We start from the raw sequence: 72,089 nt of genomic DNA on the forward strand, positions 1-72,089 counted from the left end.
ACGGTGTTACGGTGTAGATCCTATATGATAATTTGCTAGATAACGGTGTCAGGATCTACACCGAAACGTTGCATCTGTTGCAATAAAGAAGTTGTCGATCCATAAAAGTGTTCCTTTTCATCATACCAGCTTCTACATGCCACTGAACTATACTTGCAATCAACAACGTTTATCACAATGTGCAATGTATTGTGTATACCTCTACCAAATAAATGTTTCTGTCTATTGATTTGTGTGTGGTGTATACTTAAAAATACATATATTATCTATAAGTGCTACGATGCACACAACACGTTGTACTCATTGTGCTATAAGATGTATCCTTTTCTGATTGTCTACATAATTATATCTATACTGATGTATAAAAGAAAGTACACACCTGGTGTTTTGAGACCATTAAATGCAACGTAAATATTTTGCTAGCAATGTTCCAATTGGGTACGATATCTATGGTGTTATTGCAACACGTACACAATGTTTGTGACTTGTGAGTCGCAATCAAAACACTTTTCTAAATATTACGCTGTTTTCAGGTAAACATTTTACCAAAGCATCAGGTGTGTACTTTCTTTTGTACGTCAATTTAAATGCTACAAAGTACATAATTTACTTATCACGACAGAATTGAGATATAATACTGTGAAAGACCGAATTTGGTACAGCCTCGATACCACCAGTTATGAATGGGTCCGTGACGGCTTACAAAGACTGCATGCACGCAGTCGTTCAAGCACCGGCATTTCCTCTACAGTGAATGAGTGAGTGAGTTTAGTTTTACGCCGCTTTTAACAATATTCCAGCAACATCATGGCGGGAGACACCCAAAATGGGCTTCACACATTGAACCCATGTGGGGAATCGAACCCGGGTTTTCGGCGTGACGAACGAACGCTTTACCCACTAGGCTACCCCACCGCCCCTCCTCTACAGGGTTGTGTTGAAGTCCTGATTCTCCTCCATTATGTTTGTAGGTTGGTCCACACCAGTACCGTGGCCGTGGGTTCCCCACTGTCGTAAACATCTGAGATTTGTTCCATGCCACACAACGCTGACAAGCCGTGCAGTAACTTGAAAACAGCTGCATTAAATGTGAAGACTATATCTTCAAATGTAGGTCTAAATCAAACTACATTGTACATTCAAATTTTATTTCATTCTTTATTTTGAGATGTAATAACAATGGACCATATGTGAGACACTTCGGATTTACAGCGTCTCATAATGTTACTAAAATTAAATTTAAACAGACACGACATGATGTCATGTCGACATGCAGTGTAGGGTCATAAATATGTCATGTCAGTACAGACTGTGCCATGTCATGTCATGTATATTGTTACTCGTTGGCTTGTAATAGAATTCAACTGAATGCATTAAACACAATTACAACATGTTTTCGCAAAAACTCCCTTTTTCAATAAACAATGCCATATCAGTACATCACTGGCACATGTTACAAATTAGAATGGGTCTGGTTGATGTCGTCGCTGAATGTGATGGAAAATGATCCTTAAACTTCCTCATTGATGGAATAAAAGAAATTTAATTTTTTTTTTTATCTGGTTGCGCTGCTCCACATCATGCTGCGTGTACGCATTCCCACAGTTACCAAACTATTTACAGTTATCAGTTGCTACAGTTACATTGGACAATATCTTACATTGTTCGCCATGTACATATGTAAGTCCACATTTCATTGGCCAATATCATACAGTGTACGCCATGTACATATGTAAGTCCACATTTTGTTGGGTATACCTTTCAGAACAAGTGTGTGTCTGGCGTAGTGTGTACTACTGGAAGGGGTGGGAGATGTGTGTCTGGCGTAGGTTGTACTACTGGAAGGGGTGGGAGGTGTGTGTCTGGCGTAGGTTGTACTACTGGAAGGGGTGGCAGGTGTGTGTCTGGCGTAGGGTGTACTACTGGAAGGGGTGGGAGGTGTGTGTCTGGCGTAGGTTGTACTACTGGAAGGGGTGGGAGGTGTGTGTCTGGCGTAGGGTGTACTACTGGAAGGGGTGGGAGGTGTGTGTCTGGCGTAGGGTGTGTCTGGCTACTGGAAGGGGTGGGAGGTGTGTGTGTCTGGCGTAGGTTGTACTACTGGAAGGGGTGGAGGTGTGTGTCTGGCGTAGGGTGAACTACTGGAAGGGGTGGGAGGTGTGTGTCTGGCGTAGGGTGAACTGTACTGGCGTAGGTTGTACTACTGGAAGGGTGGAGGTGTGTGTCTGGCGTAGGGTGTAACTACTGGAAGGGGGTGGCAGGTGTGTGTCTGGCGTAGGGTGTGTGGAAGGGGGTGGGAGGTGTGTGTCTGGCGTAGGGTGTACTACTGGAAGGGGTGGGAGGTGTGTGTCTGGCGTAGGGTGTACTACTGGAAGGGGTGGGAGGTGTGTGTCTGGCGTAGGGTGTACTGGAAGGGTGGGAGGTGTGTGTCTGGAAGGGGGAGGGAGGTGTGTGTCTGGCGTAGGGTGTAACTACTGGGGTGGGGAAGGGTGGGGGGTGGGAGGTGTGTGTCTGGCGTAGGTTGTACTACTGGAAGGGGTGGGAGGTGTGTGTCTGGCGTAGGTTGTACTACTGGAAGGGGTGGAGGGTGTGTGTCTGGCGTAGGGTGTACTACTGGAAGGGGTGGGAGGTGTGTGTGTCTGGCGTAGTGGTGAAGGGTGGAGGTGTGTGTCTGGCGTAGGGTGTACTACTGGAAGGGGGTGGAGGTGTGTGTCTGGCGTAGGTGTACTACTGGAAGGGGTGGAGGGTGTGTCTGGCGTAGGTTGTGTACTGTTAGGGGTGGAGTGTGTGTGTCTGGCGTAGGGTGTACTACTGGAAGGTGGTGTCTGTGTGTGTGGTGTGTGAACTACTACTGGAAGGGGTGGGAGGTGTGTGTGTCTGTGAACTACTGGAAGGGTGGGAGGTGTGTGTCTGGCTGGTGTACTGACTACTGGAAGGGGTGGGAGGTGTGTGTCTGGCGTAGGGTGAACTACTGGAAGGGGTGGAGGTGTGTGTGTGTGTCTGGCGTGGTGTACTACTGGAAGGGGTGGGAGGTGTGTCTGGCGTAGGGTGTACTACTGGAAGGGGTGGGAGGTGTGGGCGTGGGTGTGTGTGGTGTGTGGCAAGGTGGGGAGGTGTGTGTCTGGCGTAGGGTGTACTGGAAGGGGTGGGAGGTGTGTGTCTGGCGTAGGGTGTACTACTGGAAGGGTGGGAGGTGTGTGTCTGGCGTAGGGTGTACTACTGGAAGGTGTGGTGTGTGTCCTGTGTGTGTGGTGTACTGGAAGGTGTGGGAGGTGTGTGTGGTGTACTGGAAGGGTGGGAGGTGTGTGTGGTGTACTGGAAGGGGGTGGGGAGTGTGTGTGAGGGTGTACTGGAAGGGTGTGTGGTGTGTGTGTCACTGGTGGAAGGAAGGTGTGGGAGGTGTGTGTGTTACTACGTACTGGAAGGGGTGGGAGGTGATGTGTGTGGTGTACTGGAAGGGAAGGGGGAGGTGTGTGTGTGTGTTGTGTACTGGAAGGGGTGTGAAGGGTGTGTGTGTGTAGTGTACTGGAAGGTGTGGGAGGGTGTGTGTGTGTGTGTGTGTACTGGAAGGGTGGGAGGTGTGTGTGGTGTACTACTGGGGTAGGAGGTGTGTGTGTTGTGTACTGGAAGGTGTGGGAGGTGTGTGTTGTGTACCGGAAGGGGTAGGAGGTGTGTGTGTTGTGTACTGGAAGGTGTGGGAGGCGTGTGTGTTGTGTACTGGAAGTGTTGGGAGGTTTGTGTGGTGTACTCAAATGTGTTGGATGTGTTTGTGGTGTACTCGAATGGGTTGGAGGTGTGTGTGTTTGGCGGAGGATGTACTGGAAAGGGTGGAAGGTGTGTGTATGGTCCACTTGAAGGGGTTGGAGGTGTGTGTGGTGTACTGGAAGGTGTGGGAGGTGTGTGGGTTTTTGCTGGAAGGGACGGGATGGGTGTGGAGTGTGTTCTTGAAGGCGTTGGAGATTATAAGTTGTATGCTTCTCTCGAGGTTAATACGGTCTGATGTACGTCTCTTTGTAGCAGTGTCACACGTGCTGGTTGGCGAGGGATGACACTGCTACAAAGAGGAGTACATCAGACCGTATTACCCGAGGGAGAAGCATACAACGTATTTATCTTACCGCCATGTTAAATGTACAAAATATCATTTTATTTTATGTTAAAGATCGCTACCGACTATATAACATGCAAACAACATGGCGTCTGCCTCTCGACTGGATTTTTAACATCAATGAAACATATTCTGACAAACATAAAACTGCTATAAAAATTGTTAATTATGTTTAAGCTGAGTGTGTAAACCACTCAATGTGTGAAATAGATTAAATAAAGCAGTGAAAGTTGGTAAAATAAATCTGTACTAAGTGAACACAAAAACAGCTGATCGAACGGTCATATTATGACGTCATACGATTGTTAGCGCTTCAGCTTGACGGTGGAGAGCTTGGCGGTTACCGTGGCAGCGGGTCATATTTTTTCCAGTTGTCACCCTTCTGGGTGACACGGAAACTTGTTAAACCGTCATTGACCAATGAAATTAAAGTTTTTTACATAAAGGTAAGATAAGCGTGTGTGTTGGCTGGGGAAGGGGTGACCGAGGCCCGATTGGTATGGGGGTGTTGTGGGTGGTGTTACTTGGACGTCGTGATAGAAGTGTGTGTGTTTATACATGTATGTATATATCAACGGTGGTGGGATCTTGTGTGTGTGTTTATACATGTATGTATGTATCAACGGTGGTGGGATCTTGTGTGTGTGTTTATACATGTATGTATATATCAACGGTGGTGGGATCTTGTGTGTGTGTTTATACATGTATGTATGTATCATGCATGTGGTGGGATCTTGTGTGTGTGTTTATACATGTATGTATATATCAACGGTGGTGGGATCTTGTGTGTGTGTTTATACATGTATGTATATATCAACGGTGGTGGGATCTTGTGTGTGTGTTTATACATGTATGTATATATCAACGGTGGTGGGATCTTGTGTGTGTGTTTATACATGTATGTATGTATCAACGGTGGTGGGATCTGGTGTGTTTATATACATGTATGTATGTATCAACGGTGGTGGGATCTCGGTGTGTGTTTATACATGTATGTATGTATCAACGGTGGTGGGATCTTGTGTGTGTGTTTATACATGTATGTATATATCAACGGTTGTGGGATCTTGTGTGTGTGTTTATACATGTATGTATGTATCAACGGTTGTGGGATCTTGTGTGTGTGTTTATACATGTATGTATATATCAACGGTTGTGGGATCTTGTGTGTGTGTTTATACATGTATGTATATATCAACGGTGGTGGGATCTTGTGTGTGTTTTATACATGTATGTATGTATCAACGGTGGTGGGATCTTGTGTGTGTGTTTATACATGTATGTATGTATCAACGGTGGTGGGATCTTGTGTGTGTGTTTATACATGTATGTATATATCAACGGTTGTGGGATCTTGTGTGTGTGTTTATACATGTATGTATATATCAACGGTGGTGGGATCTTGTGTGTGTGTTTATACATGTATGTATGTATCAACGGTGGTGGGATCTTGTGTGTGTGTTTATACATGTATGTATGTATCAACGGTGGTGGGATCTTGTGTGTGTGTTTATACATGTATGTATATATCAACGGTGGTGGGATCTTGTGTGTGTGTTTATACATGTATGTATATATCAACGGTGGTGGGATCTTGTGTGTGTGCGTGCGTTCGTGAGTGATGTGTGTGAGGGAGGGTGTGGTGTGGTGTGGTGGGGTGGGGGTGCAAATGGGTTTGGCCGGATGTGGGCTGATGGGGTGGAGCGACCTTGAAGGGCTGGGGTGGGGTGTGTCCGTGAGCAGGTTTGACTGACGGGTGTGTGGTGTGTGTGTGGTATGGTTGATACATACGTACTGTGTTGGGGATTCGACTGATGGCGGCGTGTAGCTGCAGGTGTGTATTTCTGAAACCAGCGAAACTGGGTGACGTCAGATGGAATCAGGATATATCCATGTTTTTATTAGCCTTGACAACATATTATCATGTATCATGTAAATTGCATATAGATAAGCAGCTATCAACACACACTGCCTGATGATTGTTCTGCCGATTCCTTCAGTCGCCAGTCAGTATGCACTGGTTGAGAAGAACAAGGATATTATACTGAGGCAATTATCTTACAATCTATGATTTGCTCCATAATAATAATATCTTTGCCAGCATTCCCCTGGAAATATCTTGTCCCTGGAATGTCAGAGGTCCCCCCTATAGATAACTGAAGCAGTGGGAAAACGTGGACGTCATGACGGCAAACTGTGAACACTGGCATTTCGTAGTTTTGAACAGATGCAAAAAATTAAAACAGCTTCAAAGCAAACGTTGATGTCAGTGAGAACGCATTTTTTTCACAGAAGGCACATGCCTGGTCCCATGCTCTCCTTGATAACAAGGTGTAGGTTTGGTTCTGAGTAACACATACTGCCTCTCTCAACGGCTCATGTGTCTGGTTTCGCCTCGAAAAGCACGTAGTCAACTGGGACACGAGGTGAGCGGAGTGTATGGGAGTATTGCTGTCGCGGAGAGGAAACTTTCGTTTCATGTGCTCCGATTGCACTTTTTGATAAACGTCGTAAGACTCTGATGGCGTTGTGATATTTTCTTTTTTGTAACTTGTTCGAAACTCTCTCAATCACTTTTAGGTCGGAGTCAATGGACTTAACTGCTGGGGAGACGTGTCGCTGTTTTATGGGTGAAAGTCTGGTTCGTGTGTTCCGATTGCACTTGTCGATAAACCCCGAATGTGGTGATAGACCTCATTATTTAACTGCCATATTGTGCGTAAAGGGTCAGAGAAGGAAGACCTATGTTTAGTTAGAAAGGGTTCGTTTCTTGTGTCCTCACTGACTGTTTTGTAAAACATCGATGAAGGAGCAAGCGTACACTCCGAAACGTCGTGTTATTCACAATAAAGAAGTTGACATCCATAAATCTTGGTTTTTCTTATGCATTCCACTTCTAAATACCCTTCAAAGATTTGAGATCGTTTGTTCTTAATTTTACTGGATATTTCACTCCCTTGTTGTAGTCTCACCGTTGGGATTGGATAATACTACCAGACAGTTTTCAGATACTACATGCATACACCTGTTATGAACGTTCCGGCCGACTCGACATGACGGCAGTGGAATACTGGTACAAGTGCGTTAAACCAAACTCACTCACTCACTCACTCCTGCCAGATACATAAATACAGTGTTCCAACTTGATAATTCCACCGTTATTAGTTTCGTTGTATGGATTGTTGCCAATACATTCCCCAGAAAGTTTGTGTTACAATAAAACCGTCATACATGACCATAAATGTACACTTTGTGGATTGATTCAATTTTCGGAAACACAATTCACATTATAGTGTCATGGGTTTGCCAGCACAGATCGAGCATTGACAGAAATGTGTCCAATTGTGTCAGCTAACATTTCAATTCAGGAAATCACTGCATGACTGCGTGAAAGGTGGGATATTAGAGACAATATTCAGTATATGTGCTGCCTCTCCTTCAGGAAACACAGGAAATGTACAAAGTAAGAACAAGGTTATACTCCGTGTCCTTGAAAGATATTAAACGAATTCAACAAGTTTTACACATGGATGGGTGTAGAAACAGTAGGAACGCACAGGATCAACTAGGGAGTTCTAGATATTGTCACGGTGACAGCAACACATATTAGGAAACTACGAGGGTGCACACATCGGGGTACATATCTTTCATACGATGCCCTAGGGCCTAATATCACTTTGTCATGGTGACGTGACGTCTTGAACAATGCTATGACGTCACGTTTCTTCTATGACGTTGCGTTCTACATGCCGCGACGGCGGGTAGCCAGCCTATGTTTGAAAGTAGATTTGGGTTATTTTCCTCAATATGACGAGTTCGGTAATAAACTGAATATTATATTCGTGCCCATATCATACTATGTTTACGACACTCGTGCCTAATTATCGGTGTATCCCTCGCTCTCGCTCGGGAAATACCAACATTTAGGCACTCGCGTCGTAAACATAGTGTGACATGGGCACTCATAATAGTATCCTCTATTGACGGAGACAACACATGAGATAACTAATTAATTGAAACACAACAACACCTCCCAATACACCTCTGCTTGATCAACGGGTAATTATCTCATTACTCAAGCTGAGCAGCAGCCACGCAAACAACAAGCGACAGCTTAACCGCCCGCTCTACAGAAATACATAAACAGGCAATAATCAAACCAGTAACAAAACAATTATTTGTCGGGGTAATTAGGGCCTAATTGCAAATCACCCACAGGATGTTAAAAAGAGAAATAAACTACCACCACTTGGTCGAGTACAAGGACACATAGTGAATGACTGCTTACAGAATTAAGGCGTGAATAGCATCAGTACAGAATACAGAAACTGTCTTACTCAATCTGCATCCAAGTTTCCACGCCCAGTGGCGATCATCGGGAGACAAACAGGTCGACCACGCATGACCTATCAGCTACTGGAAGTTGACCCCTACTCATTCCATGTTTAGAAGCGTGTGCGGACTTCGGAGAAGACAACCTGTCTTAGCGTTGCCCAATCAAACCTGACCAGCTGATTAACAGAACTGGTGCTAGTTTGTAAAATGACTGCAGCACTGAAAATGTGTCAGTGAAATAATGTTTCATTTTATTGAATGCAGATATAGATATAATATCCTTGTATATATTTCTCCTTATGAATGCATTTTATTTAATGCATCAATTTCAATTTTATACAAAAGTACAAAAATAAAGAGTCCAAACATATATTGAATGCATCAGTTTCTCATTGTATCATATGAGAAGGCAAAGATAAGTACAGAAGTACAAAAATAAAGAGAGTCAAACCATCCAACACCCCTTGCGTGTTTTTCTTGGTATAATCCAATGTTTAGATAACTAATTAAAAGCTAAGATCACAGTGCTCATCCGTCGAATGCATTTTACTACTCTGAAATCAGAAATTCGACTGGTCGGTACGCGACCCCTTATAAGAATATGTATTGTAAAGTATGACATGTTTACAGAGAGAGCCTGAACTGTACAACGTGAATGTACATTTAGATGTAGTGAGAATAATTTGTACAATTAGCAATTAGCAAAACAATGTCGAAGTTGAGGCAAAAACACAAGACTGAACGGTTGCAGAGCTGCACCGAAAACACGTGCACTAACACAGATAGTAAATGGGCATGCGCGAACTCCGTGACAATATTGCTTTGAAGCGTTTGGCCAAAGCAGGAATAGACTCAATTTTTGTGAATTTATAAATAGTGACCAGAGATTTGATTCCTTAAAATACAAGTAACATTCTCAGACACAACTCAAAATATTCCTCAATATTTGTGATATACGCCTGCCACATATACGACCAGTTTGTTATCTGAAGAAAAAAATAGAAAACAGCATCAGTCATATGAACGGTCGACGATATTATCTGAACACATGTCCATTTCTATTTTGTGCGGACTCCAAGCACAATACAGATCAATGCAAACAGATCCTGGCGATTGCTGATGTTTCCGTTTTATCAGGTGAACAATTACTTTGCTGTCCGTGTGTTTGTGACGGGGGACAGCAGTGCGACATAAAACGCTCACCTGGTATCATCACTATTTGGTAGTGACCTTTGGAGGGGTATTTAGAGTGAGTGAGTGAGTGAGTATGGTTTTACGCCGCTTTTAGCAATATTCCCGCAATATCGCGGCGGGGAACACCAGAAATGGGCTTCACACATTGTACCCATATGGGAACCGAGGCATTTAGAGGCATTTAGAAGTTGGAGCAGTAAGGATGGACAACAAGATATGGATAACAACTTCCTTATTACAGTGAGAGCGGTGTTATCACTTGTTTGATAACGGTGTTATAACCTACACCGAAACGTCGCTCTCACTGTCATAAAGAAGTTGTTCATCTATATATTGTAATCCTTCCTTATTTGGTAGTGGTTTACAAACACTCACTCGTGCAATACTCAGGATCGCACAATACTTGGGATCACACAATGGTCGGGATCGCACAATTCATGGGATCACACAATACTTGGGATCACACAATACTCGGGATCACGCAATACTTGGGATCACACAATGGTTGGGATCGCACAATACTTGGGATACTCGGGATCACACAATACTTGGGATCACACAATACTTGGGATCACACAATACTTGGGATCACACAATACTCGGGATCACACAATACTTGGGATCACACAATGGTTGGGATTACACAATAGTTGGGATCACACAATGGTCGGGATCGCACAATACTCGGGATCACACAATACTTGGGATCACACAATAGTTGGGATCACACAATGGTCGGGATCACACAATACTTGGGATACTAGGGATCACACAATACTTTTGGGAAAACACAAATCTCGGGATCACACAGTCGACTCCCATTTGGGCACATATTTGCTATGAACACTGAAAGCTTTTTTTCGCTTTTATTAGTAAGGGAATATACGGCCGCTTTATTGAGGACCATGCTCACATTTGAAAAAGTTGGTTTGGATGTTTTTACGATGTAAACACGTTGTTTGCCAAATATAATTGTTGACTTGTGATATTACTGTGTCACCTTTGACATGAGAAAAAAACGTATGTCGGAAATTGACAATGACAAATATCAACACTGTCAGCCCCCACTGATCTGACATGCCTGCATGTACATTTCATCTGCAGACTGTCACTCCTTCTAGCCACACTCTTTCATCAGCCTTGTGTAAAGTGCCGAGACACAACAAAAACATGTACATATTAAAACAAAAACACACGTGACCCTGGAAATGTTTGTGGAAACACGTGCATCTCGAAATCGACACATCGGCCATGTTTGCTTTGCCGTGTCAACCTAACGTCAAAATCAGAACGCTTTGCGAAAGCAAGCTTTCGACAAACACCTCACAAGCTTAGAACAATGGTTGAGTCTATTATACACAATAGAGACCCAAACCTCAATTTGAAGCGAGGGAAAAACACAACACGATGACATCAGGGCTGTTTAGACAAGTTCATCTTCTCTTGTGTTTTACACAAACATTTGGCTTATTCTACATTCAAGAATCACAGCTCCACACATCCAGTTAAGTGAATGCAATATAATATATCAAAATTTCAAAACTGTACACTTTGTATACTGACACTGTATATTTACGTAGATCTGCCTAATTATTTTTTTAACCGGAGGGGTAGGGTTACTTCAAGTAACAGCCGACGTTGACATCAAAGATGGCCGTCGCACGCGCGGGTTGGCTTCTCGCCAAATCCTTGAGTGCCCAGACGACATACAGAAGAGAAGCGCCAATCAAATAAAGACCCGAAGAGCAAATTTACTAATGATTGGCTTAAACCATCGCCCGAATCTTTAAGTGGAACTCGTTGATGCACGATGGTGACAAGCCTATGGCGACATGCCAAATTTTTGTGTCCTCGTGGCGACAAACGCTGCCTGACCCCTGCGCCTCGGCTGTTTGGGAACCCAATGATTGAAATAATAACTTGATCATTACATGCAAAATGTTTTATATCGTTGAAAGTTCATAGGGGGTATGTTATAAATGTAATGAAATGAGGTAAGCACAAATGTGTCACTGTGTGTCATTTGCTTGAATGCCACCTCTACTACTGTCGACTATACAGCAATATTAATGCACATGGAGACACCTCTACGACAGTGACTATATACCAATATTACACCTGGAGACACCAAGTCTACGACAGTGACTATATTTTAGGTACACCAACACAGGCACTATATATCAATATTACACCTATTTATGACTATATACCAATATTGTTACACCTGGAGACACCTCTACGACAGTGACTATATACCAATATTACACCTGGAGACACCTCTACGACAGTGACTATATACCAATATTACACCTGGTGACTATACACCTCTACGACAGTGACTATATACCAATATTATTACCTGGAGACACCTCTACGACAGTGACTATATACCAATATTACACCTGGAGACACCTCTACGACAGTGACTATATACCAATATTACACCTGGAGACACCTCTACGACAGTGACTATATACCAATATTACACCTGGAGACACCTCTACGACAGTGACTATATACCAATATTACACCTGGAGACACCTCTACGACAGTGACTATATATACCAATATTACACCTGACTACACCCTCTACGACAGTGACTATATACCAATATTACACCTGGAGACACCTCTACGACAGTGACTATATACCAATATTACACCTGGAGACACCTCTACGACAGTGACTATATACCAATATTACACCTGGACAGTGACATATACCTCTACACCTGGACCTCTACGACAGTGACTATATACCATATTACACCTGGAGACACCTCTACGACAGTGACTATATACCAATATTACACCTGAGACACCTCTACGACAGTGACTATATACCAATATTACACCTGGAGACACCTGGAGACACCTCTACGACAGTGACTATATACCAATATTACACCTGGAGACACCCTACGACAGTGACTATATAGACCAGTATTACACCTGGAGACACCTCTACGACAGTGACTATATACCAATATTACACCTGAGACACCCTACGACAGTGACTATACCAGTATTACACCTGGAGACACCTCTACGACAGTGACTATATACCAATATTACACCTGGAGACACCTCTACGACAGTGACTATATACCAGTATTACACCTGAGACACCTCTACGACAGTGACTATATAGTAATATTACACCTGGAGACACCCCTACGACAGTGATTATATACCAGTATTACACCACTACCTCCATACCAACAGTGACTTTGTACAATATGACATGTTCTCGAAGATACGAAAACTGCAAACAAACGAGACCCCATTGCTATCAAAATAAAAATATAAACGTCCCCAAAATATTCCAAGAAAATCATTTATGTTTTATGATATACAACGATAAACATGCAAGAACATTCGACACTGAAAGAACGTATTATGTTGTCGAAGATTTTCCTCTGCCACGTGGAAGCCGTTTTTGCCTGGAAACATCACTGACAAAGTGAGTGAAGCGCCATCTGTATCTGGTCCTTACCGCCAGGTAGCCCCAGCTAACTGCGCAGATAAAACTCTTTATCGATTGAAACACGAAACACTCAGAAACAAAACAATAAGAGTTAGAGTACGTGATAACAAGACTCGTCTACATACGGGATCCAAGATAGAATTTACAATGTCTAAATAACCTAACCAAAAAAAGGTTGAAATACTCATAAAAGAAGATGAACTTTATTGATGGACAAGGACGTCTTATATCACTCTAGACAACCTTCACACTATTCACGTAGCGACCAACGTAGGTATCCAGTCATTGGTCTCCTTATGTATACAGCTAAACAAGTTATCGATTTATTGTCAATCAAATATATGAAAAGACTAGATCACCTCAATAATGCAGATGAAGCACGCGACAGAAATCGATAGTCAATTTTCTCCAGACCAGACCTACTAATATTGTCGCGTAATTGTCAACATTGACTCAAAAGATCAAGCGGACCTTGACGTATTTTCAACGGTTTCATTCATCCCCCCTACCCATCTGTATCCAGCACACAATGCACAGCTGCACGGCCGCACTCGTTACCCCAACTTGGGAAGTATTGACCGCACTACGATAAGGCTGCACTTAACGTGTGGCACTATTAAACGCCATGGGAGTTCGCTTGTAAACATCTAGACACTCGTAACATAGAGCACCGCTCGAGCATTGAAAGCAGAAAAGCTACAAGGCGTGTCCAGTTTGGGTGTCGCTAATGTGTCATCTCTTCAGCCATGTAGGGTTTGACTGACATAAAGTCCTCCCAGTGTCAGGTCAAACCATCAACTGAAAAAACTCTCTGCTCTTGTATAAGTCACCATCAACTATCAGCTGAACGCTTCTCTGATTAACACCTGGCAACTACCAGATGAACACCTCTCTGATTTAAGTCACTGACAATTATCAGATGAACACCTCTCTGATTTAAGTCACTGACAATTATCAGATGAACACCTCTCTGATTTACGTCACTGGCAACTATCAGCTGAACACCTCTCTGATTAAACACCTGGCAACTACCAGATGAACACCTCTCTGATTTAAGTCACTGACAATTATCAGCTGAACACCTCTCTGATTTACGTCACTGACAACTATCAGCTTAACACCTCTCTGATTAAACACCTGGCAACTACCAGATGAACAGCTCACTGATTTAAGTCACTGACAATTATAAGATGAACAGCTCTCTGATTTAAGTCACTGGCAACTATCAGCTGAACACCTCTCTGATTAAACACCTGGCAACTACCAGATGAACACCTCTCTGATTTAAGTTACTGACAATTATCAGCTGAACACCTCTCTGATTTAAGTCACTGGCACCTATCAGCTGAACACCTCTCTGATTTAAGTCACTGGCAACTATCAGCTGAACACTTTTCTGATTTAAGTCACTGGCAACTATCAGCTGAACACCTCTCAGTCAGTTGAACAACTCTATGACTAAAGTAACTGGTGGCTTTCAACAGAACAAATCCATAATTTATGGTTACTGGTAGCTGTCAGTTGCACACCAATCTGTTTTATAGCTACTGGCAACTATGAGCAACACTCTCCTTGCTCTTCATGATTCAATCGCTGACAACAGTCAATTCTAGAACTCCCTGATTCAATCTCTGGCAACAATCAATTCTAGACCTCCCTGATTCAATCGCTGATAACAGTCAATTCTAGACATCCCTGATTCAACCGCTGATAACAATCAATTCCAGACCTCCCTGATTCAATCGTTGACAACAGTCAACTCCATCCCTCCAAGATTCAATCGCTGACAACAGTCAAGTCTAGACCTCCCTGATTCAATCGTTGACAACAGTCAACTCCATCCCTCCAAGATTCAATCTCTGGCAACAGTCAACTTCAGACCTCCCTGATTCAATCCCTGGCAACAGTCAACAATCTCTGGCAGACCAATCCCTGGCAACAGTCAAGACCTCCTGATTCAATCGCTGGCAACAATCAACTCCAGACCTCCCTGATTCAATCTCTGGCAACAGTCAACTCCAGACCTCCCTCTCTGATTTAATCACATTCTACCATTTTGTCTGTGTGTACATGTGCCCTGTGTCTACCTGTGCCCGTGTGTACATGTGCCCTGTGTCTACCTTTGTGTCTGTGTGTACATGTGCAGTGTGTCTACCTTTGTGTCTGTGTGTACATGTGCTCTGTGTCTACTTTTGTTTCTGTGTGTACATGTGCTCTGTGTCTACCTTTGTGTCTGTGTGTACATGTGCTCTGTGTGTCTTTGTGTCTGTGTGTACATGTGTGTGTGTCATGTACATGTGCCCTGTGTCTACCTTTGTGTCTGTGTGTACATGTGCTGTGTGTCTGCCTTTGTGTCTGTGTGTACATGTGCCCTGTGTCTACCTTTGTGTCTGTGTGTACATGTGCCCTGTGTCTACCTTTGTGCCTGTGTGTACATGTGCCCTGTGTCTACCTTTGTGTCTGTGTGTCTACATGTGCCCTGTGTCTACCTTTGTGTCTGTGTGTACCTGTGCCCCTGTGTCTACTTTTGTTTCTGTGTCTACATGCGCCATGTGTCTACCTTTGTGTCTCTTTGTGTACATGTGCCCTGTGTCTACCTTTGTGTCTGTGTGTACATGTGCCCTGTGTCTACCTTTGTGCCTGTGTGTACATGTGCCCTGTGTCTACTTTTGTTTCTGTGTGTACATGTGCCCTGTGTCTACCTTTGTGTCTGTGTGTACATGTGCCCTGTGTCTACCTTTGTGCCTGTGTGTACATGTGCCCTGTGTCTACCTTTGTGTCTGTGTGTACATGTGCCCTGTGTCTACCTTTGTGTCTGTGTCTACATGTGCAGTGTGTCTACCTTTGTGTCTGTGTGTACATGTGCCCTGTGTCTACCTTTGTGCCTGTGTGTACCTGTGCCCTGTGTCTACCTTTGTGTCTGTGTCTACATGTGCAGTGTGTCTACCTTTGTGTCTGTGTGTACCTGTGCCCTGTGTCTAACTGTGCCCGTGTGTACATGTTCCGTGTGTCTGCCTTTGTGCCTGTGTGTACATTTGCCCTGTGTGTACATTTGTGCCCGTGTGTACATGTGCCCTGTGTCTACCATTGTGTCTGTGTGTACATGGGCCGTGTGTGTACCTTTGTGTCTGTGTGTACCTGTGCCCTGTGTCTACCTTTGTGTCTGTGTGTACCTGTGCCCTGTGTCTAACTGTGCCCGTGTGTACATGTTCCGTGTGTCTGCCTTTGTGCCTGTGTGTACATTTGCCCTGTGTGTACATTTGTGCCCGTGTGTACATGTGTCCTGTGTCTACCTTTGTGTCTGTGTGTACATGTGCCCTGTGTCTACCTTTGTGTCTGTGTGTACATGTGCTCTGTGTCTACCTTTGTGCCTGTGTGTACATGTGCCCTGTATCTACCTTTGTGTCTGTGTGTACCTGTGCCCTGTGTCTACTTTTGTTTCTGTGTGTACATGTGACTTTGTGACTTGGAGTGAAACAGAATATTAATTAAGGTCTAGTGCCTCTCTGTGCAATTTAGTTGTCCTCGTGTTGTCCAGGTGTTGTCCTCGTGTTGTCCAGGTGTTGTCAGGTGTTGTCCTCGTGTTGTCCAGGTGTTGTCCTCATGTTGTCCTCGTGTTGTCAGGTGTTGCCCTCGTGTTGTCCTCGTGTTGTCCAGGTGTTGTCCTCATTTTGTCCAGGTGTTTACCCGCATGAAATACGTCATCATGGAATAGCCATATTTGTTGGCATTTTACACCAGCATGAAGCGTTTGTGTGTACTTAATGTGGCACGACGGATTAGTTGTGTAGTGTTATTGTGGTGGTTTACTTGTTCTCCTGACGTCCTTTAGCGGGTTGTATGTTCGCATCATCTTAGGATTGCTTCTTGTCATGTAGGTTTCTGCACATAGTCAGGTGGATGCTGACGATATATGTTAAGATAATTAGGTTATTATAGATTGTATACATAAGCCAAACAATGTTGTACTTCCTCAGCCATTCACTTGTCAGCACATTCGCTTCTCCGTCCACTCGATCACATTTGTTTTCGGAAAAATAGAAAGAAAACTCCCACCACTTTAAGGAAAACGGTCGGTGTTGTGTTAATTACAATGAATAAAAGATATGTCACTTGCTCCCGGCTCGTAGACTCCGATACCTATTCATATTCCATACAGCTATGTAACAACCACCAGCTTGTTGAAATGAAACAGTACAACACAGATCGAAACTGAACCTGAAGGCTTGCTTGGCGACATTGAAAGAAATACTCATTGGTCCATTCATGTTTGAAATGAAATAATATAATCATTAATAATCAGTCGAAGATAGGATCTGTTCATTTTGTACCTGTGTGTTTTAATCACCGACCTTCAAGTGCATAAGCACATACTGAGCCAGGTACAGAAAGATATTACAATAAGGTGAATAAGAACGCAAGACAGGGCGTATCGTGTTACCCAATATCCTTATGAACAATCGATAAAATATGGATTTAATTTGATTATCAGGTTAATGTATGAGACTTACTTGTGTGTTTTAAACCGTATGACAGTCGAAACAAATACCACCATGCACCAACATGTGCTGCCTCCCTCACGGGCTGTTGTTCAGGTACAAGTCTCTCTACATCGGCATGTTGTATTTCCCAGGGGCCATATCAAAATTTTTAAAACCGCGATGGAAATGTTCGTTTTTAACAAACCGAAAAGAGACTGACCCACTGTCATGTAACATCAGTGTATCGTTATGACGTGATGTCTGTCTTAATTCCCCAAAATCACTTTTTTCAGTATTTCAACGATTGTTTTGTTTCAATATGTGTATGACATCAAAGTTTTTCAAATCCCAATTGAATGCGCTTGTGGTCATCCACTTCTTGAACACCTGTTTGAAAACTATGACCATGGGGTTGAACCAGGACTGACCAGGGTGTTCTAGGCATGCACGTGTTCGTGGTTGACCACCGTGATAAACGCGAAGTCCGTCCAGTCATCTCCGTCTTCCTGATACAATCAAATACACTTCAAAGCGGGTCAAACCAAACTCACTCACTCACTCTTTTCAAATTAACTCAACAACAGCTGGTACAACATCAAAGATAAAAAAGAGCCATTAAATACAGGTGCATATTCAGTTTGGTATTATCTCACAGAACTGGTTGATGACAATGTAAAGTGTTTAATCAGAAATTACAGTTCCAAACGGGTCTAATTTATATTGTCATGTTCATTACTACCGGAGTTGCCGTTCAGTACCACAAAGTGATTACCTCTTTAATTACCGACCGGAGACATGGCCCTTGTCCCGGGGTATAAATTATACAGTAGTTTGATCAACAAACTGAAACAAGTGAGCTCAGGGGTGTTTAGTCCTCACTTAACTTGTACCGTTAAGATCCTCGCAAGGTGCTGCCGAATTATTCATCCTAATAGTATCGCCTATGGTGGGCGTGCGTCTCGTCAGGACAGGACGCACAGGCTTGCGTCAAAGGGGGACTAAACCCCCAACAGTTTCTCTTTAAAAGGGATTTTCAGCTTCATCGGCGCTGAACACGTCAACAGTTTTATCTGAAGGGAACATTTGCAACGCGTCAGGTTACGAAGCATGGTTCGCACAATGGACCGACCTCCTCCTGGGCATGTCCAGAAGCTGACCATTTCTCTATAGATCATGTGTATGGTTGAGTGGTCACACAGTGGCTCTCGTAGTCCCCAAACTGTCATGTCCCCCTACCGCGCCGATATCGTCATAGTTTATCAATATTAACATGTATGCATATCATTCCAAATGAACACGAAGGGTTTATGACAAGTTGATTCGTGAAGATTCTGTGTTGTTTATTGTAAAAGTCCTCCATGATTGTGGGAGCATTATACTGATATATATACGTACATACTGATGTTGGTTCAGTGGCTGGGCTGGTGTGTGTTTCAGTGGCAGTGGATCTGCGCGTGACAGATGTTAGCACACAAAATACATGCAGCCACACTTACATGAAATAGAACTGTTTTCGGACATGTTCAGATAAGTATCAGATGCAGGATAATATTCAACGCATAATTTTCACATTCAGTCGATAAACCACAATAGATGTGTACAGCCAGTACTGGTCATGTAAGGCGGTCATGTTCTCAGTACATAGCTGGAGATGGAGTGACACATTTCGCAAAAGTCAAACGACAAAATCTGAGAACAGAATTTATCAACTGATTTCAAATGTGAAAACATCAAAGTAGCTTATAGATAACGATACAATGTTTGAGTGACCGCCCAACAGTCTACAGTAAGTGAATATAAAGAAGTATCACATTCACCTGCAGAATGACAACAGCACTTTGCTAAAAAGTCGTCCGGGCATATAGACACGTTAACCTTTAGCTTATTGAGAAAAGAAGGTATTGCATCCTTGTGTGGAGGTTGACAGAAGACACCGTTGCATATTTGTGCGACCGAGACACTGCACTGGTTTATCCTCAGTAAAGTTTTCAAAAGGTTTCAATTTAACATGTCAGGAACAAAACGTTTGTGCAATGCAATTCACTATCCTGTCTCGTACGAGGGTTGACGTGCCTTTGCAAGTGTTTGATACCATTCGGCTTCCAGTTCAACAGCAATGCCCCAAAACAAAAACCTTTATTGATACATATCATTTCTATTTCGATCTCTTAAAAAGAACTAAAATGCGACTTTAAATAAAACTATGATCACGGGTTCGAATCCCAGACTGATTATGTGTGTTGGTTTGTCGGCACCATTGACATACCCGTGGGTTTCCTGAGACCTGCACCACTAGTGGCGCCCCTGTCAACGTCGCACGCCGTGCTGTAGCTGAAATACTGCTGTTCTCGGAGATGAGTCGACGGTGATGCAAACTCTCCTAACATCAAACCAGCAACAGGACTTGGCAGACTCTGCTGTCCGGCTTGTCGTGAAGAGACCAGGCTACATAGTGTATCCACATTAAAATAAATCCGGTTCCTGTTGGAAACAAATCAGTGCAACTATGCGGATTTAACGACAATGAAATCTCCTCACGGGGGAGCGAAATACCTTTGTGTCTGTGATGACAGCATCCTGCCTCTCCCGTGGAGCAGTTTTTTAATACATTTCTGGGGTCGGTGCCACTCCTCAGGGTCGGTGTTACCTCTGTGACGCAACTTTAGCATGCCTACCGCAGACCTGTCAGGATGTCGGTGAACGTGTGTGCATTACCTTACATAGTCCAGTTATCGGTGGTACATAGTCCAGTTATCGGTGGTACATAGTCCAGTTATTGGTGGTACATAATCAAGTTATTGGTGGTACATAGTCCAGTTATTGGTGGTACATAGTCCAGTTATTGGTGGTACATAGTCCAGTTATTGGTGGTACATAGTCCAGTTATTGGTGGTACATAGTCCAGTTATTGGTGGTACATAGTCCAGTTATTGGTGGTACATAGTCCAGTTATTGGTGGTAGTTATTGGTGGTACACAGTCCAGTTATTGGTGGTACATAGTCCAGTTATTGGTGGTACACAGTCCAGTTATTGGTAGTACACAGTCCAGTTATCGGTGGTACATAGTCCAGTTATTGGTGGTACATAGTCCAGTTATTGGCGGTACACAGTCCAGTTATTGGTGGCACATAGTCCAGTTATTGGTGGTACACAGTCCAGTTATTGGTGGTACACAGTCCAGTTATTGATGGTACAGTCCAGTTATTGGTGGTACATAGTACAGTTATTGGTGGTACATACTCCAGTTATTGGTTAAACCATATGGCCCGGCATCTAGTTGATAAACCACTGACTATGAAAACCCAACTGAGATTCGAACAACCGATGGCGACCTAATGCCTTAATCTCAGTCCACGTTTTTGCACCTGGAAACAGAACACCTTAGTATGACACAGCTGATTGCACAGGAAGGACGTGCTTAAATACTTGGAACAGAATATACTGTAATTGTAATGTGTGAAGCGAGCGAGCTGGAGTGAGAGTGTTTAGTTTTGGCGATTTTAAACTGTATTTCGGTGTTGGCAATCACACACCCGGGACTGTAATCGGAATCTGAAAGTCAGCGGATCCTTGTAGCACTGGCACTGAACTAAGACGTTTACTGCAGATCCGTGAGTTGGTCTTGGTGAGTGTAATAACTAAGACGTTTACTGCAGATCCGTGAGTTGGTCTTGGTGGGTGTAATAACTAAGATGTTTACTGCAGATCCGTGAGTTGGTCTTGGTGGGTGTAATAACTAAGATGTTTACTGCAGATCCGTGAGTTGGTCTTGGTGGGTGTAATAACTAAGATGTTTACTGCAGATCCGTGAGTTGGTCTTGGTGGGTGTAATAACTAAGATGTTTACTGCAGATCCGTGAGTTGGTGTAATAACTAAGATGTTTACTGCAGATCCGTGAGTTGGTCTTGGTGGGTGTAATAACTAAGATGTTTACTGCAGATCCGTGAGTTAACTTGGTGGGTGTTTACTGCAGATCCGTGAGTTGGTCTTGGTGGGTGTAACAACTAAGACGTTTACTGCAGATCCGTGAGTTGGTCTTGGTGGGTGTAATAACTAAGACGTTTACTGCAGATCCGTGAGTTGATCTTGGTGAGTGTAATAACTAAGATGTTTACTGCAGATCCGTGAGTTGGTCTTGGTGGGTGTAATAACTTTTTAATTGAATCCCGCTTCTTTGACAAGTTCTCACATATTTCCATACCGTGGATGTGTCCCTAAGGTGACGGGGTCCGGCATCTCACCGTCTAACGGGTATTGTAATAATGATCATAATAAATGTCAGTTTCACCTGCGAAAAACACCCTGTAAATCAGGCAGTGTCACTTGAAAGGTACTGGGTACAGCTCTCAGTACAAAGAACGTGTCTATTGTCCCGTGTCGAGATAGGCTGCTGTAAACACTGATAAATACACACTTAATAACCTGTCATCTAGAGAAGCTGTGTACATGGTTTAAATCCATATATTGCAGATTACATACGTATGTACACCATCGAATCACAAATCATCAGCGGTTGTAAATTGGCTTCAGAAATTGAGGGGCAAAAGTAAATATAGCGAATTGGGTTTGAATCTAATTCAAAGGGACAGAACTCTTGCTAAAATCGTATTATGTCTTTCATCCATTCCTGTGGCTAGGTTCTTTTGTGTAAAACTATGTAGGTGCAATGAAGGGTGAGACATGGATTTGGAACTACATAGCCCTATCATGTTTAAAATGTTGCGTCGTAAAAACACCATTGATTTTCAAAAGAATTGATGTCTTAGATACCCATTAGCAGCTGTACATCTTGCGATTTACTTTGTCTTTAAAGGTTTTAATCAAATTTAATAAAACAAAATAGAGTCACTTAACTAGTTTGATGTTTTCACAGTTCATTTTTGGAATAGAAACATCGCTAACATAAGATATTTCCTGTTAAATGTTTACACATAAACAGTAATCAAGCTCCACCCACCTTGTTATTGTACTGTTTTGAAACCCAAACTCCGCATGTTTAGACTAATAACTGTAACATATTTTACTCTCATTAAAACCAAAATAAAACTGAAATTGAAATTTGATCACAGTTTACTTGAACTCTGTGGGGAATGCAACAAAACGTGAAAATAATATCGGTTACAGTACCTACGCCACCAATCTGATTGTGACACAGTTCTTAAGTAATGATTATTATGATTGTATGAACCGCCATTGGCTGTTGATTACATTGACTGTTGATTACATTGGCTGTTGATTATATTGACTGTTGATTACATTGACTGTTGATTAAATTGACTGTTGATTACATTGACTGTTGATTACATTGACTGTTGATTACATTGGCTGTTGATTACATTGGCTGTTGATTACATTGACTGTTGATTAAATTGACTGTTGATTACATTGGCTGTTGATTACATTGGCTGTTGATTACATTGACTGTTGATTATATTGACTGTTGATTACATTGGCTGTTGATTACATTGACTGTTGATTATATTGACTGTTGATTACATTGGCTGTTGATTACATTGGCTTTTGATTATATTGACTGTTGATTACATTGGCTGTTGATTACATTGACTGTTGATTACATTGGCTTTTGATTACATTGACTGTTGATTACATTGGTTTTTGATTACATTGACTGTTGATTACATTGGCTGTTGATTACATTGGCTGTTGATTATATTGACTGTTGATTACATTGACTGTTGATTACATTGACTGTTGATTACATTGGCTTTTGATTATATTGACTGTTGATTACATTGACTGTTGATTACATTGACTGTTGATTACATGGACTGTTGATTACATCGGCTGTTGATTACATTGGCTGTTGATTACATTGACTGTTGATTAAATTGACTGTTGATTACATTGGCTGTTGATTACATTGGCTGTTGATTACATTGACAGTTGATTATATTGACTGTTGATTACATTGACTGTTGATTACATTGACTGTTGATTACATTGGCTTTTGATTACATTGACTGTTGATTACATTGGCTGTTGATTACATTGACTGTTGATTACATGAGACCTAAGGCTTGTGAGATATTGTGTGAAGCACGTGCTTTAGATGCGCATTCCAGTATGCTGGGGTTGGATATCTGTTTGGGCCAATCATTAAAAATTGTCCTTAGATTCTGGTGGTACTTACACAATGCTCGAGTGGATAATTTTGCGTCAAGTTATTTCCCGTTTTTATTTAAGATTTTCTCAAGCATAACAATTTGCATAAGAAATTTCTGCGACAATCCATGGTGGTTAGCGCGCTGGATAAGATCACCTGGAAACACTTGGACGTTTCCACATGGGAAGCTGCTTGACTGTATCCCATGGTTATATCGGAAGTATGGTCAGCACCCGTGACTGTGTGCTGCTGTCCGGAGTCATATATACATATCCAGCTGGGTTCAGTTACCACAGTCCCCACACTCGGTCTCACGGACAGGTATTCTCTGTTGGAAGTGTCCAGTCAATGCAAAGAAACAGTCTGCACAGATGGTCAACGTTACATGCGGGGTTGGGTGTCTAAACTGTCATTATAAATTGTTGATGGGTATGTAAACAAAGGGGTGTCCACTATCACTGACCACATAAAGACGAGCTGACCACACGCAGGTGTCAGTGTTAAAGTGCCGATGGTAGTTTCTGGATGATATACAATGTAGTAGCATGGCTGGTCGATATATAAGGCACAAAGCTAGACAGGAGAGGGTGTGGGTATGGGGGGTATGACTTGTGGATGAGTGTTTTAAGTACGGGGGTGGTGAGAGGATGGGGGTATGACTTGTGGATGAGTGTTTTAAGTACGGGGTGGTGTGGGGATGGGGGGTATGACTTGTGGATGAGTGTTTTAAGTACGGGGTGGTGAGGAGATGGGGGTATGACTTGTGGAAGAGTGTTTTGGTACGGGGTGGTGTGGGGGTGGGGGTATGACTTGTGGATGAGTGTTTTAAGTGGTGTGGGGGGTGGTGAGGGGGGTGGGGGGGGGTATGACTTGTGGATGAGTGTTTTTAAGTACGGGGTGGTGAGGGGATGGGGGTATGACTTGTGGATGAGTGTTTTAAGTACGGGGGGTGTGGGGATGGGGGTATGACTTGTGGAGTGGTGAGGGGATGGGGGGTATGACTTGTGGATGAGTGTTTTAAGTACGGGGTTGGATAAAACACAACTCGGAACATCTCTCCCACTGTAGGAATGGCAGTAGGTGTCTCACATTAAAAAATTAGTACCAACGATATCTTCCTTCAAACTTTTCTAAAGGTATGACAACCCTGTATACATAAAAAAGTTCCGTACACGTCACAAGCGGCATATTTGCCGCACCATGTGATGACAGATCAATTGTCCCCTCATGGGGCAAAGTCCGACCGTGACTATCATATCAACACCAATACTAATTCGTGTGAGATAGTATGAAGTATTTATTGGTGGAGGTCGGCTCCGCTGGCTGCCTATTCAGGTTGTTGTTTGACGACGGGTGTTAATCCTGGCAAGATTACTCCATTGTTTCAGCATTATCACAGAACATGGAACCTACTTACTGAGATTATCATTGCATGAAGTAACATGGACGGTGTGGTCCACAGCACGTGCCCCACTCTGACCGTCGGTTTTATCTGTGTCTTGGCGCTTTTTTCCTGACAAGTGAAACATTCATGTCATTTGAAACTGACATGTGCTGATACCGATAACAACACATGCGTTAGATTTTAAACCCTTTTTATTTGCGCATTAATACCCAAAATATATGGACGAAACACCGAGGAGGACCTTAATACGATTATATTGTTTTCATTATTGATTTAATTAATAAACGAGCAAAGCATTTACAACAGATATTGGATGTTATATTATGCTAAGAAGTATCGATTCCAGTGTTTAGTAACAGTGAAAACTACATCTTTCGATTATCTTACTTAATGAGAGACGGATATAGTTCTTGACCAATGATTTTTAATTATTATGATAAACGAACTTTTTGTTGCACATAGTTGGGTGCACGCGCCCCTAGTCGAGGTATTTTTGCATACAGTTGGAATGTTTATCTCCTTTACGTGCTGTCGCCGCCAGATCGAAACCTGCTGGCATGGTGGAACTACTGACATGTATTACAACTTATCAATCGCCCAGTTAACCGATATATTATCACACCTATGTTGGACTGTCTGTAGTATGTACACACTTCATTGGCTCAATTCCATGTTTGTTTATTCAAGACAACAGAACAAACAATTTCCGTTCTCGGGATCCAGTAGATCTCTCCTAACTTGTTGATATTTCTAATGAGCGCTAATGGCCTGATTCCCAGCTGAGTGGTAAACGTGCCATAAACGATTTGTGATAACTACCCCATTTATCACCAGGCCTCGCCGATGTGGCTTATTGAGAAATGTATCGACCATTGATTAGAGACGGTGACACCAGGGATGTTCACAGATGGCATCGACCACACATTATGACTCGGAATCAAAGGGTTATGGGCTGTGTCGGCATGTAGAAACATACAATTATTTTCACAATACGGAATAAACACCAATCCCACGTTGGTCAAGAACGCAAGTCGGTTATTCAGACCAGCTGTGGTGTTCATTAACATTGCTTAGTGCTCCGTGCAGTGCAATGAGGGCAACACATTGCCCGAGTTCACCGTTACTTTGTTATGTAACCTGGTAAATATACAAGTTGCGGTCACCTTAGGTCAATGACTGACTCATTACAGTATGTCGGTGGTCACCCATGGCTAAACGTGGCCGAAATTCCATACTTGTCCATCACATGCATAAACCTGGACGGTCAAAGGGCAAAATGGAAACTTGTAATCGTTAAATGTTATTTAGAAGCATACAACTTTATGGATGACAACTTGTTGTTAATTGCAAAGAGCCACGTTTCGATGTAGATTCTTAAACCGTTATCAAGCTATAGATATTGTTTTGTTAATAATCACACTGCACACGGTGTACTCTGTGATATAACACATGTGATATGACACATGGTGTACTCTGTGACATGACACATGGTATACTCTGTGACATGACACATGGTGTACTCTGTGACATGACACATGGTGTACTCTGTGATATGACACATGGTGTACTCTGTGACATGACACATGGTGTACTCTGTGATATAACACATGGTGTACTCTGTGACATGACACATGGTATACTCTGTGACATGACACATGGTGTACTCTGTGACATGACACATGGTGTACTCTGTGACATGACACATGGTGTACTCTGTGACATGACACATGGTGTACTCTGTGATATGACACATGGTGTACTCTGTGACATGACACATGATGTACTCTGTGACATGACACATGGTGTACTCTGTGATATGACACATGGTGTACTCTGTGATATAACGGACCGCCTCCGTGGTGTAGTTGTTAGAGCGTCCGCCCGGAGAGCGGAAGGTCGCGGGTTCGATCCCCGACCGCGTCATACCAAAAGACGTTAAAATATGGTACTTGTTGGTCCCTGCCTGGCGCTCGGCATTAATGGGTTCACCAACGGCTGGTCGGCTCGGAGTCAGTATAATGTGTCTGAGTGGGGTATTCATGCTTCACTGCGGCATGGTATCTCAGTGGGCTAGCACTATAAAACCAGCTTAAGTCAGGGCTAGTACAAGCAGTCGCACATACAAATACACACGCATGCACGTCGTCATATGAGCGAAATATTCTCAAGCACGACGTTAAACCCCATTTCACCTCACCTGTGATATAACACATGGTGCACTCTGTGAAATAACATGGTGTACTCGGTGATATAACACAAGGTGTACTCTGTAATATAACACATGGTGCACTCTGTAAAATAACACAAGGTGTACTCGGTGATATAACACAAAGTGTACTCTGTGATGGTGTACTCTGTGATATGACACATGGACTGCTCTGATTTCCATCTTTGAAAACGTGATATTTTCTACAACCAGTAAATTGAAATTAAACTATTAACATTTGCGTGCATACACCCAGGTCGTCATAAACACAATGCAGATGCTGCTATGTTCTGATCAGAATGACATGTCAGCTTACGTGTCTCCACAGATTACATAGTAATCCTACACAGATTCCCTCAAATAACAACCCAGTACGGTAGCACCAGTGCCCACCACCTCAACTAATCACAACTTCCCGATACTATATGCCCGTTAAATACCATGAGATGATATATATATATGTATACACATGCGGGAATGAACCCCAGTTTGACCACAGACCACGTGTCGATTTCATCTCTGGGTGACATGGCGTGACTGAATTCTATGGCCGCACTTGTAATACGGTAGGAGACTCAAGACGGTACAGTTACACGCAGTTCACTCCCGTTATTTGTTGTCGAGTTAATTCAATATTACCTACCCGTGTCATCGTGACCTGCCTGGGCCACATCAAAGGCACCGACCGAGACTTATCTAGGGAAACCTACACCACCTTAAACGGTTCAAAGAGACACATTGGCACCCGGTACACACTCATTTGACAGACACCCAATTGACAGACACTGAACTAGAAGGTTAATTAGGGTAACACCTACGAGTATAATGGAATAGTCCACTGTGTAGTGAGTAGAGCAGGGTGAGCCTGAAACAGGTTCGTTACTGAGAAGTTTGATTGTGGGTAAATAGAACTTTGTTGTGATTAAATGATAAATGATTTCTCTTCTCAAAACTGATTTTACTATTAATTACTATCGAATATAAAATTGATTGTGTTTATTGATAGAAAAGCCCCTCCCAATAATAGCATATGTACAACAGAAGTTAACTGAGAAAACGTTTTGTTGGAGAGATATAGATATGTACATATTTGAAAACATTCTGATTTGCAGTAAATGAGACACCTGCATTGCCATGTAAGATACGATTAATACCAATCAGTGTTCTAATTTTAACAATACTTTCTAAAGATTGTAACAGTTTATGTCTTTGAGTAGTATACAATGGACATTCAAGGGAGAAATGAAAAACATTCTCACATCCATGGCCACATTGACATGATGCGTCATATTTTAAATATTTATTCTAAATAAATTGTGATTAAGTGCACTTAATAACTTCTTTATTCCATATGAATAATATTTAGGTTCACATTTGTCTCTATTTGATTTATATGATACAACAGTGTCGCAATTTCTAATAGCTAAGCTAATGTTTTCAATATGATGATGCCGACACCCGTTGGACTAGAAGGTTAAACTGAAATGTTTATGAAAATAAACTGTTTTTTTTATTACAGCAATAAAAATTCAAATTACTGTATTTTCGTCCATCTTTCAATATAAATAATATAGCTTCAGTTTGTTCCTGTGTTTTTATTTGGACTATTCCATTATAATGTGTAGGTAACAGGTAGTAGATAATCTGTTCACTGAACCGTAAATGTTGTTGTTTTAAGGTGTCTGCGAACTGGCTGTCTGCGTAATGGGAGTCGGCTGCGTTTAACAGTACTTCAGCCAGTTAATTGTATCAGTCGGAATTTTACAATGAATGAATGAATGAATGAATGAATGAATGAATGAATGAATGAAGAGCAATTGCATGGACATTGATAGAATGTTAACTGACACTGTCACACACCCCTCAAAAACAGAAAGTTTAAAACTACCACAAAGCGTTGTAAACACCTTTCCAGTTTTGTCAAATACTAAGATCAACAAGAAAGAAAGAAGTTTTAGAACTATAACACTCAAGCATCACAAGCATCAATGGCGGATCAGAATAGATCGGCGATATGTCATATTTTTCACACACATCAAATACACCCTAAATTTTTTTAAAAAATTAAAACACTGTCACTATTATTTGCAAGCACCTTTCACCTGATGGTATATTCCCCTCATTAAAATTAAAGGTGTATGTGAAAAAAGTTTTTAGAGACATTAATTAGAAACACTCAAACAACGCCCAGTAGTATTTCAATGGCGGATCAGATCAGATCGGCGATATGTCATATTTTTTACACACCTCAAATACACCCTAACCATTTTTTTTAAAGTTATAAAACTATCACTATTACTTGCAAACACCTTTCAACTAAAGGTATATTTCCCTCCTAAAAACTTACACGAATATGTGAAAGAAGTTTTTAGCGATAGAGTTTAATTAGTCTTTCTTCGCTTTGTACCGAGAATGGAAGCCAGTGAGCTACAACATGCCGACTTGAAACTTTACTACAAATCTACTGTACTAATACTGACACTAATAACAATTATTTCACTTAAAATGAAGTGAAAGAATATGTAACTTATCTTCTACATGTAGGTTTTCAGTTGTCATAACACTCAGCGAATGTAATCAGCTGTTGAAAATAAACCGGGTTCAATCTTAAAAACTAAGCTGCCGCCATATATTGGCTACACTGGTCACGTGACGAGCCGAGGCATACGCTAAGGATCTTTTCGAGGAGTGACCATTCCCCGTTATATAGTCTCCCTGGTTAGATGAACGTTTAACGGGAACAATGTTCATTCAGTTTGTTGTTGATATAAGTCAAAGGCTTTGATTCTGAACGTTTATTTTTGTAACATGTCGGTGATTGGAATTATTTCATGTTTTATCAATAATTGCTTCGTTATCTGTACTGGATTCGTTAAATAGATGCGTCATGAAAATCATAGCCTTAGGCAGAGAAGGCAAACTTTGACGAGTCGTGTTGACATAAGATCTGGGTGCAAATCTAAAACTTTGTCCAATTTGTCTGTTCTTTTGGTGGTGACTTCAAGTCACTCACTATATAGTTACGTGGTTCCTGTGAGGTGTGAGTGCACCCATTTTGTACCATGTTTAACTTTTATACACGTGTTCAGTCTATACTAACAGGGAGACTATAGAAGACTTATTTCATCACTGTGGCTTCTCACTGTTTTGCGTCCCTCACTCACCCTTACAGCCGTGTACATGACTCGAGTCTTGACTGGGGATTTCGTTTCTCTCGCCGGTGTGCGTTTCCAACTTTGGTATCACACACTGACTGATGTGTACGTGGTCACGCTGGTTTGTCTGCGGGGCGTTGAGCTCCTCCGTTTGTTAGCCTTCGTCAATACCGTTTCCCTCGTAGATATTTTAACTGTGATATGTCTCAAATAGCAAGGTTGAGAAACTCCATGAGCAATGTTAAAACAATAGTTGATTTGTGTATACAGAAGTATGGTATGAAGAGTTTTTAAAACATCTCCACCAGTGTTCTAATTCCTTTTCATGTTCAATTTGTATCAGTTAAAAGATATAATATAATGTAATGTAATGTAATGTTATATAAAATTCCTCGTTACATTTTCACACGGGCGTTGCTTGGATATAATGCACGACCAATAGCGCGAAAGGATCGTTGACGCGTGCGCACATGAGAGCACGTGCTGCCGACAGCAGTTCTCCGGGCGAGAGGAAGCCAGGCACTCTTCTCCGACATGTGTCATATCAACTTCATCCAAACCAGACGTCTGTGGACAGATTTTTGAGAGGGTGTAAGTCTCCCCGCCCACACAACGCCGGCTGTCAATGGCCTCACGCGGCACACAAACAAAATATTTCTGGAATGTCAAACCTTGCCGTACAGGGCATCGGCAAACGCCGCACTTGGTGTGTTTGAATACATAATGTAATTCAGTGTGTGTGGAAGAAACTGACCTATGATTTTATAATAGACTAAGGAACAAACATGACTGTTTTTGTTGCCAAAATGTTGTTACATAGGAAATATTTAGGTTTTTGTATAATAGACTCAAATGGTTTTGATACGTCCCCAAATCTGGAAAGCCCCGTGTTATTTATAGCTTACTTCCTGAAGAAAGAGGTTCACGTTGTCAACTTCAGAGCAAGTTTGGACAGGAATGAAGCATAATTATTTCCAATGATTATGTAACATTACTGGCCATCACGCATAAACAAAGAAAATATCTATAGAAAGAAATATTCTATCAGATAGAAAGACAGTTACAAATGTTACCGAACACTTCATTTCCCCCCAAACCATTTTAGCCTACAAACGCCATGAAGTTGTGAACCTATGTATCAAAGGACAAAATATGTAAAGCGAAGGTGGTTCGCCTTCAACAGGGGCGGTGGGGTAGCCTAGTGGTTAAAGCGTTGGCTCGTCACGCCGAATACCCGGGTTCGATTCCCCACATGGGCACAATGTGTTGCCTAAATGTGTTAAGCCATTCTGGTGTCCCCCGCCGTGATATTGCTGGAATATTGCTAAAAGCGGCGTAAAACTAAACTCAGTCAGTCAGTCAGTCGCCTTCAACACCTAGCCACCGGAGTAAACCATTCATGTCATAGAGTTGTACGACAGCAAGGTGTATTAAGTGGATTTAAATAACTGACGGACACCGACACGTTCAGGTGTGTGGGCTATAGCTACACGTGTGTGTATATATAGGCATATTTCTGAGAATGGTGCCCCTGGAAAACACGGATGGTGAGAGACAACGGGTACATGGGTGTGGTTGGTTCGACATTTGCGTGTAGCTTGTGGGTGTACGGATGACGTGTCGCGTAATTGATATGGGACGGAAAAGGTAAGATCGTTCATCAGCAACACTGTTATGGGACAATCCTCTCTGTCGTCACAGTCAGTGCATCTAGACGGAAGTCTGTAACAACATACAGTAGTGTAACAACATACAGTAGTAGTAGTAGTAGTAGTAGTAGTAGTAGTTGTTTATTTTAGTCTCATGTTGTACATACAAACAATGTATGCATAAATTTATAGAGCTGTGCATGCACAAGCTGCCAGAAGGCTATAGGAGACTTAAAGAGCATTAAAGTCCGTGAGATGGATAAAATAATTAAAATAAATTACATAAAATTATACAGTTGAAATAAAACCTAATGCACAGGCACACACACACGCGCGCGCACACACACACAAACGCACATTCACACATAGTATCAGCGGTAAAGACAGAGGCGCTCACACAGAGATACAGGTGCACAGGTATTATCTATCTGCATTCGTTTTCACATTCACCACTGATACTTACACATACAAATACATACACCCACAACCACAGTCATACCAACACATACAAAAACACACGTGACATACATGACACCGTAGTGGGACCACCCTCCCTGTACCCGGGAACATCCGGTTAGAACTGGTCTTCAGCAACCCATGCTTGTCGTAAAAGGCGACTAACGGGATCGGGTGGTCAGACTCGTTGACTTGGTTGACACATGTCATCGTATCCCAATTGCGTAGATAGATGTTCATGCTGTTGATCACTGGATTGTCTGGTCCAGATTCGATTATGTACAGACCGTCGCCATATAGCTGGAATATTGCTGAGTGCTGCATTAAACAATCAACCAACCAACCACCCTCCCTGTTGTCACAGTCAGTGCAGGTAGACGGACACAACTGGTAACAAGAAGTCACTGTTTAGACGGAGTCTGTACCTTCAGTATATGAAGTCTACGTATACGACTGGAGCCCGTTTATCCGCTCCCAGATTTTCGGAATTCTCCTTCAAATAACGGACGATATTACGTGAAATATGTAACGTAAGATGCTTATGTAGCCAGAAATATGACTTCCGGAACAGTCAAATTCTGGTCACCAATCGTGCCCCACTTGTCGGACAACAACCGGATGCAGTGAATTCTATTCTACCCATAGCCATACAGGTTATAAAAATGTCCATCATATAATTCATTCAATATCGTTACATCTATGTCGGTATAATTCATTCAGTGTTGTTTACATGAATGTCTGTGAATCCTGAGTGCTAGACCGAATCACCTGTACCTACAACAACCACTGGCATATTACCTCTATTGAAGCCCAGAAGCCAACGTTAGTTGATAATGGATAAATATATTATAAACACCTCCCTTCACTCATTAACAGTGATGTTGGTTGATGTTCCAACATGGCGTTCTCCCCGATAGAAACATCTTGGCAGCGGGGAATCCCGGAGGTGACTATACGGAAGACTATCATCCGGTAAAAGTTATCAGTTACCAAAGTGGTAGGCTAGTTTGTATATCTATAGACATTCCTCCAACTAAAATAAAGCGATTTTGTAATATAGCATCCTGGCCTTGAATTAGATTCAGATACAATTTATTCCGACCACTGTGTCAAACTTAATCGTTTTATGTTTTCTGGTTTATTATCTGAAACATCAGTAGATTGGGACAAAACGTCGTCTACTGCCCACTGCTCGATGATTTGTGCCGTCTACTGTATAGTTTGCACGGCTCACTGACCAGCTGCGTCTACTGCGCCCTGCACGGCTCATTGACCATCGATGTCTACTAGGCCTGCACGGCTCACTGACCATCGAGTGAGTGAGTATGGTTGTACGCCGCTTTTAGCAATATTCCAGCGACATCACGGCGGGGGACACCAGCAATGGGCTTCACATATTATACCCATGTGGGGATTCGAACCCGCGTCTTCGGCGTGACAAACGAACCATTTAACCATTAGAACCCGCGTCTTCGGCGTGACAAACGAACCATTTAACCATTAGGCTACCCCACCGCTCCCACTGACCAGCGACGTCTACTAGGCCTGCACGGCTCACTGACCAGCGACATCTACTGGCCCTGCACGGCTGACTGACCAGCGACGTCTACTAGGCCTGCACGGCTCACTGACCAGCGACGTCTACTGGCCCTGCACGGCTCACTGACCAGCGACGTCTACTGGCCCTGCACGGCTCACTGACCAGCGACGTCTACTAGACCTTCACGGCTCACTGACCAGCGACGTCTACTGGCCCTGCACGGCTCACTGACCAGCGACGTCTACTAGACCTGCACGGCTCACTGACCAGCGACGTCTACTTGGCCTGCACGGCTCACTGACCAGCGACGTCTACTAGACCTGCACGGCTCACTGACCAGCGACGTCTGCACGGCTCACTGACCAGCGACGTCTACTAGGCCTGCACGGCTCACTGACCAGCCACGTGAAATGAGAGCCACGAGGATAAGACAGCTACGTCTATGAAACAGACAACCTCATCAATATTGATGTCAATCAATTAACGTTTCACCGTCTATCGGGTTATTGATTCCGTTTACCTGGCACGTGCCGTGGTACAGTTGACAATAGATTGTAAAGTGTAATGTTTTAATTGGTTTCTATTCAGAGTTTTATTGCGCAATTTCTATGAGAGTCGTTATTGTTGGAAGACATATTTTTGCCCAACTACAATAGACTAACGACGATGATGTGTGCACCAGGTATATCAACTACACAGGATACATTCGTTAGATACGTGTTTCTCAAAACAATAAAAACATAAACCAGCTCAGTGTGCTTAAGTATGGATTATGCATTTTGACGTGCCCAGTTTTTGTTGCAATGTGACGACAAGAGTGTAAACACATACTTCCAAGGACAAAACACCTCCCGCTTGACGAGGTTAATCCGTGGGGATGGTGTAAGCATATCGATGTTTGTTCTTGTGAAGCGTGAAAACCGTCACCGTTACAGTGCTGATTTGAACTTTGTCGTGTGTTATGTTAATCGTATAATAGAAAATCAATTATATCGAAAATATGTTGAAATGTAATACTGCTGTTCTGAACAAGTTGGCGCAGTATTTCAACGATTAAATATTGAATTATAACGTGGTCAATATGCCGTAAAAAGTAATGTTTTATAGTGTTTCGGTCACCGTCATTGTCTTAACTTGGGACACATTACCAGGATCCGCTAGTTCTGGGTTCGAATCCTAGATTCCCCCAGATTATAACCTCAGGTTTGTCGTAATCATACACAAATCCGGGACCTGTCTGTTGTATTTTGGTTCCTTCACGCAATTCATTGAAAAACAAAGACCGTTTTCCAGGTTTATGTGAAATTCGCCTAGGAATGGTTAGAGATTTGCTTTAAGTCATCAATACGTTTCACAAAATATTCTACGTCCGTGCACTCCTGTATGGAGTTTCTGGATATCACAGCACTGCTGGGGTGTATCATACCTGTCGGGAATCGCGTCATTATGTTGTTGTTCAACAGGGGCGTAGCTACCGTTATGAAACAAGCCCGGGCTAACACATGATTGTCGGTAAAACGGTTGGGCAAGCCCTCAATATTATCTGAATATAAAGTTTTGCAATCTGTCGGGCTCACACGAAAAAAATGGCTTGCTACGCGCCTGCCGCAAACATCCCAGCTATATACAGGCAGTCTGTAAATCATCGGTTCTGAACCAGACAATCCAGAGATTGACAAACTGACCATCGATCTAGGAAACTGGGAAACATGCATCAACCATGTCAGCCTGCCCTACCACCTGACCACCCGGCCACCCGGCCACCCGATCCCGTTAGTTACCTGTCACAAGATGCAGGTGTTGCTGAAGATCAATTCACGGGGAATGATTAAAACAGCGTCAGATCGCCTAATCAACTTTGGAGGTAAACAGACCTCGCCAGGAATGTTCTGTCCCCCCCGCCTCCACGGGTAACTGGTGCTGTTTATCGGAAGTGAGATACGGTGTTCTATCATCTCGGGAAGATCAGTACCCAAGGTAAAGAATACCGTACACTTGTCCTACAGGCAATCGGAGCAGTCAGTGCTCTCTTTGGGAGACTTGCGTCTTGAGGATGATAAGTGCATGGTCACCCTCAACTGTGCCATCCCTCCACCCTTCAGGAAAAATCCGTGTACCTCCTGAAGGATATATGATTAAATAGCTATGTACATTCAGACATGCATTTTTGTCGTCTCTTGTTTAAAAATGTTTGAAAAAGCACAAGTAAATTATCTGTTTAATTTACATTTCCAAATATTTGTTCTTACTTTCGAAAAGCCTTGTGAGGTCAGAAAAATATTAAAATGTTCTTGATCAGTCCCTGCGTATGACCAAAGTTTGTTTTACTATAGACTGAGGGAGCTTGCCATTACGTACAGGTTGGTCATGAATATATCAACATCATTCTGTTGGTAACGCCATGAGGAGAAACTGAATTCGACCTTGATTCTGGAATATGACCTAAAACAAGATAGAATACAAAGCAAACACACATACTGGACCAACCTAGGAAAGGCTTCATGCTGAAGATTCACCAGTAAATAGCTGCGATGTATATTTATTGATAATTTTAGGATTACCCTTTAGTAATAGTTAGACAAGCTTAGTAAGATATTTCGTGCTTTGTAACTTTTGTGAAAAATATATATTACCGATGAAAAGATTTGCGATAAAATATTCTCCTGAAATAAACCCTATGGATATCCATCCCCAACTAACACTCAGTGCAGGTCGGACAGAGAGTAAGCTGAAGCAGCAGCTATATCGTGTTGAACCAATATGAGAATCGAACTTGGATCGCCCCAAGTCGGAAACATTCAGTAGTGGGAGCATGGGTGCCTCGTTGCTAATTTGAATATCATGTTGACTAATTTCAACACCGAATTACGTTTCAAATAATATGTTTATTGATTCCTTTTTCTCGCAATAGAACTTCTTTTCCGTCTACATTTCTAGTTTTCAAATATGACCGTGATCTAATTGAGATGACATCAAGGAAAAACCAGTTATCGCCGCCTACACAATGCATGTTCACATGACGATGTTACACAACTGTTTCGATAAACTCCGTAAAGCTGCACCCATCACTTCGGGTCGTTAACTGTGACAACCTATGGGCAACTCACGTCTACCACAGACCTTACAGTCGAATGTCAGACTGGCCGTTCAATATTCCTTGCGCCATCATTTTCGGCAAACACTTCACTTACAATGATGAAGACTGAGATAAGATTTAATATGGGGTAAGTGTTAGGTTGTTATTTTATTATTTCAATCGAAATCATACATTACAAGTAAATATGAATGACGAACTCAGTCTGTTCTGGAATTATGTATCAAACCCAATTTTCATGTATCGGAAGTTATCCCCCCATAATTCTTCAAATTGTCCCGTGATGTACATAATTATTCCACACTACCATCCCCTCACATTAACTGCAATCACAAGTAAACAGAGATGACGTTACACTTATATGTGTTTTTGTATGTTTTATCCGTTACAAGTTCCTTTTCGCACACAAATCCATCTCCCCCGATTTACTTGTACATAAACAGCGCAAGGATTTCCGCAAATCAACAGACGAGGCTCTGTCTCAGATACAGCAATATCACCCAGACTTGTCGTCTGCTCTCTGCAAGGCAGACAAGCCAGTTGGGAACGCCCTTGATTCTGATTGGCCGAAGCTCGTGATTGGCTCGTGCTTTGTTTTGTTTATAGCATCGCCGTACGCTCGATCACTCATAAGATCAACGAGAGCAACAGAGAGTGCACGCACCACCGTTCACCCGGGATCATTAGACTGTTGGTTTGCGTTGAGTTGCTGTGGATAAATCTGTTACGAGCCTGGAAGGTTAGTTGAGTGTGTATGGGGGTTACGTGGTGAGACACGCGGTGGATACACTATCGGAGGTCGTTTACTTCTGAAACCCAGTGGAATCTGGCCTTACATTAGTGCACGTGGTCTTAGAATTCGCTTGTCACATTGGGCTTTTTTATCTCCAACTAATGATACTTCGTCGGTATAACGTGAGATTAATAATTGTGTAACCGAATACGTTATTGCATGCATTTGAATGTTTTTTTAATGTATTATTAGCACAAGGTTTCTGATTTTGTACATATATCTAAATAGTTTTGAAGTGGTGATATAAGTACAAGTGTCAACTGTGTTGTATCCCAGTCACGTTGCAGCTTATAGACTTATAGTCAGTCGCAGATTTGTCTATATTTAACGATACCGGAAAAAACTATATCCGCCTTCTAGTGCAGGCAATTCGCCAAATCATTCGAAACAATTTAGCCTGTAAGCCGCTCTATAAGAAACAGACCTAGCTGTGCGCACCTCCTACTGGTCAGTGGAACCTGTACAACTGTAGACATCAAATGGCATCAACGCAAGTGTTACGACGTATTGTGGTTGGACTTCAGCTTCTCATTTTGTGTCAAATATATATATATATATTTATAGTGTGCTTACTAGTAATATGATTATATATTTTCACTAGCTCAAAAGCAGCAGGTTTTGTTACTAAAGAGAAAATTGGGGTCAAAACGGCGATAAAGTGATATTTCATGCAGCATAACTTCAGCTGTGAAACTGATTCGAGTGACCTACTTTTCCCCGACTGTTTTCATGGGACGTGACCCATATGTGTGTTTGTTTACAGCGACAGAATGAGGCACAAGGGAGACAACTCGTGCGAAATCGAAGAACGGCTTGCTCGGGCAGCCGAGACAAGCTTGAAAACTAAATCGATTTCTCCTGTCCTGAGAGAAGAACTGAGGCTGTCTATCTTAAACAGACGTCACGCCAACGGCCAGGAGCAACTCGCTGTCGAGTTCAAGGAGCCAGAAAAACATGAAGTAAGGACTTACTAAACATCTATTTCTGTATCTGTTCAGTGTTCCACATTCACGATGTTGATGAAAAGTGTTAAGGCCATATTTAAAAATAGTTTTGTTGCTCTCTCGACCCAAAAATTCGACCCGACCAAGATTTTTTAATATTTTAAGCAAGAGAAAATGCAACCTTGACTCAAAATGTGCATGAATTTTTCACACTTCAAAGTTTTGATTTTCTGTTGGAGAAAAGGTGTAAATTCCCACAGAAATCAAGGACTTTTGGACATAAAATAAAATAGAATGTAAAAATAAAATCCGCCCGCCCGCCCCATTTGTTTTGAAAAAGTGATGAGAAACAAGACTATTTTTATGTGGCCTAAAAGTGTCCGCAGTGAGCTGATCTGGTCGACTCACTGGTAACAGTCCGGATTCACAGGGTTTCACTGTATACGGTTTCCACAGCTGTGTTATGCATCTACATATCTTATCGGTATCTAACTGATAAGGCTGATGCCAAATGTTTATGTGTTTGTTCATGTAACCTGTATGGTGTGATAAATCCCCTGAGTTTCGTTGATATACAAGTACGTGACAGATGGATCCGTGACGTGGGCGTGGTCAGGTGACTTATCAGTATGACCTACAGAATATTGTTCTACTTCTCGGATACTCCGGATACACGTCCACAGATGTTGGTTTTGTGAATGTTGGCGGCTGATGTAACACTGTGACCGCGGTTTGACTAAAAGTAATGCTACTTTCAGCTGACACCTACGGAGATCGAAAAGAAAGTAAGAAGACGCGAGCAGAATAGGCGCGCAGCTCGACGGTGTCGGGAGAAAAAGAAACGAAACCAGGAAGGGACGTTTGAGGTGAGTTAGGATTGAACAGCTACGCTGAACACAGTGTTTGTTTGCCTGCAGTCCACGTGACTCATACTTCTAATAGCTAGGTAACAGTAAAATTGTAAGTCCGTGACGACAATTTCAAGGTTCGACTCTTGTGTTAAACGCAACTACCAACTGAACAATGGGAACAATAAAATTGAATTATAAAAGATGTTTATGGCTGGTTATATGAATATGAAAAGTTTTTTATCATTCATTTTTTTATATATTTTAGGGTTTGGCCAAAGTGATCGAGGAAAACCAATCTCTTGAGGCCGAAATAAATCTGCTGAAGTCTCAAAAAGATGCCATCAAAACGTTTTTGGACTCACATGGTGTTTGCGGTTCCGTGAAACAGGAGGCAGTTGACATCATGTCCTCTGTAGTCGCGGGTAGCGCTGATGTCACTGGCGACGGCCCCTCGAGGGGGAGCAGCGTAGCCACACCCTCACAACCGTATGACGCTCCACTGTTCGTACAACCAGACCAGATAGTTAGTGAAGTCACAGATTCCCTACCTCAAGCCGTTGTCGACTTTTGTCTCGAACATTCCACAAAGGACGAAAGTCTCTTTTTCGACTGTGGATCAGACATGCGCAGACAGACAGTTTCTGTTTCGAGCGTTTCGTCAGAAGCTGATGTTTTCGGGATGGAAAGTGACACTGACACTATTTTAACGAACGATCAAAGTGGACTGTCGGAATGTTCCGAGGATGAAGATGTGTTCCAGCAGAGTGATGTTTGGGGCCTCACCGGAACTCATGTGTCGCTGATACATGACAATCCGAGTTGTCTCTCCTTGAGCTCCTTTGGGGCCCTCTGTTCCCAAATATCTAGCGATGGGAGTGACGACGCGTCTTATATGACGTATTTTAACTTGTCAGAACCGTAGAAATATCAGAAACACTCGTCTTCATTTGTACATTCTTGCAAACATTTCAGGGTGTGTTGTGCACCACCACTGTCATTTAGTTATTGCCCAAATGTTTTGTCAAAGCTACTGATTTGAACAATTGTCACGCACTCGTAACTGCTCTGACATCATCAATTAGTGTTCAGCATTGCCCTTACACCTACGTTAACGTATTTACTTCCACGATGGACTTCCTCGTCGTAATTCTCAAATACCCATAAAGTGTTCAAATATCCTGTTGGAGGGAAAGGCTCAAAACTTTCTTTTTTGTTTTACGAACTCTTGTCTCAGTTGTTCATCGTCTCAGTTCATCGTGTCCAATTTGATATACCAAGTTCGTAAATTCATACACATTGAGGTATCTCCGGTCATCGTCGGTGCCTGAAACTGTTGGCACTCGCTCAGACTACAGGGACAATACCTCGGACTGACCATGTTTTCGGGCCTTGTAGTTACATAGCTTATTGTACCACAGCGCAGATGTGTACATATAATAGTTTCCAGTGACAATGGAATGGCAACTTCCTGTACATACATGACCTGCTTGCGCACAGATAATCGACTTCGCTTCAAATGCTAATCATATCCCGTACATAACGTTCTTCCTGACAGATCCTTGCAGTCACCCGTGGCTGATACTCGCTGATTGTCTGTTGTTGTTAACTGCTGGGGACAAAGGAGGGAGAATGGAGAACCCTACTACACATCACACCAGGATACCCGGATAAACACACATTCGGGTACCCTGAGTACGACACGACCAACACAACGTTCGAGTATCTGACTTCAAATTTAACATGACTTCAAATAACCCGAATAACACGACCATACTTCCGGGTGCCTTAATAACCAGACTACACACAGCTGCAGGGCACCTGATGACGTGTCACCAGTACAACTACCAGTACCATCAAATCACCCCTCAGATCCCCAGTCCCACACAAGCCAGTGCGCCTACATATGTAGGAGTTTCTGACGCTGCGATGTCATACATTCCGTATTCATTATGTATATGAATAAAAGATGAAATAAAATGTTCAAATTCTTACTTAGCCTGTTATATTTAGGAGCGTTCCTCTCGGTGCAGTGAATGTCATTATTTTACACTTATAATGTTGACTACTCCTCACTGGTCAGCTCTTCCAGTTGATGATGAACAATTGCCTGCGAAAAGTGACCATTACAACGTCACATCATATAACAAGAATAATTGACGATGACGTCATCAGCCGACCTAATCGGAATGGTTGGTCGAATTTGTAAGGACCGGAGCGAGTGAGTTTGTAAAGACAGGAGCAAGTGAGTTTGGACGTTTTGAACAGTGTTCAGATTATATGAGTACAGCCGCAAGTGGTGCAGGTCTTGACACTTTGGTGATGACAAACCTTGAAACATGATCGATACAGACCAGGGTTCGAACCCACGATCTTTCTGGCGTGCCCACTTCACACAGTGGCTGCACCTCAAACGACAGGTCCACCCGTAGTTTCTCTCATACATCCCTGAGCCGAACGTAATGGCTAGCGTAGTGGAACCAGCTGGGTGAACATTATACTATTGTGTCCTAGGTGTCCGTAACAATTTTACATCTTGGTGTCCGTGTTGGCCCTTTATGTTAGGTGTCTATATTCTACCTGGTTGTCCTTACTGTAACTAGGTGTCTGCATCATCAACAATAGGTGTCTGTATTTTACCTGTTGTCCTTACTGTAACTAGGTGTCTGCGTCATCAACAATACGTGTCTGTATTTTACCTGTTGTCCTTACTGTAACTAGGTGTCTGCGTCATCAACAGGTGTCTGTATTGTACCTGGTTGTCCTTACTGTAACTAGGTGTCTGCATCAACAATAGGTGTCTGTATTTTACCTGGTTGTCCTCACTGTAACTAGGTGTCTGTATCAACAATAGGTGTCTGTATTTTACCTGGTTGTCCTCACTGTAACTAGGTGTCTGTATCAACAATAGGTGTCTGTATTTTACCTGGTTGTCCTTACTGTAACTAGGTGTCTGCATCATCAACAATAGGTGTCTGTATTTTACCTGTTGTCCTTACTGTAACTAGGTGTCTGCATCATCAACAATAGGTGTCTGTATTTTACCTGTTGTCCTAACTGTAACTAGGTGTCTGTATCAACAATAGGTGTCTGTATTTTACCTGGTTGTCCTTACTGTAACTAGGTGTCTGTATCGTCAACATGTATCTGTATTGTACCTAGCTGTCCTTACTGTAACTAGGTGTCTGTATCATCAATAGGTGTCTGTATTGACACTTTGGTGATGACAAACCTTGAAACATGATCGATACAGACCAGGGTTCGAACCCACGATCTTTCTGGCGTGCCCACTTCACACAGTGGCTGCACCTCAAACGACAGGTCCACCCGTAGTTTCTCTCATACATCCCTGAGCCGAACGTAATGGCTAGCGTAGTGGAACCAGCTGGGTGAACATTATACTATTGTGTCCTAGGTGTCCGTAACAATTTTACATCTTGGTGTCCGTGTTGGCCCTTTATGTTAGGTGTCTATATTCTACCTGGTTGTCCTTACTGTAACTAGGTGTCTGCATCATCAACAATAGGTGTCTGTATTTTACCTGGTTGTCCTTACTGTAACTAGGTGTCTGCATCATCAACAATAGGTGTCTGTATCTTACCTGTTGTCCTTACTGTAACTAGGTGTCTGTATCATCAACAGGTGTCTGTATTGTACCTGGTTGTCCTTACTGTAACTAGGTGTCTGCATCATCAACAATAGGTGTCTGTATTTTACCTGGTTGTCCTTACTGTAACTAGGTGTCTGCGTCATCAACAATAGGTGTCTGTATTTTACCTGGTTGTCCTTACTGTAACTAGGTGTCTGCATCATCAACAATAGGTGTCTGTATTGTACCTGGTTGTCCTTACTGTAACTAGGTGTGTGCGTCATCAACAATAGGTGTCTGTATTTTACCTGTTGTCCTTACTGTAACTAGGTGTCTGCGTCATCAACAGGTGTTTGTATTGTACCTGGTTGTCCTTACTGTAACTAGGTGTCTGCATTATCTATAGGTTTCTGTATTTTACCTGTTGTTGTAACTTACTGTATCAACTAGGTGTCTGTATCACTGTAACTAGGTGTCTAGGTGTCTGTATTTTACCTGTTGTCCTTACTGTAACTAGGTGTCTGCATCATCATAGGTGTCATTTTACCTGGTTGTCCTTACAAACTAGGTGTCTGTATTTTACCTGTATTGTCCTTGTAACTAGGTGTCTGTAACATAATAGGTGTATTGTATGGTTGTCATCAACTAGGTGTGTCTGTATTTTACCTGGTTGTCCTTACTGTAACTAGGTGTCTGCATCATCAACATGTGTCTGTATTTTACCTGGTTGTCCTTACTGTAACTAGGTGTCTGTATCATCAACAGGTGTCTGTATTTTACCTGGTTGTCCTTACTGTAACTAGGTGTCTGTATCATCAACAGGTGTCTGTATTTTACCTGGTTGTCCTTACTGTAACTAGGTGTCTGCATCATCAACATGTGTCTGTATTTTACCTGGTTGTCCTTACTGTAACTAGGTGCCTGTATCATCAACAGGTGTCTGTATTGTACCTGGTTGTCCTTACTGTAACTAGGTGTCTGCATCATCAACAGGTGTCTGTATTTTACCTGGTTGTCCTTACTGTAACTAGGTGTCTGTATCATCAACAGGTGTCTGTATTTTACCTGTTGTCCTTACTGTAACTAGGTGTCTGCATCATCAACAGGTGTCTGTATTTTACCTGTTGTCCTTACTGTAACTAGGTGCCAGTGTCATCAATAGGTGTCTGTATTTTACCTGGTTGTCCTTACTGTAACTAGGTGCCTGTATCATCAACAGGTGTCTGTATTTTACCTGTTGTCCTTACTGTAACTAGGTGTCTGCATCATTAATAGGTGTCTGTATTTTACCTGTTTTCCTTACTGTAACTAGGTGCCTGTATCGTCAACATGTATCTGTATTTATACCTGTTGTCCTTACTGTAACTAGGCGTCTGCATCATCAACATGTGTCTGTATTTTACCTGTTGTCCTTACTGTAACTAGGTGCCTGTATCACCAACAGGTGTCTGTATTGTACCTGGTTGTCCTTACTGTAACTAGGTGTCTGTATCGTCAACATGTGTCTGTATTTTACCTGTTGTCCTTACTGTAACTAGGTGCCTGTATCACCAACAGGTGTCTGTATTGTACCTGGTTGTCCTTACATGACGGTACTGTACCTAGATAACTGAATTATCCGTTACGTCACAGTACTATAGCAAGATGGCCGTATTGTCTGTGACTTGACGGTACTGTACCTTAGATGACCGTATTGTCCGTGGCTTGACGGTACTGTACTTAGATGACCGTATTGTCCGTGACATGACTGTACTGTACCTAGATGACCGTATTGTCCGTGACATGACTGTACTGTACCTAGATGACCGTATTGTCTGTGACATGACGGTACTGTACCTAGATGATCGTATTGTCTGTGACATGACTGTACTGTACCTAGATGAGCGTATTGTCCGTGACATGACGGTACTGTACCTTGATGACCGTATTGTCCGTGTGATGACGGTACTGTACTTAGATGGCCGTATTGTCCGTGACATGACTGTACTGTACTTAGATGACCGTATTGTCCGTGACATGGCGGTATTGTACCTAGATGAGCATATTGTCCGTGACATGACGGTACTGTACCTAGATGACCGTATTGTCCGTGACATGACGCCACTGTACTTAGATGACCGTATTGTCATTGACATGACGGTACTGTACCTAGATGACCGTATTGTCTGTGACATGACGGTATTGTACGTAGATGACCGTATTATCCGTGACATGACGGTACTGTACCTAGATGAGCATATTGTCCGTGACATGACGGTACTGTACCTAGATGAGCGTATTGTCCGTGACATGACGGTACTGTACCAAGATGAGCGTATTGTCCGTGACATGACGGTACTGTACCTTGATGAGCGTATTGTCCGTGACATGACGGTACTCTACCTAAATGACCGTATTGTCCGTGACATGACGGTACTGTACCTAGATGACCGTATTGTCTGTGACATGACGGTATTGTACGTAGATGACCGTATTCTCCGTGACATGACGGTACTGTACCTAGATGAGCATATTGTCCATGACATGACGGTACTGTACCTAAATGAGCGTATTGTCCGTGACATGACGGTACTGTACCTAGATGAGCATATTGTCCGTGACATGACGGTACTGTACCTAGATGAGCGTATTGTCCGTGACATGACGGTACTGTACCTAGATGAGCGTATTGTCCGTGACATGACGGTACTGAACCTAGTTGACCGTATTGTCATTGACATGACGGTACTGTACCTAGATGAGCGTATTGTCCGTGACATGACGGTATTGTACCTAGATGACGGTATTGTCCATGGCATGACGGTACTGTATCTAGATGACCGTATTCTCCGTGACATGACGGTACCGAACCTAGATGACCGTATTGTCCATGGCATGGCGGTACTGTATCGCTCGACCTTCTGCATCACCAGAGACCCCCTATCATCATCCTCCGACCACTCTTGTTCAACCCATGTCTGCGCTTGCCAACACCGTAGACAAAGACAACCTTCTTTCTCATTATTCACGTCATATCAATGTCATCTAGCTGTAACCATGGCGACTGTAGGTGAACAATTAGACAGATATGACAGTACCACCTGCGAATGTACACGATTAAATCTGTTCATATTTGCTGATGAAGTATCAGTGTCGAGACGTCAAAGCTAATAGGAGATGAGAGTTTAACAAAGGCGGAAGTATCATCACGTTAATATTGAATTCTCATTATGTCCACACTGATAATTCGTTCATATACTCTGAAAAAAGAAAGGCATCATGTTTTCAAAATGACATGTCATGTTTGGAACATATTCTGTGTTTCACTGCCTCATTAACGTGTATTCTGCATGTTCCTTGAAGCCGAACCAGTCACACAACGGTGCTGTTTTCTAGTTTATAGAGCAATTCGCCTGAAGTCACGGAATTTGTCACAGTTCGTTTTCCAGAATGATTCAGTTATTGAAATGAACTTATGAAAATCGTCATGCCAGAACTCGCACTAATAATGCGATAAAATACTTATTGATAGACATGAAACTGGCGAATGACAAGTATCTGCAGCGAAGTACTTCAAAACTGTCAACAGCATAAAACATCACAAGATATTGCATAAGAACTAAAGGTAAACCGCCCGAGCAGCCCAGGGTTGGCTAATCCGGGTCCCTTTGTAACAGGACAAAACTCCTAAATGAGAGATAAAAGTACTGTATGTATTGGCGACGGAAGGTGTTTGTGGGTGTGGTGTGGTCGGGATAGTGTAACACAAGGAAGGTGTTTCTGGGTGTGGTATGGTCAGGATAGTGTAACACCAAGAAGGTGTTTGTGGGTGTGGTATGGTCTGTGTAGTGTAACACCATCAAGGTGTTTGTGGGTGTGGTATGGTCGGGGTAGTGTAACACCATCAAGGTGTTTGTGGGTGTGGTATGGTCGGGGTAGTGTAACAGCATGTAGGTGTTTGTAGGTGTGGTATGGTAGGGGTATTGTTACATCATCACGGTGTTTGTGGGTGTGGTATGATCGGGGTAGTGTAACAACATCTATGTGTTTGTGGAAGTGGTATGGTCGGGGCAGTGTAACACCATCACGGTGTTTGTGGGTGTGGTATGATCGGGGTAGTGTAACACCATCTAGGTGTTTGTGGGTGTGGTATGGTCTGGGTAGTGTAACAGCATCTAGGTGTTTGTGGGTGTGGTATGGTCTGTGTAGTGTAACACCAGGAAGGTGTTTGTGGGTGTGGTATGGTCGGGGTAGTGTAACACCATCAAGGTGTTTGTGGGTGTGGTATGGTCCGTGTAGTGTAACACCATCAAGGTGTTTGTGGGTGTGGTATGGTAGGGGTACTGTAACACCATCTAGGTGTTTGTGGGTGTGGTATGGTCTGGGTAATGTTACACCATCTAGGTGTTTGTGGGTCTGGTATGGTCGGGGTAGTGTTACACAAGGAAGGTGTTTTTGGGTGTGGTACGGTCGGGGTAGTGTAACACCAGGAAGGTGTTTGTGGGTGTGGTATGGTCGGGGTAGTGTAACACCATCTAGGTGTTTGTGGGTGTGGTATGGTCGGTGTAGTGTAACACCAGGAAGGTGTTTTTAGGTGTGGTATGTGCGGGGTTGTGTAACACCATCTAGGTGTTTGTGGGTGTGGTATGGTCGGGGTAGTGTAACACCATCAAGGTGTTTGTGGGTGTGGTATGGTCGGGGTAGTGTAACACCATCAAGGTGTTTGTGGGTGTGGTATGGTCGGGGTAGTGTAACACCATCTAGGTGTTTGTGGGTGTGGTATGGTCAGGGTAGTGTAACACCATCTAGGTGTTTGTGGGTGTGGTATGGTCTGGGTAGTGTAATACCATCTAGGTGTTTGTGGGTGTGATATGGTCGGGGTAGTGTAACACCATCACGGTGTTTGTGGGTGTTGTATGGTCGGGGTAGTGTAACACCAGGAAGGTGTTTGTGGGTGTGGTATGGTAGGGGTAGTGTAACACCATCTAGGTGTTTGTGGGTGTGGTATGGTAGGGGTAATGTTACACCATCTAGGTGTTTGTGGGTCTGGTATGGTCGGGGTAGTGTTACACCATCAAGGTGTTTGTGGGTGTTGTATAGTCTGGGTAGTGTAACACCATCTAGGTGTTTGTGGGTGTGGTATGGTGAGGGTAGTGTAACACCATCTAGGTGTTTGTGGGTGTGGTATGGTCTGGGTAGTGTGACACCATATAGGTGTTTGTGGGTGTGGTATGGTAGGGGTAGTGTAACACCATCTAGGTGTTTGTGGGTGTGGTATGGTCGGGGTAGTGTAACACCATCAAGGTGTTTGTGGGTGTGGTATGGTCTGTGTAGTGTAACACCATCTAGGTGTTTGTGGGTGTGGTGTGGTCTGTGTAGTGTAACACCATCTAGGTGTTTGTGGGTGTGGTGTGGTCTGTGTAGTGTAACACCATCTAAGTGTTTGTGGGTGTGGTATGGTCGGTGTAGTGTAACACCAGGAAGGTGTTTGTGGGTGTGGTATGGTCTGTGTAGTGTGACACCAGGAAGGTGTTTGTGGGTGTGGTATGGTCTGTGTAGTCTAACACAAGGAAGGTGTTTGTGGGTGTGGTATGTTAGGGGTAGTGTTACACCATCTAAGTGTTTGTGGGTGTGGTATGATCGGGGTAATGTTACACCATCTAGGTGTTTGTGGGTCTGGTATGGTCGGGGTAGTGTTACACCATCAAGGTGTTTGTGGGTGTGGTACGGTCGGGGTAGTGTAACACCAGGAAGGTGTTATTGGGTGTGGTACGGTCGTGAGAGTGTAACACCAGGAAGGTGTTTGTGGGTCTGGTATGGTCTGTGTAGTGTAACACAATCGAGGTGTTTGTGGGTGTGGTATGGTCAGGGTAGTGTAACATCATCTAGGTGTTTGTGGGTTTGGTATGGTCTGGGTAGTGTAACACCATCTAGGTTTTTGTGGGTGTGGTATGGTCTGGGTAGTGTAACACCATCAAGGTGTTTGTGGGTGTGGTATGGTCGGGATACTGTTACACCATCTAGGTGTTTGTAGGTGTGGTATGGTAGGGGTAGTGTAACACCATCTAGGTGTTTGTGGGTGTGGTATGGTAGGGGTAATGTTACACCATCTAGGTGTTTGTGGATGTGGTATGGCCGGGTAGTGTAACACCAGGAAGGTGTTTGTGGATGTGGTATGGCCGGGTAGTGTAACACCAGGAAGGTGTTTGTGGGTGTGGTATGGTCGGGGTAGTGTAACACCAGGAAGATGTTTGTGGGTGTGGTATGGTCGGGGTAGTGTAACACCATCTAGGTGTTTGTGGGTGTGGTATGGTAGGGGTAATGTTACACCATCTAGGTGTTTGTGGATGTGGTATGGCCGGGTAGTGTAACACCAGGAAGGTGTTTGTGGATGTGGTATGGCCGGGTAGTGTAACACCAGGAAGGTGTTTGTGGGTGTGGTATGGTCGGGGTAGTGTAACACCAGGAAGATGTTTGTGGGTGTTGTATGGTCGGGGTAGTGTAACACCATCACGGTGTTTGTGAGTGTGGTATGGTAGGCGTAGTGTAACACCAGGAAGGTGTTTGTGGGTGGGGTATGGTCTGGATAGTGTAACACCATCTAGGTGTTTGTGGGTGTGGTATGGTCGGGAAAGTGTAACACCATCACGGTGTTTGTGGGTGTGGTATGGTAGGAGTAGTGTAACACCAGGAAGGTGTTTGTGGGTATGGTATGGTCGGGATAGTGTAACACCAGGAAGATGTTTGTTGGTGTAGTATGGTAGGGGTAGCGTAACACCATCTAGGTGTTTTTGGGTGTGGTATGGTCGGGGTAGTGTAACACCATCTAGGTGTTTGTGGGTGTGGTATGGTCTGGGTAGTGTAACACCATCTAGGTGTTTGTGGGTGTGGTATGGTCGGGGTAGTATAACACCATCAAGGTGTTTGTGGGTGTGGTATGGTCTTGGTAGTGTAACACCATCTAGGTGTTTGTGGGTGTGGTATGGTCGGTGTAGTGTAACACCAGGAAGGTGGTTTTAGGTGTGGTATGTGCGGGGTAGTGTAACACCATCTACTTGTTTGTGGGTGTGGTATGGTCTGTGTAGTGTAACACCATCAAGGTGTTTGTGGGTGTGGTATGGTAGGGGTACTGTAACACCATTAGCTGTTTGTGGGTCTGGTATGGTCGGGGTAGTGTAACACCATCAAGGTGTTTGTGGGTGTGGTATGGTCTGTGTAGTGTAACACCATCGAGGTGTTTGTGGGTGTGGTTTGGTCTGGGTAGTGTAACACCATCTAGGTGTTTGTGGGTCTGGTATGGTCTGGGTAGTGTAATACCATCTAGGTGTTTGTGGGTGTGATATGGTCGGGGTAGTGTAACACCATCACGGTGTTTGTGGGTGTGGTATGGTAGGAGTAGTGTAACACCAGGAAGGTGTTTGTGGGTATGGTATGGTCGGGATAGTGTAACACCAGGAAGATGTTTGTTGGTGTAGTATGGTAGGGGTAGCGTAACACAATCTAGGTGTTTGTGGGTGTGGTATGGTCGGGGTAGTGTAACACCATCTAGGTGTTTGTGGGTGTGGTATGGTCTGGGTAGTGTAACACCATCTAGGTGTTTGTGGGTGTGGTATGGTCGGGGTAGTATAACAAGATCAAGGTGTTTGTGGGTGTGGTATGGTCTTGGTAGTGTAACACCATCTAGGTGTTTGTGGGTGTGGTATGGTCTGGGTAGTGTAATACCATCTAGGTGTTTTTGGGTGTGATATGGTCGGGGTAGTGTAACACCATCACGGTGTTTGTGGGTGTTGTATGGTCGGGGTAGTGTAACACCAGGAAGGTGTTTGTGGGTGTGGTATGGTAGGGGTAGTGTAACACCATCTAGGTGTTTGTGGGTGTGGTATGGTAGGGGGTAATGTAACACCATCTAGGTGTGTTTGTGGGTGTGGTATGGTCGGGGTAGTGTTACACCATCAAGGTGTTTGTGGGTGTTGTATGGTCTGGGTAGTGTAACACCATCTAGGTGTTTGTGGGTGTGGTATTTTCAGGGTAGTGTAACACCGTCTAGGTGTTTGTGGGTCTGGTATGGTCTGGGTAGTGTAACACCATCTAGGTGTTTGTGGGTGTGGTATGGTAGGGGTAGTGTAACACCATCAAGGTGTTTGTGAGTGTGGTATGGTCTGTGTAGTGTAACACCATCTAGGTGTTTGTTGGTGTGGTATGGTCTGTGTAGTGTAACACCATCTAGGTGTTTGTGGGTGTGGTGGTGGTCTGTGTGAGTGTAACACCATCTAGGTGTTTGTGGGTGTGGTATGGTGGTCGGAAGGTGTTTGTGGGTGTGTAGTATGGTCTGTGTTGTGTGACACCAGGAAGGTGTTTGTGGGTGTGGTATGGTCTGTGTAGTCTAACACAAGGAAGGTGTTTGTGGGTGTGGTATGTTAGGGGTAGTGTAACACCATCTAAGTGTTTGTGGGTGTGGTATGGTCGGTGTAATGTTACACCATCTAGGTGTTTGTGGGTGTGGTGTAATGGTCTGGGTCGGTGTAATGTACCCATCTAGGTGTTTGTGCGTGTGGTATGGTCTGGGGTAGTGTAACACCATCTAGGTGTTTGTGCGTGTGGTATGGTCTGTGTAGTGTAACACCATCTAGGTGTTTGTGGGTGTGGTATGGTCGGGATAGTGTAACACCATCACGGTGTTTGTGGGTGTGGTATGGTCGGGGTAGTGTAACACCAGGAAGGTGTTTGTGGGTGTGGTATGGTCTGTGCAGTGTAACACCAGGAAGGTGTTTGTGGGTGTTGTATGATCGGGATAGTGTAACACCAGGAAGATGTTTGTTGGTGTAGTATGGTAGGGGTAGCGTAACACCATCTAGGTGTTTGTGGGTGTGGTATGGTCGGGGTAGTGTAACACCATCTAGGTGTTTGTGGGTGTGGTATGGTCTGGGTAGTGTAACACCATCTAGGTGTTTGTGGGTGTGGTATCGTCAGAGTAGTGTAACACCATCTATGTGTTTGTGGGTGTGGTATGGTCAGGGTAGTGTAACATCACCTAGGTGTTTGTGGGTGTGGTATGGCCTGTGTAGTGTAACACCATCTAGGTGTTTATGGGTGTGGTATGGTAGGGGTAGTGTAACACCATGTAGGTGTTTGTGGGTGTTGTGTGGTCGGGGTAGTGTAACACCATCAAGGCGTTTGTGGGTGTGGTATGGTAGGGGTAGTGTAACACCATGTAGGTGTTTGTGAGTGTGGTATGGTCGGGGTAATGTTACACCATGCAGGTGTTTGTGGGTCTGGTATGGTCGGGGGTAGTGTTACACCAGGAAGGTGTTTGTGGGTGTGGTATGGTCGGAGTAGTGTCACACCAGGAAGGTGTTTGTGGGTGTGGTATGGTCTGTGTAGTGTAACACCAGGCAGGTCTTTGTGGGTGTGGTATGGTGGGGATAGTGTAACACGAGGAAGGTGTTTGTGGGTGTGGTATGGTAGGGGTAGTGTAACACCATCTAGGTGTTTGTGGGTGTGGTATGGTCGGGATAGTGTAACACCATCACGGTGTTTGTGGGTGTGGTATGGTCGGGGTAGTGTAACACCAGGAAGGTGTTTGTGGGTGTGGTATGGTCTGTGCAGTGTAACACCAGGAAGGTGTTTGTGGGTGTTGTATGATCGGGATAGTGTAACACCAGGAAGATGTTTGTTGGTGTAGTATGGTAGGGGTAGCGTAACACCATCTAGGTGTTTGTGGGTGTGTGGTATGGTCGGGGTAGTGTAACACCATCTAGGTGTTTGTGGGTGTGTGGTATGGTCTGGGTAGTGTAACACCATCTAGGTGTTTGTGGGTGTGGTATCGTCAGGGTAGTGTAACACCATCTATGTGTTTGTGGGTGTGGTATGGTCAGGGTAGTGTAACACCACCTAGGTGTTTGTGGGTGTGGTATGGTCTGTGTAGTGTAACACCATCTAGGTGTTTATGGGTGTGGTATGGTAGGGGTAGTGTAACACCATGTAGGTGTTTGTGGGTGTTGTGTGTCGGGGTAGTGTAACACCATCAAGGCGTTTTGTGGGTGTGGTATGGTAGGGGTAGTGTAACACCATGTAGGTGTTTGTGGTGTGGTATGGTCGGGGTAATGTTACACCATGCAGGTGTTTGTGGGTCTGGTATGGTCGGGGGTAGTGTTACACCAGGAAGGTGTTTGGGGTGTGGTATGGTCAGGTAGTGTCACACCAGGTATGTGTTTGTAGGTGTGGTATGGTCGGGGTAGTGTAACACCAGGAAGGTGTTTGTGGGTGTGGTAACACGAGGAAGGTGTGGTGGTGTGGTATGTGTAACACCATCATCTAGGTGTTTGTGGGTGTGGTATGGTCGGGATAGTGTAACACCAGGAAGGTGTTTGTGGGTATGGTATGGTCGGGGTAGTGTAACACCATCTAGGTGTTTGTGGGTGTGGTATGGTCGGGGTAGTGTAATACCATCAAGGTGTTTGTGGGTGTGGTATTTTTAGGGTAGTGGTACACGCTGTCTCAGATGAAGATCGAAATGATCCCAGAGATGTCCCAATGTCTGGAGAACGCGCTGGCCAAGGCAATATGTTGACGTTATCGTTGTGCAGGTATTGTCCAACAATTCGGGCGGTGTGAGGGTTGCGTTGTCGTGCTGCAAAATCACTCCTCTTTACTGTTGTCGAATAAAGGGCACCGCAATAGGTCTCAACACTTCATCCCTGAATCGGTGGGCATTACGATTTCCTCGGATGATGTCTCTGGCCACATATGCCGCCCCATACCCTGTCGCCGCCTCCATCGAACGGATGAACTTCTTGAACTTTCCTCTAAGTCGAAAAACTCTGCCATCGTTTCTGAACCGACTGAACCGACCTACATCTGTAAAGAACACTCTCCCAGGCACGTCGCTGCCAACGACTTACAGTTCGTAGTCTACATTGACGGTAAAGACGGGTCAAGACCATTCCGCGGAAGAAGCATTGGGCTCGTATACCAACCATACCAAGTCGTCGAAGAACTGTTTGTCTGCTGATGCGTGTCCTAGTGCTGTCGCCGCCGTTGACTTCGCCGTCATGAGGGTGTGGATCTGCCGGATGTAGCGGTCTTCGGCTGGTGTCGTGACTCTTTGTCTTCACGATTTGGGGCGGTCTTGGGCCTGGCCTGTTTGTTGGTATCGGTTTATCAATTTGCCGATGATGGCCCGGCAGCAGTTGATTGTTCATGCCAGATAAGGGGCGGTGGGGTAGCCTAGTGGTTAAAGCGTTGGCTCGTCACGCCGAAGACCCGGGTTCGATTCCCCACATGGGCACAATGTGTTAAGCCCATTTCTGGTGTCCCCCGCCGTGATATTGCTGGAATATTGCTAAAAGCGGCGTAAAACCAAACTCAGTCAGTCAGTCAGTCATGCCAGATAACGTTGTGAAGCCCCCATATTAGCCCTGTCTCGTTCATGCTTGCTCTGTCCAGCATCGGTTTTTATGCTAGAATCATGCACGTGCATTTTGACCAATGTCCCACAATTACGTTTTTCACGTATTGAATAGTACAGGATTTCTGCGAAGTTTTCAGACAGCTGTGTTGTTATCGGGACCATGTTTATTGGCGACTGTTTTCTGTTTGGGTTCAGTTTTTCTTTCCATAGTTACTGCAATTGTTTTGCCCGTTAGTTTATTTAGGTTTACTGTGATTAAAAATGTAGGTCAGGAAATGGACATCGGAACAAGACATACAAAACGTGTAATCACATTCAGAATCAATGTAGTATCAATTTACCGTTTCATACATTTCGACGCCGGGTGCGCCAGATGTTTACATTTCACGGTATTGACCCCGAGTGACTGCACGTCGCTATCTGTGCCACTTAACGGTTACACACAATTAAAATACAGTTGTATTCACACAACTCAGATTCAAATGTATACTCACAAATCATGTACAGTCGTATATACACAACTCAGATACAGTTGTACCCACACAATTCAGATATAATTGTATACACACAATTCGAATACAGTTGTATACACACAATTCAAATACAATTGGATACTGTTACGGTTAATAATTTGCCGTGACAAAAGGTTTAAGAGTCCCCTTTGAACCAGCAAAATAGAACACAGACAAGTCTAAAATATTCAATAATATATTGAATAAACAATGAGCAAACTACAATAAATGACAATACAGATTTCTAGTACAATGCAATTGAGTCACAAATCTGAAATATTGGGTCACAAATCTAAAATATTACCTCACCAGAGTCTTGGTATTTACAGTGAGAACAGATATACTGTTTGAAGGGTGCTTGCAATGACAGCAGTTGAGTAGACAAGCACGGTCGGTCTTGAAATGTTGAACAACTTGACGATGGCAGACATATGTGTATAAATCCAGTCATGTGAAATCCCATGTCGCACTACTCAACAACCAGCCTTTATATAGCTCTTACACAGTTCTCGAGCATTCTAGCAAAGCTAGGCAGCATCATTATCCACTCAGAATGTTATCGAAATCGGTGAAAAACTCCACGGCATGACCAGTCAACTAGTTACCAAGGGAGGCAACTCTGAGGCGCTAACAAACAGGCGTGCCGCTACAAATACTATTGCCATTGAACATATATGACGCGAGATGCGAGCCACAACCCACACTCAAAACTTTAAATATTGTGACCCATAATAACTATCACTTACTCAATGTCATATTACAAATGAAAAAAAACCCACCCTCGTAACAATACACACAATTCAAATACAATTGTATGCACGCAATTCAGATACAGTTGCATACATGCAATTCAGACACAGTTGTATACACACAATTCAAATACAGCTGTATACGCACTAATTCAGCTACAGTTGTATCCACATAATTCAGAAACAGTTGTATACACACAATTCAAATACAGCTGTACACGCACAATTCAGATACAGTTGTATCCTCACAATTCAGATGCAGTTGTATCCTCACAATTCAGATGCAGTTGTATCCTCACAATTCAAATACAGCTGTATCCTCACAATTCAGATACAGTTGTATCCTCACAATTCAGATACAGTTGTACACACACAATTCAGATACAGTTGTACACACACAATTCAGATACAGTTGTATCCACACAATTCAGATACAGTTGTACACACACAATTCAGATACAGTTGTACACTCACAATTCAGATACAGTTGTATCCACACAATTCAGATACAATTCTATCGACAAATGCTTTCTCCAACATTAAGCTGACCCGCCACCCTCCCTGCCACCCACCCTGCCACCCACTCACTCACTTACTCATATACATGACTTAATATGCAATTTTCAGGGCTTTTTGACGTGAACGTTAGTTCTCGCTGAATAGTTATTGTGGTTCCCATGAAAAGTATGTCATGGGTGGCGCTTACAGGTGGGTCCTGCCGGAGTAGCAGATGCTTATCAGTTGTCATCACAACTTGTAGACGGTTGATCAATAACTGACTATAAAACATCAATTGTGCGAATTTTTAGGTAATAAGTTAATTATATGTTCACGACCAGTTTTCATTTTGACACCTCGCTAGCTTGATATACCACCCGAAGCTGTGATCGAGTCCACACGTGCAGCACACCTGCAGATTGTACAGGTGTGTAATTGACTTCACTATCTATCACTGGTCCATCTCGTGGACTACAGATGGCTGATTCGTCCTTGGGTTTCAACATACTGGTTTCATTTTTCAGTAATATCTAAAAGACAGCAATGGCAGGCAGGCAGGTTATTAACTACAGTTATCATTAAAGTGTTATATAAATTGTTATTTCTCTTATAGCAGGTTGTTATACGAGTATCAAATGTCAAATTTAGTGGGTTTTTCTTATGTTATTAATATTACACGTGCAGCATATGTATTTGTAGTTACTGAGAGTATTTGGTTGTGTAACCGAACAGAACAACACAACAACTTTTATTACGCTAAGGCCTGAGTACTTCACATGTCATGTACCAAACTACAGTTAAATATACATAAAGGCACGGAATGGTTTACAAGGAAGATTATATAGTTTGCATAATGATTCTACAGAATGAAAAGAGTTTTTTACAACACTTTGTTGCTTACAGATTAAACAGTTTTTGTTTAACAGATTGAGTTTGCCACGCATGTTTTCGATTTTGTTGGAAGAAAGGGCAGAGAAAATGTAATGAAGTTCACCGCACATCGCAGAGTTTGTACAGTCTTTCGTCTCGAGGAATTCCATTAGTAAATGATGTGAAAGGTTCTTACCAAGAGGAATCTAACAGACAAAGAGTTAAGGGGTGTATGAGATATAATTTGCAAGAACAAGCTCAGTTCTGCATATGGGATGATTGCCATTAGAACAAAATCGAAATTCCCTTACGCCATGTTTGGGTTGCCATATCATATAGTCTTAAAGGCACTATGTCACACCACACTTCTCTAAAAATAAATAAAGCATTTGTCTCAATAATTGTAACCATCAGCCCTCAGGGAAGTTACCATATAATCTATTTAAACAAATTCGTATTATATTACATAAACAGTTTGAATGAATTAATGCACCGTTGCATTAAATCGATTATCGCTCCCTCTACCGACAGAACAATATTTCAAGCGAATCCTGTAGAGTTATGTCCCTTGGGGCGCGCTCTTTACGAATTTCCTACGCACAACTTTGAAACCAGTTCGGCAAACACCGACAACATCGCGTGCGACAGTTTCCGATGTACGGAGCAATTGTTTCCATTCCATATTTTGCAAGTGTTCTCTGTTTGGAAGCTGTTCGCCTTGAAGTTTCAGTTATCAACTTCAAGCAAGGGATAATATGTCTTTTATGGTATCAATAGGAAGCTAAGTGAGTGCATATGCCCCAATATATATATATGTCCAAAATAGTACATGTGTTCAGTCATAAATATCACATAGATAAATAAAAACAGAATGCCTTTTTATCCAACATGTTTCGTTCTTTACTCATCTTCCTGAAGAGTAGGCCAAAATATTGTCAAAAACTGTGTGACATTGTGCCTTTAAGGAAACGATAGAGTCAGTTAATTTGGGGGAGACATCTTGTTGACTTCGCCAGTTAAAACTATAGCCAGTGCTACACATACATTAGCAGTCTCACACCTCTGAAGTACACCTGGAGCTGTTTTGTACCTTCATTGTACACCTGCATGGAAGCATACACAATCCTCGTTTCTGCAGGTGTACAGACACATGAAATATCTGCTGAATTACTATATGACTATCCGTCTTATCACCGTCTAGTTGTAGAGACATCACCTGACTATGTGTAATCTCCGTCTAGTCGTAGATAGAATCATCACCTGACTATCAGTGTAACCATCGTCTAGCTGTAGACAGAATCATCACCTGACTATCTGTGTAATAACCGTCTAGTTCTAGATAGAATCATCACCTGACTATCTGTGTAACCACCGTCTAGCTGTAGACAGAATCATCACCTGACTATCTGTGTAAACACCGTCTAGCTGTAATCTCCGTCTATCTGTGTAACCACCGTCTAGCTGTAGACAGAATCATCACCTGACTATCTGTGTAACCACCGTCTAGCTGTAGACAGAATCATCACCTGACTATCTGTGTAATAACCGTCTAGTTCTAGATAGAATCATCACCTGACTATCTGTGTAACCACCGTCTAGCTGTAGACAGAATCATCACCTGACTAACTGTGTAACCACCGTCTAGCTGTAGACAGAATCATTACCTGACTATCTGTGTAACCACCGTGTGTCATCACCCTGACTAACTGTGTAACCACCGTCTAGCGTCATCACCTGACTAACTGTGTAACCACCGTCTGGCTGTAGACAGAATCATCACCTGACTATCTGTGTAACCACCGTCTAGCTGTAGACAGAATCATCACCTGACTATCAATGTAACCACCGTCTAGCTGTAGACAGAATCATCACCTGACTATCTGTGTAATAACCGTCTAGTTCTAGATAGAATCATCACCTGACTATCTGTGTAACCACCGTCTAGCTGTAGACAGAATCATCACCTGACTATCTGTGTAATCATCGTCTAGTTGTAGATAGAATCATCACCTGACTATCTGTGTAATCACCGTCTAGCTGTAGATAGAATCATCACCTGACTATCTGTGTAATCACCGTCTAGTTCTAAATAGAATCATCACCTGACTATCTGTGTAATCACTGACTGATGTTGGGATTACATCATAGACAGTGAAGGCGGGAGGATATCATAGACAGTGAAGGCGGGAGGATATTATAGACAGTGAAGGCGGAAGGATATCATAGACAGTGAAGGCGGGAGGATATCATAGACAGTGAAGGCGGGAGGATATCATAGACAGTGAAGGCGGGAGGATATTATAGACAGTAAAGGCGTGAGGATATCATAGACACTGAAGGCGGGACACTGAAGGCGGGAGGATATCATAGACAGTGAAGGCGGGACAGTGAAGGCGGGAGGATATCATAGACCGTCAGTGAAGGCGGGAGGATATTATAGACAGTGAAGGCGGGAAGGATATCATAGACAGTGAAGGCGGGACCGGAAGCGGGATAGACAGTGAAGGCGGAGGATATCATAGGTTCTAAATAAATCGTCAGGATATCATAGACAGTGAAGGCGGGAGGATATTATAGACAGTGAAGGCGGAGGATATCATAGACAGTGAAGGCGGGAGGATGTTACATAGACAGTGAAGGCGGGAGGATATCATAGACAGTGAAGGCGGGAGGATATCATAGACAGTGAAGGCGGGAGGATATCATAGACAGTGAAGGCGGGAGGATATCATAGACAGTGAAGGCGGGACAGTGAAGGCGGGAGGATATCATAGACAGTGAAGGCGGGAGGATATTATAGACAGTGAAGGCGGAAGGATATCATAGACAGTGAAGGCGGGAGGATATCATAGACAGTGAAGGCGGGAGGATATCATAGACAGTGAAGGCGGGAGGATATCATAGACAGTTAAGGCGGGAGGATATCACAGACACTTAAGGCGGGATGATATCACAGACAATGAAGGCGGGAGGAAATCATAGACAGTGAAGGCGGGAGGATATCACAGACAGTGAAGGCGGCATGATATCATAGACAGTGAAGGCGGGATGATATCACAGACAGTGAAGGCGGGAGGATATCACAAACACTGAAGGCGGGAGGATATCACAGACACTGAAGGCGGGAGGATATCATAGACAGTGAAGGCGGGAGGATATCATAGACAGTGAAGGCGGGAGGATATCACAGACAGTGAAGGCGGCATGATATCATAGACAGTGAAGGCGGGATGATATCACACAGAAAGTCGGGAAGGCGGGAGGATATCACAGCACAGTGAAGGCGGGGAGGATATCATAGACAGTGAAGGCGGAAGGATATCATAGACAGTAAAAGCGGGAGGATGTCACATACACTGAAGCCGGGAGGATATCACAAACACTGAAGGCGGGAGGATATCACAGACACTTAAGGCGGGACGATATCACAGACACTGAAGGCGGGATGATATCACAGACACTAAAGGCCGGATGATATCACAGACAGTGAAGGCGGGATGATATCACAGACAGTGAAGGCGGGATGATATCACAGACAGTGAAGGCGGGAGCATATCACATGGTGGGGCTATGTTATAGACATTGTGGATGGGGCTATGTTATAGACACTGTGGATGGGGCTATGTTATAGACACTGTGGATGGGGCTATGTTATAGACACTGTGGACGTGAGTAAATCACGGACAACAATACTGCATGGACAGTTTGACCAGTGTGGAGAGTTTTGACCAGTTTGACCAGTGTGGAGAGTTTGACCAGTGTGGACAGTTTGACCAGTGTGGAGAGTTTGACCAGTTTGACCAGTGTGGACAGTTTGACCAGTGTGGACAGTTTGACCAGTGTGGAGAGTTTTGACCAGTTTTTTGACCAGTGGATAGTTTGACCAGTGTTTTGACCAGTGTGGATAGTTTGACCAGTGTGGACAGTTTGACCAGTGTGGAGAGTTTGACCAGTTTGACCAGTGTGGACCAGTTTGACCAGTGTGGAGAGTTTGACCAGTGTGGATAGTTTGACGGACAGTTTGACCAGTGTGGAGAGTTTTGACCAGATGGAGTTTGACCAGTGTGGAGAGTTTGACCAGTGTGGACAGTTTGACCAGTGTGGAGAGTTTGACCAGTGTGGAGAGTTTGACCAGTATGGAAAGTTTGACCAGTGTGGATAGTTGACCAGTGTGGACAGTTTGACCAGTGTGGACAGTTTGACCAGTGTGGATAGTTTGACCAGTGTTGGGAGTTGAAGCCCCCACTGCTGTAGAGTCCTTGAACTGTGTCGACCATCTCACTGCATACTTTGTGTTGAGTTCACACCCTCACAGGGATAATAGGCTGTAGTGTTCAGCTCGGGAAGTCATCAGTTGATGACACTGAAGAACTCTTTCCGCTCGGACCTAGCGTAATGCATGAGTCATGTTGTCTTAACTGAAGTGTTGTAGACTATATGGGGCAGTGTATACCAATACCACGGTCTACAACCAAATGCAATCATGTCTTTTTGCTTCAACTAAATCAACACTTTCAACATACAAAATGTTTTTAAATGTTTTTTACTTGGTGGTGAGGTAGCATAGTGGTTAAAACGTTCGCTCGTCACGCTGAAGACCACGGTTCGATTCTCCACATGGGTACGATATGTGAGGTTTATTTCTGGTGTCCCATTCCGAGATATTGCTGGAATATTGCAAAACGCGGCGTAAAACTTAAAATCTTCACTCACTCTTAAATTTCACATTAGATTCATATGTGTTTTATGAGCGAGATGACAGAGGAATTGCTACGTTGTGAGACAAACCCTGGTCACTGTACCACGCAACCGTAGAACCCCACACAGCGAACGTTTTCATTCTATGGACCCATTACTGCAACTGTGGCCAGGGGTATTATCATACAACCTGATTATTATCGCAGGCCAATTTGACCAAACGAAACAAATTGCTTATCATAACACAGTAGCATATTATAAAGCATCAGTTTCAGAGATGAAATGCCATCGATAAGCACACGTGAGGAAATATGAAACTCCACGCGAAATGAGGACAGCCCTTGTCAGAAATATGTTTCCCTCCTAAACCACAACGCACCGCAGTAGGTAAAGACTTAAATACGAATAAAACGAGCATTACACCCTGGGGAAGATTACATGTGGATGTTATCACCCTGGGTGTATCAGTGTGACAGTGCAAGTCAAATGACCGATTATAAGTCCTACCAAGTAACCAGCACGTCAGCCACCACACTTGTACACCACAGCCTGCCAACCGACTTTTGTTGAATATGTGTTTGTAGGATTAACATACTTGATGCAAGTTGAACATTGACCCGTGATATCATATTATTAGCAATCCCTTGAAACAAGGCTTCTGTCAGGTTCTGTTTGACTGCCGATGGGTATTTTCCTTATACCAACTACACTCACATTACTGATATTCTTCTTTCATAGGCTTCCAAATGCCCAATTGTCCACATGGAATTAATGCTGACATTTCAAAAAAGGTGAAGGTCGAATGTGAAGATCATGGGACAAAAATGGTTTAAAATCATCAATTTCAGAAAGTCAAAATTACACTTTGTCAAAACGTTTTAATGGATTTATCATCAAACTAGCTGTACATATGTCTTCATTAGGATGCGATCATGCTTTGTAAAAGATTTGGTAACATTTCAGTTCGCATAAAACATGGAATACCTTTGCCATTTTCTGAAGCAAGCTTCTTCTACAGGGATAAATGTTTCTGTAGGAATTTACATGCTTCTTAATGCATCCCGCCACATCAAATGTCAACTGGTTTTATGTCAAACATATATGAAAAAACTTGTCCCGATGTCTTCTGGAAGTCCAGGAAGAAGTGTTTTGGGGCTGGGAGTTTTCGGCGACCCCAGTAACTAGGAGCTGGAGACGGCGATGAAGTGCTGCATCTGATTAGTGACACAACCATTATTAAAACGTCGCAAGACTATGATACGTCTATTACATACATCGCCATGCTAATGCATTTCGTCTTCCGTCCATCCAACATGCGGGTATACATTCTTCTGTCCGACACTGTACTACTACTGAAAGCAAAGGTTCTTTCAATACTAGTGCAATATCAGCACAAAACAACGCAGTATAGAGTTTTCAATAATATTAGTTTTACTGCCATAATGGTTATAACGCTTTCACTAAACGAACAGTAACATGGATCCAAGATGTCAGGCGGTGATGTACATGTATAAACGTGTAAACAATACAAATTACTAGACAAACTAGATTGTGTAACGAGCCCTCACACAGACGGTGATGTACATGTAAACTAGACAGTGATGTACATTTAAACTAGACTGTGTAACGAGCCCTCACACAGACGGTGATGTACATGTAAACTAGACAGTGATGAACATGTTTAAATGAACATTTAGCCTAGACTGTGTAACGAGCCCTCACACAGACGGTGATGTACATGTAAACTAGACAGTGATGAACATTTAAACTAGACTGTGTAACGAGCCCTCACACAGACGGTGATGTACATGTAAACTAGACAGTGATGAACATTTAAACTAGACTGTGTAACGAGCCCTCACACAGACGGTGATGTACATGTAAACTAGACAGTGATGAACATTTAAACTAGACTGTGTAACGAGCCCTCACACAGACGGTGATGTACATGTAAACTAGACAGTGATGAACATTTAAACTAGACTGTGTAACGAGCCCTCACACAGACGGTGATGTACATGTAAACTAGACAGTGATGAACATTTAAACTAAACTGTGTAACGAGCCCTCACACAGACGGTGATGTACATGTAAACTAGACAGTGATGAACATTTAAACTAGACTGTGTAACGAGCCCTCACACAGACGATGATGTACATGTAAACTAGACAGTGATGTACATGTAAACTAAACTGTGTAACGAGCCCTCACACAGACGGTGATGTACATGTAAACTAGACAGTGATGAACATGTAAACTAGACAGTGATGAACATTTAAACTAGACTGTGTAACGAGCCCTCACACAGACGGTGATGTACATGTAAACTAGACAGTGATGAACATGTAAACTAAACTGTGTAACGAGCCCTCACACAGACGGTGATGTACATGTAAACTAGACAGTGATGAACATGTAAACTAAACTGTGTAACGAGCCCTCACACAGACGGTGATGTACATGTAAACTAGACTGTGATGAACATGTAAACTAGACAGTGATGTACATGTAAACTAGACTGTGTAACGAGCCCTCACACAGACGGTGATGTACATGTAAACTAGACAGTGATGAACATTTAAACTAGACTGTGTAACGAGCCCTCACACAGACGGTGATGTACATGTAAACTAGACAGTGATGAACATTTAAACTAGACTGTGTAACGAGCCCTCACACAGACGGTGATGTACATGTAAACTAGACAGTGATGAACATTTAAACTAGACTGTGTAACGAGCCCTCACACAGACGGTGATGTACATGTAAACTAGACAGTGATGAACATTTAAACTAGACTGTGTAACGAGCCCTCACACAGACGGTGATGTACATGTAAACTAAACTAGACTGTGTAACGAGCCCTCACACAGACGTTTATGTACATGTAAACTAGACAGTGATGAACATTTAAACTAGACTGTGTAACGAGCCCTCACACAGACGGTGATGTACATGTAAACTAGACAGTGATGGACATGTAAACTAGATTAGACTGTGTAACGAGCCCTCACACAGACGGTGATGTACATGTAAACTAGACAGTGATGAACATTTAAACTAGACTGTGTAACGAGCCCCTCACACAGACGGTGATGTACATGTAAACTAGACAGTGATGAACATTTAAACTAGACTGTATAACGAGCCCTCACACACAGACGGTGATGTACATGTAAACTAGACTGTGTAGTGATGAACATGTAAACTAGACTGTGTAACGAGCCCTCACACAGACGGTGATGTACATGTAAACTAGACAGTGATGCCCCTCACACATTTAAACTAGACTGTGTAACGAGCCCTCACACATGACGGTGATGTACATGTAAACTAGACAGTGATGAACATTTAAACTAGACTGTGTAACGAGCCCTCACACAGACGGTGATGTACATGTAAACTAGACAGTGATGAACATTTAAACTAGACTGTGTAACGAGCCCTCACACAGACGGTGATGTACATGTAAACTAGACAGTGATGAACATTTAAACTAGACTGTGTAACGAGCCCTCACATGGACGGTGATGTACATGTAAACTAGAACTGCGTAACGAGCCCTCACACAGACGTTTATGTACATGTAAACTAGACAGTGATGAACATTTAAACTAGACTGTGTAACGAGCCCTCACACAGACGTTGATGTACATGTAAACTAGACAGTGATGAACATTTAAACTAGACTGTGTAACGAGCCCTCACACAGACGGTGATGTACATGTAAACTAGACTGTGATGAACATTTAAACTAGACTGTGTAACGAGCCCTCACACATACGGTGATGTACATGTAAACTAGACAGTGATGGACATGTAAACTAGATTAGACTGTGTAACGATCCCTCACACAGACGGTGATGTACATGTAAACTAGACAGTGATGAACATTTAAACTAGACTGTATAACGAGCCCTCACACAGACGGTGATGTACATATAACCTCGACTGTGTAACGAGCCCTCACACATTCGGCCACATACTTGACATCAACTGATGTGGTTATAGAAACAGCATCTTCTACGACTATGTCCAACAGCGCAGTTTAAGAACAGCCGAACATACAATGCCCGGTTAAGATGCAGGGACATCGTGACGAACTTATCCGACCCGCATCAAGTTACGTGCCGCGTTACCGAGGATGTGGGTACAAGAAGCACGCGCACATCCCCGTCACGCGACCATGCCGTGTCCCGCTTCTAGAACACCGTCTCAGTCTGTGTAGGTGGAATTAATTACAATCAGTTGTAACACATACAATAATGTCATTGTTATAGTACTAACTGTAATTATTGGTATACAAGCTTCAATGTCGCGCTATAAATCTTGATGTTCATAGCTAATAAAATATTGTACTTGATTTGCAGTTTCTATGTTAATGTTTCCAGATTCCCGCCGAGCGAGATTAACTACCTTCTCTTTAGCCAATTCGATGTCATGTTTTCCCCAAGCCAGGTAGAAATCGGTTAGTCTGGGTTAAGCTTTGTGCAAAACATCTGTTGTTGTAACAAATGTTGGCAAGAATTAAGCGATGTTGGAACATAGAAACACGATGTACTATTTCCAGGTTTATGCGTATTTGTTTTCTAAAATTAGGGTCGGAAGACTGACTACATTGTGATGACATCTTTCCTGCTCAGACTGCTGTCACATCCCGGCTCAGAGCGACGAATGCCTGCGTTCCTGTATCGGGTCGCCTGGCCATGTACCTCTGTTAGATCGTAAATCTATGATCCTCTGTTAGATCGTGAAACTATGGTCCTCTGTAAGATCGTGAAACTATGGTCCTCTGTTAGGTCGTTAAGCCATGTTCCTCTCTTAGGTCGTTAAGCCATGTTCCTCTCTTAGGTCGTTAAGCCATGTTCGTCTGTTAAATCTTTAGCAAAGTGGTTATAGAGTCCACGATGATGGTTCGATCCATCGCACGCACTCACGGACGTGTTCCTCTTGTACACTCGTTGTCCTCTATAATCTCGCGTTCCTTTTAGCTCATGGCACTCTCTATACACTCGTTGTACTGTATAAGCTCGCGTTCTTCCTTAAATCGTGGCGCTCTCTACACACTCGTTGTCCTCTATAATCTCGCGTTCCTCTTTAGCTCATGGCACTCTCTATACACTCGATGTCCTCTATAACCTCACATTCTTCTTTAGATCGTGGCATGCTCCATATGCTCGTTGTCCTTTATAATCTCGCATTCTTCTTCAGACGTAAAACAAAACTCAGTCAGTCAGTCAGTCTTCTTCAGATCGTGGCACTCTCTATACGCTCGTTGTCCTCTATAATCTCGCGTTCCTCTTTAGATCTAGACGCTCTCTATACACTCATTGTCCTCTATAATCTCGCATTCTTGTTTAGATCGTGGCACTCTCTATATGCTCGTTGTTCTTTATAATATCACGTTCTTCTTTAGATCGTGGCGCTCTCTATACACTCATTCTCCTCTATAATCTCGCGTTGTTCTTTATATCGTGGTTCTCTATGAGCATGTGGTTCCCGTTAAGTAGGTTTTCTCTGTGTGTCAAGTGTCACCGTGTGATTGTCCCATTCAGTTTGAATTTGTTGACTAATGAATGATGATACTTTTATGGATATACAGCTTCTTTATTCTGTGAAGACGACGTTTCGACATAGAATATAATGTCCTTAAACTTGCCCATCAAAGAAGGTTTACGGATTGATTCCCGGTTAACAAAAGTTTCATCTTTGGAATAATAAGGTAACAACCTCAACCAACCCTGTCCAGCTTTGAAGCCTACGCTCATCCCTGCTCCACTGTAAAGCCCACGCTCACCCCTTCTCCACTGTAAAGCCCACGCTCATCCCTGCTCCACTGTAAAGCCCACGCTCATCCCTGCTCCACTGTAAAGCCCACGCTCATCCCTGCTCCACTGTAAAGCCCATGCTCGTCCCTGCTCCACTGTAAAGCCCATGCTCGTCCCTGCTCCACTGTACCCATGCTCAGCCTGCTCACTGTAAAGCCCACGCTCATCCCCTGCCCACGCTCGTCCCTGCTCCACTGTAAAGCCCATGCTCGTCCCTGCTCCACTGTAAAGCCCACGCTCGTCCCTGCTCCACTGTAAAGCCCACGCTCATCCCTGCTCCACTGTAAAGCCCACGCTCATCCCTGTTCCACTGTAAAGCCCACGCTCATCCCTGTTCCACTGTAAAGCCCACGCTCATCCCTGTTCCACTGTAAAGCCCACGTTCATCCCTGTTCCACTGTAAAGCCACTGTAAAGCCTACGCTCATCCCTGTTCCACTGTAAAGCCCACGCTCATCCCTGCTCCACTGTAAAGCCCACGCTCATCCCTGCTCCACTGTAAAGCCCACGCTCGTCCCTGCTCCCACTGTAAAGCCTACGCCTACGCTCATCCCTGTTCCACTGTAAAGCCACGCTCATCCCACGCCTCGTTCATCCCTGTTCCACTCCCACTGCTCCACTGTAAAGCCCACGCTCATCCCTGTTCCACTGTAAAGCCCACGCTCATCCCTGCTCCACTGTAAAGCCCACGCTCATCCCTGCTCCACTGTAAAGCCCACGCTCATCCCTGCTCCACTGTAAAGCCCACGCTCATCCCTGTTCCACTGTAAAGCCCACGCTCGTCCCTGCTCCACTGTAAAGCCCACGCTCATCCCTGCTCCACTGTAAAGCCCATGCTCATCCCTGCTCCACTGTAAAGCCTACGCTCATCCCCGTTCCACTGTAAAGCATATACTCACCCCTGTTTAACTGTAAAGCCTATACTCACCCCTGTTCAAATGTAAAGTCTATACTCACCCCTGTTAAACTGTAAAGCCTATACTCACCCCTGTTCAAATGTAAAGTCTATACTCACCCCTATTAAACTGTAAAGCCTATGCTCACCCCTGTTAAACTGTAAAGTATATGCTCATCTTTGTTTAACTGTAAAGCCTATGTTCAACACTGTTTAAGTCTAAACAGCTGAATGCAGTTATTTCATCAGTAGACAGTGTATCTAAACTTTTTTATTTAGAAACCTTCGCCAGAGTTACGTTTAGCATGTATATTCTTTAAATCTACACTAAATACATTTTTCCTTTTGATTTGCAGTTTCGCGAATGAAAATAATTAACTTGTCATTTCCCCTATACAAAGTAAATGCCCAATGTCACAAAGCAAGACAGGTGATAGAACATTGCCTAGGTGGTCATGCTTGAAATGAGTCTGGAAACGCCTTTCATTGTAATAACACTTTCCAGAGTTTTCAACATGGATCTGCACTGGTTACATCTGTGTAAGAGAGGAATGCCAGCTATGTACACCGCAACGTACACGTCCTCATAGTCCCATATACACCATCTCAGGACGGGAGGAAATTGATATTATCCGCCAGCTTGTCACTATGAGATCATTGAGGAAGGTTTGATGGCAGATCTCCTCCAAGTGGAGCGTCTATTTAGGTTATTTTCATCAATATAGTGCATCTGTGCAGGGTTACAACACCGATCACCTATTTCAGTCACACTCACGCGCCTGTTTAGGTTATAGTCAACAATACTGAGCATCTGTGCAGGGTTACACTTGAAAACACAGTGCACCCATTGAGGTTACACTTGACAACACAGTGCACCCATTGAGATTACACTTGACAACAATGAACACCGTGTTCGGTTACTTTCAACAAGGAGTAACAAGGTAGAAACATTCTGCAAAATTCAGAACCTGTCTAGGATACATTCGGCACCATACTCGGCACATGTATATATCAGTAACATCTTGCAGGTTACAACATTGCTTAGATTTACAGGGGAAAACATTGAACAGATAAACAAGATTCCACTGCCCAACATTGATCAGTTGTTTAGCGTTACATAGACCAATATGGAGCAGTTGTTTAGCGTTACACAGGTCAACATTGATCAGTTGTTTAGCGTTACATAAGCCAACATTGATCAGTTGTTTAGCGTTACACAGGTCAACATTGAGCAGTTGTTTAGCGTTACATAGGCCAACATTGAGCGTTTACATAGATCAACATTGATCAGTTGTTTAGCGTTACACAGGTCAACATTGATCAGTTGTTTAGCGTTACATAGGTCAACATTGAGCAGTTGTTTAGCGTTACATAGGTCAACATTGAGCAGTTGTTTAGCGTTACACAGGCCAACATTGAGCAGATGTTTAGCGTTACATTGATCAGTTGTTTAGCGTTACACAGGCCAACATTGATCAGATGTTTAGCGTTACATAGGCCAACATTGAGCAGTTGTTTAGCGTTACACAGGTCAACATTGATCAGTTGTTTAGCGTTACACAGGCCAACATTGAGCAGTTGTTTAGCGTTACACAGGTCAACATTGGTCAGTTGTTTAGTGTTACACAGGCCAACATTGAGCAGATGTTTAGCGTTACATAGGCCAACATTGATCAGTTGTTTAGCGTTACACAGGTAAACATTGATCAGTTGTTTGTTTAACAGGCCAACATTGAGCAGATGTTTAGCGTTACAACATTAGGAGCAGTTGTTTAAATATTGATGAGTCAGTTGTTTGGCGTTACACAGGTCAACATTGAGCAGTTAGCAGATTTTAGCGTTACAACATTGATCAACATTGATCAGTTGTTTAGCGTTACACAGGTCAAAGGTAAACATTGATCAGTTGTTTAGCGTTACACAGGTCAACATTGATCAGTTGTTTAGCGTTACACAGATCAACATTGATCAGTTGTTTAGCGTTACACATGCCAACATTGATCAGTTGTTTAGCGTTACACAAGCCAACATTGATCAGTTGTTAAGCGTTACACAGGCCAACAGTGATCAGTGTTATTAATAAGGAAGTGAACCATTTAAATTCCTGCTGTTTCAGCAAACTTTAACTGCTATGATATTTTAAAGAAATGTCACGCAACTCTGAAGATAGAACCGCAACTACATCAAAGATCACTATGTTGTCCTGCAGCATCCAACGTTGTCTTGCACCATCCCACGTTGTCCTGCAGTATCCCGCGTTGTCCTGCAGTATCCAACGTTGTCCTGCAGTATCCCACGTTGTCCTGCACCATCCCACGTTGTCCTGCAGTATCCCGCGTTGTCCTGCAGTATCCCACGTTGTCCTGCAGCATCCAACGTTGTCCTGCAGTATCCCACGTTGTCCTGCAGTATCCCGCGTTGTCCTGCACCATCCCACGTTGTCCTGCAGCATCCCGACGTTGTCCTGCAGTATCCCACGTTGTCCTGCACCATCCCACGTTGTCCTGCAGTATCCCGCGTTGTCCTGCAGTATCCCACGTTGTCCTGCAGTATCCCGCGTTGTCCTGCAGCATCCCACGTTGTCCTGCAGTATCCCGCGTTGTCCTGCAGTATCCCACGTTGTCCTGCAGCATCCAACGTTGTCCTGCAGTATCCCACGTTGTCCTGCACCATCCCACGTTGTCCTGCAGTATCCCGCGTTGTCCTGCAGCATCCAACGTTGTCCTGCAGTATCCCACGTTGTCCTGCAGTATCCCGCGTTGTCCTGCAGTATCCCACGTTGTCCTGCAGTATCCCGCGTTGTCCTGCAGTATCCAACGTTGTCCTGCAGTATCCAACGTTGTCCTGCAGTATCCCATGTTGGCCTGCAGTATCCTATGTTGGCCTGCAGTATCCCACGTTGTCTTGCACCATCCCGCGTTGTCCTGCAGTATCCCACGTTGTCCTTCAGTATCCCACGTTGTCCTGCACCATCCCACGTTGTCCTGCAGGTACACCACGTTGTCCTGTAGTTCCCAACGTTGTCATGCAGTATCCCACGTTGTCCTTCAGCATCCCGCGTTGTCCTGCAGTATCCCACGTTGTCCTGCAGGTATCCCGCGTTGTCTTGCACCATCCCGCGTTGTCCTTCAGTATCCCACGTTGTCCTGCAGTATCCCACGTTGTCTTGCACCATCCCGCGTTGTCCTGCAGTATCCCACGTTGTCCTGCAGTATTCCACGTTGTCCTGCAACATCCCAAGTT

At 43.4% G+C, this 72,089-nt stretch overlaps 1 protein-coding gene across 1 annotated transcript; it reads left to right on the forward strand.

The window, feature by feature from the left end:
- Positions 1–37,825: 37,825 nt before the first annotated feature.
- On the forward strand, positions 37,826–41,812 carry LOC124268852 (fos-related antigen 1-like). The gene is made up of 4 exons (XM_046703878.1): positions 37,826–37,972; positions 38,790–38,985; positions 39,729–39,836; positions 40,087–41,812. Exons 2-4 carry the CDS (start codon positions 38,797–38,799, stop codon positions 40,741–40,743), a joined length of 954 nt encoding a protein of 317 aa, XP_046559834.1. The 5' UTR covers positions 37,826–37,972; positions 38,790–38,796; the 3' UTR covers positions 40,744–41,812.
- Positions 41,813–72,089: the final 30,277 nt, after the last annotated feature.

The sequence above is a fragment of the Haliotis rubra genome, unplaced genomic scaffold (genome assembly GCF_003918875.1).
Source record: "Haliotis rubra isolate DU_JTF1 unplaced genomic scaffold, ASM391887v1 Scf140, whole genome shotgun sequence".
Taxonomy (NCBI): Eukaryota; Metazoa; Mollusca; class Gastropoda; order Lepetellida; family Haliotidae; genus Haliotis; species Haliotis rubra.

What these genes read in the sequence shown, in the direction of transcription:
- LOC124268852 (XM_046703878.1), top strand. Translation starts at nt 38,797, where the DNA reads ATGAGGCACAAGGGAGACAACTCGTGCGAAATCGAAGAACGGCTTGCT. An exon ending in AGGAGCCAGAAAAACATGAA is followed by an intron (nt 38,986 to 39,728) that starts GTAAGGACTTAC and finishes TGCTACTTTCAG; the next exon opens with CTGACACCTACGGAGATCGA. An exon ending in ACCAGGAAGGGACGTTTGAG is followed by an intron (nt 39,837 to 40,086) that starts GTGAGTTAGGAT and finishes TATATATTTTAG; the next exon opens with GGTTTGGCCAAAGTGATCGA.